General features: G+C 38.3%; 4 protein-coding genes and 1 long non-coding RNA gene across 5 annotated transcripts; 1 reads left to right on the forward strand and 4 right to left on the reverse strand.

The window, feature by feature from the left end:
- Positions 1-263: 263 nt before the first annotated feature.
- LOC119773411 (probable ubiquitin carboxyl-terminal hydrolase creB) lies at positions 264-16,540 on the reverse strand. Its single transcript, XM_038270413.1, has 12 exons — positions 16,517-16,540; positions 16,369-16,420; positions 11,792-11,891; positions 10,112-10,230; positions 9,699-9,769; positions 9,499-9,621; positions 5,723-5,818; positions 4,164-4,295; positions 3,943-4,074; positions 3,794-3,834; positions 3,525-3,562; positions 264-2,420 (listed from the first exon to the last, which is right to left on the reverse strand). The coding sequence occupies exons 2-12, from the start codon at positions 16,385-16,387 to the stop codon at positions 964-966; spliced, it is 2,328 nt and encodes a 775-aa protein (XP_038126341.1). The 5' UTR covers positions 16,388-16,420; positions 16,517-16,540; the 3' UTR covers positions 264-963.
- A 2,243-nt stretch (positions 16,541-18,783) lies between these two features.
- On the reverse strand, positions 18,784-20,091 carry zgc:194655 (uncharacterized protein LOC794380 homolog). Its single transcript, XM_038270404.1, has 2 exons — positions 19,810-20,091; positions 18,784-19,308 (listed from the first exon to the last, which is right to left on the reverse strand). Exons 1-2 carry the CDS (start codon positions 19,952-19,954, stop codon positions 19,172-19,174), a joined length of 282 nt encoding a protein of 93 aa, XP_038126332.1. The 5' UTR covers positions 19,955-20,091; the 3' UTR covers positions 18,784-19,171.
- Positions 20,092-36,356: 16,265 nt separating this feature from the next.
- Positions 36,357-39,322, reverse strand: LOC119773342 (ubiquitin carboxyl-terminal hydrolase 47-like). Its single transcript, XM_038270307.1, has 8 exons — positions 39,266-39,322; positions 39,072-39,174; positions 38,866-38,981; positions 38,599-38,669; positions 38,373-38,498; positions 37,534-37,629; positions 36,440-36,523; positions 36,357-36,389 (listed from the first exon to the last, which is right to left on the reverse strand). The coding sequence occupies exons 1-8, from the start codon at positions 39,273-39,275 to the stop codon at positions 36,357-36,359; spliced, it is 639 nt and encodes a 212-aa protein (XP_038126235.1). The 5' UTR covers positions 39,276-39,322.
- A 3,792-nt stretch (positions 39,323-43,114) lies between these two features.
- On the reverse strand, positions 43,115-46,622 carry LOC119773343 (potential E3 ubiquitin-protein ligase ariadne-2-like). Its single transcript, XM_038270308.1, has 4 exons — positions 46,541-46,622; positions 46,295-46,395; positions 43,663-43,818; positions 43,115-43,561 (listed from the first exon to the last, which is right to left on the reverse strand). The coding sequence occupies exons 1-4, from the start codon at positions 46,617-46,619 to the stop codon at positions 43,115-43,117; spliced, it is 783 nt and encodes a 260-aa protein (XP_038126236.1). The 5' UTR covers positions 46,620-46,622.
- Positions 46,623-67,517: 20,895 nt separating this feature from the next.
- Positions 67,518-68,600, forward strand: LOC119773330. The gene is made up of 2 exons (XR_005279374.1): positions 67,518-67,760; positions 68,199-68,600. It is a non-coding gene; the product is annotated as an uncharacterized LOC119773330 (long non-coding RNA).
- The last annotated feature ends 3,489 nt before the right edge of the window (positions 68,601-72,089 follow it).

Below are 72,089 nucleotides of genomic sequence, written 5' to 3' on the forward strand. Positions count from 1 at the left end.
CTAAGTTACTTTTGAAATGAAGTAACTAGTAACAGAAACTAGTTACTGCTTTTCAGTAACTAGCACAACACTGCCACAGAGGTAAAAACTGTGCCATTAATGTTTTTCAAATAATCATTAGGCAATGCATAAAGAAATAAAGAAAACCATGACATATAAATAAATCGGTCTTGTTCTTGGGCATACTGAATTAACTATGACTTGGACAAACAACTACAAATAAACACATCTCATCAAGGTGACAATCCAAGTTTATTGCCGAATACAAGAAAACTAGAAATAAAAATGAAAATACAACATTAATACAAACATTTCCTTTTTGAAACCCGTGGCATTTAATCAAGTAGTGTACAATTAACTTATTAGAATATAATCAGCAAAACAAATTCAAAATTAAAATCATTCTTTAAGACATATGTCTCAAACTCAAATCCTTGAAGACAGATATCCTACAACTTTTACATTTCTCCACTGCCCTACACACCTGCTGATAAATGAATAAGGGGATTTATTCAATATTTAGCTAAGAAATCTGAAGCTGAACCCTGTTTGATTTAAATACAAACTGTTTTAGAATCTCAGTTTTAATTCCATTTGTCACATAGAGTAGATTACTAATGCCATCTGACCCCATTGTTTTAGGGCTTCTTATGGTGTCATTGTATGTTTTTAAATCCAGAAGAGGATATCAATTTATGTCCTACCTAGCTGAATGTTTATTTTAGGTATACATAATAAATGTGAAATACATGGAAAACAAATATTGTTCTTTTTCAAATGATATAGCAAAATTTCAGTTGCAACAAATACATTTTAAATCAATAGATTAAACTATTTTTTAATGTTATTGGAAATCAATCAAATTTAATATAAAACAACATGTCTAAACAAGATCTATTACTGACGGAGAGACAATGAGACAAGCACTATACAACTATATTACTACTTCTATTATTCCACCCCTTAATCACTATCTCCATTTTCAGTGGTTGAGAAACACATGAATTTTGATATTTTATTCTTGCTCTTCTTCCCTCTATCCTTTTTGATATGCTTCTTGCTAACAGGGAAACAGAGCAAATGGGGATTACTTCTTTTCAAATTTAGGTTTCCCTCAGCTACTTGAAGCTCTACATTTAAGGTAGTTTCCTTTTCTTTTGGCTGAGTCATTGCATGCTTTTTAGCCTTGCTGGCTGCCATAGATGTTGTTGTTTTTTGATTGTCCTCCGAAATGATGTGTACTCGTTCTTCAGTCATGTATTGTAACACTTTACTTTCTTTGCCACGTGACCTTTTATTCTCACCTGATATGCTCCCACTGCTTACTTCTGGTACATTGGCAGACTTCCTTGAGCTATGTCTTCCACCTGCAGAAACCTGGACTGGATTTTTAATACTTCTTTCTTTCTCCTTTCCAGCTGCTTTTTCCCCTCTCTGTCTCTTTTTTGTCCATGTTCCAGATTGTCTATGACAATCCTCAACATCTTCATCGTCTCTACATTTAGTGTGGGTTTTCAAACAATGTTCTTCTTCTGGACCATTGTCTTCTTCAGTGTTTCTCTTCTTCTGATGTGGTGTACGTTTGTCTTGGTGAGATTGTGCCATTAGTAGTTTACTTGTTTCTTCATGTTCAGTATCTAACCTTTTCTGCCAACCAGTTGTGTCAGTGTAGACATTTTCATTTTTCTGTGCTTGATCTTTGTAGCTTGCACTGTGATCTATATGAGCATGTTCAGATTTGTTTTCCTTACTTTCAACATCTCCTACACTATTGTGATGGCAACCAGTGACAGGAGCTTCCCCGTTTTCTTTAAAAGTTGTTTCATTACTATCCTCATCTGATGTATTGTGATACTCATCAGTTTTAAGGGCTTCATGTTTACCATCAGTTTGTTTACTCTCCTTCCCCTGATCACTTAGTGAAACATTATCAGCTTTTTTACCAGTCATCAGTGTGTTAGTATTATCATCTATCTCCCATGTCTGTTGTTTCTCATTTGGGTTTGCATCGTTTATCTCACTTTGGTCTCTAACAGATTTTTGAGTATTTAAATCTCCAGACAACTGTGTCTCTTCCTGCTCATCACTGTTTGTTTTCTGAATAGCTTTGCCCTCAGCATTTTCTGTAATATGTTTATCGTCTCCATCTATCTTTTCATCCTCATCTCTGCTTTTGTCAGTTGTGCCATAAACATGCACAGCCAAGTTTTCTTTGGGTTTAGGTCTAAAATCAGGAGTATCTCTTTCTTTCTCTTTAGTGGAGTTTTCATATCTATTTTCTCGCCATCTGGTATTTTCTATCTCCATATTGTTAGTCTTTGGATCTCTGTTATCCAAGTCAAGAGATTTCTTCGTTTGGTGAACATTTGGTCCAGAAAGTGTATCATTTTGGGTCTGCTGCATTTCTTCACTGTCTTGGCCTGTATCGTCATAATCAAATTGAAAATGTTTAAATTCAAGCACAGTGGTTAGGATTAGGGGTGTAAATAATAATCGTTTTGTATCGATGCATCAATCGAACAGTCGACGATCCGATGCTTCGACATGTCCGCAAGAGTATCGATTCATGTTGTTTTTTTTCCTCCGGTCTATTTTTATCCATTTGCTCCTGGACGTAATTCTCCCTCTTGTGCTGCGGTGGCGCTAAACCTACTTTACCCTCCTACCTCGCTTCCTGGTTATACTCTTACAGCAGTGTGTTGCAGTGAGCTTGACACAGACATTTTTGATTTATGCTCAATATTGAAGCGTGGTCTTTGCTACACACTCTGGGTCTAGATACGGCCGAGGCGATGAGGAAGTGGGGGCGAGTTTAGTCCGACAACGTATGATCTTTGACTGTATGATCTGGTTGAACTGTAAAGTGCCTTGAGATGACAGGTGTTGTGAATTTGGCGCTATATGAATAAACTGAATTGAATTGAGGGCCAAAAAGAGCGGAGATCCAGGTGGAAAAAGGGTCCCAGCGTTCTCGCGCACCTTGCTCTTCTAAGGGGTCAAACTTCACGAGTTGTTTTCCGCAATTTCGGTCATACAAACAAAACAAGCCGGCGTCCTGTCTGCGGCACTGTTTGCTGTCTGCTACAATTAGGGAGGGATGCAACGGAGCGCCTGTGGAGGGGGCGGGGACATCTGGAGCCGAGGTATTGCATTGCACTCATTGCACTGATTTTGTGCAGTACTTTTTTATGCAAAGCCTTTCAGAATCTATAATGCAGGGGCATTATGGAGTACAACTATTCTACTTCTGTTATTTGCTGTTGTTTCTCAAATAAAATGCATAACGATATTACAGCTTTCATTGATTTATTTCAAATTTGAAATATTGTCTAGCCTGTAAGGTAAAAAAAATGAACCAATGAATCGGATCGTATCGTGGTGTATTCTTGAGTATCGAAGATAATCGAATCATTGGGTCAGAAGATCAATACTGAATCGAATCGGCATAACGGGTGTCATTTACACCCCTAGTTAGGATCATGCAGTATAATATATGATATGAAAAATAATTGGTGCATTCTCACCTTTCCTTCTGTAAAATAGAAGATACGCACTGGAGGATCTAGAAAGAGCAAAGGGAAATGATAAACCACATCTCTCTAATATAAATTTGTCTATAAATAAAGATGGTTTGAAATGTAATGTTTTAAAATTCCCAGTGACAACTTTATTAGTGCTGCACACAGAATGCTGAATAATTGCTTATTTATCTGTTTGAATCAGCATTGCAAGAATGCATTTAATAACAATATTATGATTAACAATTTTTCTTTGAAAAACCATATATACTTACCTTGCAATGTTCTCCTTTCCTGGACAGTTTTTTAGCTCAGTCTGATATATGGACAAAAGGAATAAGGTCATATTTCAATTGTTTTTAACTAACTCTAGAAGGAGAATGATTGGAGCATTTCCAGTGCAGAGAAACTTGCTGTCTCTTACCGGTGAGACCCAAGTGTCATCAAAGCAGTACCATGTGTTTCCTTCATCCTGGGATTTTATTTTTGCGTAGTAATGTCCACTTCTCAGGTCACCGGAATGATCCACAACAGAATAGAGCTCATATGTCTGATTCTAATCAACATATTAAAAAAATAACCAGTTTAGAAATCTTGAATAAACAGATTGTGACTAATGCATAATAAAGAATGCCTAAATTATACCTCCGGTATGTGTAATTCATAGGGAAAATCAACATTACAGTTGATTTTCACATATGACATGTATTTGTAGCTGAAGTCAAACCTCTTCAGCAGCAGAAGCAGAACATCTGGGTAACGGTTTATAACGTATTGCTGAAAAAGATAAGGTGCAGTTGTGGTTGTAAAGAAATGTTTTACTTTATCAAATGTAAATAAAACTAGAGTTTATATATACACTATATTGCCAAAAGTATTTGCTCACCTGCCTTGACTCACATATGAGCTTAAGTGACATCCCGTTCCTAATCCATAGGGTTCAATATGACGTCGGTCCACCCTTTGCAGCTAGAACAGCTTCAACTCTTCTGGGAAGGCTGTCCACAAGGTTTAGGAGTGTGTTTATGGGAATTTTTGACCATTCTTCCAGAAGCGCATTTGTGAGGTCGCACACTGATGTTGGACGAGAAGGCCTGGCTCTCAGTCTCCGCTCTAATTCATCCCAAAGGTGTTCTATCGGGTTGAGGTCAGGACTCTGTGCAGGCCAGTCAAGTTCATCCACACCAGACTCTGTCATCCATGTCTTTATGGACCTTGCTTTGTGCACTGGTGCACAGTCATGTTGGAAGAGGAAGGGGCCAGCTCCAAACTGTTCCCACAAAGTTGGGAGCATGGAATTGTCCAAAATGTCTTGGTATGCTGAAGCATTCAGAGTTCCTTTCACTGGAACTAAGGGGCCAAGCCCAGCTCCTGAAAAACAACCTCACACCATAATCCCCCCTCCACCAAACTTTACACTTGGCACAATGCAGTCAGACAAGTACCGTTCTCCTGGCAACCGCCAAACCCAGACCCGTCCATCAGATTGCCAGATGGAGAAGCGCGATTCGTCACTCCAGAGAACGCGTCTCCACTGCTCTAGAGTCCAGTGGCGGCGTGCTTTACACCACCGCATCCGACGCTTTGCATTGCACTTGGTGATGTATGGCTTGGATGCAGCTGCTCGACCATGGAAACCCATTCCATGAAGCTCTCTGCGCACTGTTCTTGAGCTAATCTGAAGGCCACATGAAGTTTGGAGGTCTGTAGTGATTGACTCTGCAGAAAGTTGGCGACCTCTTCGCACTATGCGCGTCAGCATCCGCTGACCCCGCTCCGTCAGTTTACGTGGCCTACCTCTTCGTGGCTGAGTTGCTGTCGTTCCCAAACACTTCCATTTTCTTATAATACAGCTGACAGTTGACTGTGGAATATTTAGGAGCGAGGAAATTTCACGACTGGATTTGTTGCACAGGTGGCATCCTATCACAGTTCCACGCTGGAATTCACTGAGCTCCTGAGAGCGACCCATTCTTTCACAAATGTTTGTAAAAACAGTCTGCATGCCTAGGTGCTTGAATTTATACACCTGTGGCCATGGAAGTGATTGGAACACCTGATTCCAATAATTTGGATGGGTGAGCAAATACTTTTGGCAATATAGTGTATATATATATATATATATATATATATATATATATATATATATATATATATATATATATATATATATATATATATATATATATATATTATTCACTCACTCTGCTGGCATCAACTTTTATGTCACAGTTCTCACAGTACATTTGGTTGTCTCCGTTAAATACTGTAGGCTCAAAAAAGTTCTTGATGCCATTCTCCTGAAAAATGTGAAAGAAAAATTTTATGAATTAATGCAAAATAAAAGCAAATGACCCAATAAGATACATTTTAATAGAATACACATGACACAAAAACAACAAGCAAAATAGAGTAACACTTACAAGAATGTCTATTTTTACCACTGCTTTGCTTTTTCTGAGTTTCTAGGCAAGAACCACTAACCTGGATTGAATAAATGTGAAAGGAATCCTGGCCACAGTAATCGAACCTTGCACACAGAATCACAATCAGTGCAGCTAGACACAAGTGCTTACTTTTCCATCCATCCATCCATCCATCCATCCATCCATCCATCCATCCATCCATCCATCCATCCATCCATCCATCCATCCATCCATCCATCCATCCATCCATCCATCCATCCATCCCCCTTTCTTCATATAGGCTATCATTTGATCGTTCACGCTCTCCATAGTTCTCCTGTGGCGCGAGCACAGGGCGACTTTAGCGAGCATGCGCGTTTCCTGTCGCTTGCGCGGTGACTCGTGCCGCCTGCGCTGTGCGGAGATGCAGAGGAAACCGTTATGTGATGGGGAAACGCAGCTCAACGTAACACCGGTATTTCCATGTGGAAAACGCTGTTTTGTCTGTTTCATCCTCACTCTCCATCTCTCTGTGTGTGCTGTACGTTAACACCCGCCAGCAGAAACACCCACCTACCCAACTGACAGACGGAATCTCACTATACATCAGCCATCCTCCCCTCTCACAACACAAGGCGTGCACCTCTGGATGACCTAAACAATAATCTTTAATATCTCTTAAACAAAAGTAACACAAACAATATTTTTTCTGCACAAATCTGCACTAACGTTGCACTAACCATTCAGTCTATTTGCAGAGTTTTTTTGACGTGGGTGGGGTGTCAGCTTCACGCAGCTGCGCACGAGTCCTATCATGAAAAAAGGTTCATTGTGCGACCTGAGTAACGCGCAGTAACGGGGTGTCTGCAATGGTAACTGCGTTATAGTTACAGTCAAAGTAATTAGTTAGATTACTCGTTACTAAAACAAGGCAACGGCGTTAGTAACGCCGTTACTTTCAACGCCGTTAGTCCCATCACTGAAAATAGCCTATATCATGTGTTATCACTTATCTTTAAAGTTCATATAATTTAATAATGCTAAACAAAAATGTGATAAAGACAACTATATTATTGATGATATATTTATTAAGAACACATTTCAAAGAAAAATCTAAACTTAATCAAATTGGGCTGAATAAACACGCTCATTTAAACCTGACAGGTGAGGCAAACGAAACAGAAATTCAGAATGGAGCTTCCAATGAGAAAGCTTCAATGTTCATGGTCCTGAAACTAAACCACAAATTATAATTGTTACATTTAGAATCAGCCTTACATTTGGTTTTGTAAATATTCCACCAACTAACAAATTAGTGGGACACGTGCCTGTTGGTGCGTACACATGTTTTATCCTTGGTGGCACTTGCAAGTCCTTCTCAACAGAGAGCTTGGTCTTGTTTTTCATATAAACAAGGGTGGAGAGGGGCTGCTCAGTGGCGCAGCGGGTGGCACTGCTGCCTTGCAGCAAGAAGGTTCTGTGTTTGATTCAGCATGGTGTTTGCTTGTTCTCCCTGAGCATGCGTGGGTTCCAGCTTCCTCCCACAGTCCAAAACCTAACTTAGGTTTATTGGCTTCTCTAGATTCTCCTTAGGTGTGGGTGGTTGTATGTCCTGTTTGTCTCTGTGTTGCCCTGCGATGGACTGGCGACCTGTCCAGGGTTGCCTCTCGCCCGTAGACAGCTGGAGATAGGCACCAGCACCCCTTGCAACCCCAATTGGGACACGTGTGTCAGATAATGGATCTGACACACCTACCTGTGGAGAATGCCACAGGTAGGTGAAGAAGCTGGTTGATAGCGTGGCAGGAGAGGATTGGGTATTCTGATGCATGAAAAAGTCAAAAGTGATAGAGTTGGAGCTCTTTAATTTTTAGTTTCAGCTTGCGGTCTGCACGGATAACACATGTTAAAGGAATAGTACACCCAAAACATGATTAGCCTTCATTTTCTACTCACCCCCATGCTGAACAACACTCTGGAGTACTTTTTTGATATCTCAAATGCATCTGGAGATCTGGGAGGCTTCTTGCTGTCTGCTGACATTCAAATAATGGAGGTCTATGGTGACCGAGAAAGAAAGGTCCATAAAAGTCCACAAAAACGTGTCAATATTCCTCCTTACTGCTCGTCCAATGTATTCCAAGTGTCCTGAGTGGGTAGCATCCAGAATTTACTCGAAATGAAGTCATTTAGAATGTTTTTAGAGCATAAACAGTAGTGTATAGGATTTCCTGAAAGCGCGCACATGCGCGTTCACGACGCTACGGAAGCTGGCAGACCAAACCAGATGAAAGTGCGCATTCAGCGTCTGCTCTGCCAATAATGCAAGCGTAGAAGAAGAAATGTGCTGTTTACCTGTGCAAAGAAAGAAACAACGAAAGAAAAATGTCTGAGGACTTCAGTGTTGAGGAAGAGCATGAGTTCTTTGCCGAGCTGAATGCGCTGGTTTGGTCTGCCGGCTTCCGTAGCGTCGTGAACGCGCAGGTGCGCGCTTTCAGGAAATCCTATACACTACTGTTTATGCTCTAAAAACATTCTAAATGACTTCGTTTCGAGTAAATTCTGGATGCTACCCACTCAGGACACTTGGAATACATTGGACGAGCAGTATGGAGGAATATTGACACGTTTTTTGTGGACTTTTATGGACCTTTCTGTCTCGGTCACCATAGACCTCCATTATTTGAATGTCAGCAGACAGCAAGAAGCCTCCCAGATCTCCAGATGCATTTGAGATATCAAAAAAGTACTCCAGAGTGTTGTTCAGCATGGGGGTGAGTAGAAAATGAAGGCTAATCATGTTTTGGGTGTACTATTCCTTTAAGGACTATTTTAAGCAACAGGTGTGCCTTGAAATTTACATATGTCCTTTGGTATACCTTGGACACAAATAGTTTGGGAACCACACCACACAAAAGTGTCTACGGCAGCTCACTTTAGATTATAATGATCTACCTTTTCTCAGGATCTGATGTGGTCCTTACAAAACAACACTGTCCAAATGAAAAAAAGGACTAGGAGATACTGAGTTTCCTGAAGCAGATCAGGAAGAAAACCTTTCATAGGACATGGTCATCTTCTAAACCTCCATTTTTCAGTGTATCGTGTGTTAGTTCAACAATGTGTGACTGTGCTAATCCACAATGCAGAACAGAATGAACAGTGAACAATTATATCTGCAGAAAATACCTTTGGTTCTTCTAACCTTTGGCTCATCCAGGACTTGAACAGGTCTATGGCCAGGTTAGGTAGGTAGGATTATTTTTAATCAAGATTATCCTACTAGGACAATTTCACACTAACCAATGACTTTATCACTCTCTAATGACTTTGATTCTGTGTTTGACTGCAGCATCCACAGATTCTAAAAACAATAGCAGATTATAATCCCTGATCACAACTCTGAGTGACCTCATGTTGGTTAATTGATTCACCAGATTCATGTAACATTGTATAACAATAGACAATGAGTAGATCACATTAGCTGCCCGGTGGTTGAGTACAAAACTTCTCCAAGGTTTGAAAAGCATGTTTATCTGCAGCAGAAACATGCTGAGAGAGAATTAGATTCTCACCACACTGTAGATTTCTTTGGAGTCCAAAAGCTCCAGAGGAAGATGCCAGAAAGGTCCAATGCTGTCAGTAGGTTGGTCACATACTTTACAGATGGTCACGTGATTAAGCTCTCCTTGGAAGATCTAAAAGAAACACCTTTTATAAATTTTTATTCCTTTTAATATAAAAAAATTATATTTGAGAAAAAATGAATTTTAACCTTGGATGCTTGATAACTGGTAGCCCTTAAAACCTTCTCGAAGTACTCTGCTGCATCCTGCTGTTCATACACTAAAACAACGGGAAAGAGAATGTTAATGTCTTCTTCCTTTATTTTTCTTAATTCTAATTCATAATGAACTTGCAAATCTGTGTCTGGAGACAAGCATGGCAGGCAAGAAATATTTTTACATTTTATCAATAACAGAAAAAAAAAAAACAATGTTTGGTCCTTGTAAGAATATATATTATCTGTGTGTATTAGTAAAGAATATGATAATTGGAGGATTGCATTCGAAAATTGTATATAAACAATAACTGTGCTTTTTTTAACAGGTATGGTTTCATGTATAGAAAATGACTTTAGCTATTTAAAATATGTATTAGTAAAGGGAGTACTTATACAAACCCTACCATTCTGAATGTCCAGGGCTTTTATTATTTTTGATGTGTTTGTTTGCTTTATCTGTAAATCTTCAAATAAATCTTTTAGATGATGACCAATTTTCTGGGAAGAGTTTTCTTCGACAGACCTATATGAATAAAAAAACATCATGAGTGAAACACAGCAACACCTAAACCTTGTTTACGTTATTTAGAGTTAAAGAAGTAAACCCTATGTCATTATTAGGGTTTAAAGGGGCCTAGTGAAAAACAATGACTTACACCAGTAGCTTACCTAACTTGCATACAAATACTGTCTTATTGAATTATGGCACCCTGTTTGCTCATTACTTAATATATCATTTTTTTGGGCTAGTTTTCATACAATTTGTAAGTAAATGAAAGCATTTTCCATATTTACCAAAATAAGACTGCAGGTACGATACTGTGTGCACAGTATCGTATAAGTAAACCTTGTATAAGTAAACAAGGCAGTAATGGAGCCAAACAAGTTAGGATCTTACCCCAGTAAAGGGTTAAAAAAAATATGAAAAGTCTGAGATCAAGTGTGAAACAGTGGAAAAAATGGTGAATGCTTGAGGGATTAGAGACGAGTAGCGCTTGGAGCACAATACAGACATTTGAGTTCATTATATTGAGAGCTAAAGCCTCCAAAGCTGCGAAGTTGATGGATGCATTAGCAAATACTATCAGGATATGGCAAAAGCAATACTATCCTTTACGAAATTGAAAACAAAAATCTAAGTAAACATCTACTAAGATAAAAGCTTGCCATATATTGTTTGATTTTTTACATTAAACATAAGGATTTCAGAGTTATCTGTAGGTATAATTTGTAAGTATACCCCTCTAATGTAAATAGATCGGCTACCTTTTACTTACTTCAGAACTGATCTAAAACTTACGTTTCAATCGCTGTCAATATAATGTGTCAGTAAAACGTTAACAGACACAATGAGCATCAATATTGAATTCATTTTAAGAATTTTTGGTTTGGGCATTAAATGCTCATAATGTTCTTAAATAGATGTTTTATAACTTCAACAGTTTGACTTCACAGTGAATTGTATTCGTTTAATCAAGATATATATGTCACATTAATATCAAATGCTTACACAGTCCCACACTAATAGTAATAAAAGTCCAGCTTCATATAAGCAGTTGGACTTTTACCAAAGCTTTTGAAACCTCAAAATTTCCTGCTTAACTGAGGGTTCATGTTTAATTCATATTTAACCCTTCTTGTTAGAATCTTTTTAGTAAAACTGAATAGTTTGTGAAAATCACAAGTATGATTAACAATAAAACCCCACAACATGATGTGTTTATCACCAAGCTGAGGTTTAAAGATGCACAGATCTGGTAGTATTGGACAGGCATCAGGTACATGGTCAGAAAATACTGAATTAGTGAGTCTCTACTCAGATTATCAAAGTATCAACATCAAAATGACATTCATGCCCATGCTGGCTGTATGCAAACACCTTGAATGTTTATATTAAAAATCAAAGCTAAAACTAAAAAAATATATATATAAATTCCTTGTGGAAAATTAACTGCATACCAAGAATAAAGGTAAATACAAAATATACGCAACTCTAGGGTACAATTTTTATTTCTATATTTTTAATTTTGCTGATAGATTAGTTTGATTAAGTTTGATTTAATAAACTTTAAGAAACAGCAAACCTGTTCACAGCCTCTCTGAACTCCTTGGTCATAAACAGAACCTGCAGGATACTGTTTAGGTAGCATGTAGATCCTTGATTGATCAAGCCGTAGTATGTGACTGCAAAGAGATGAAAATAGCATGTGTGAATGACTTAACTAGCTTTAAATTAACAATACTAACTACTGATCCAAAAGAATAAAGCCAAAATAACTAACAATGACACACCGTCCTATTTACCAAACATTTCAACTTTTTTATGTTGTACCTCAAAGGTCTGTACTTGTGTCTCTCCTTTTCATGATCTATTTCCTACTACCTGTCAATCATACTCACCTCTTACCTTGCACTTACATGCTGATGCTCTTATTAGTTCTATGAAATAAAACCAAGGGAATTTCAACTGAAGCCTTGTTTTTCACCTTCAAAGAAATAAACATCACTGAATGTATACCAACATACCTGGCTGCTCTTCAGCTCCCACTTTTCCAGCTATTCTTGCCCACTTACGCCTTGCATGTACACTATGAGTTAAAACCCCATTAGCAGCTGGGCCTCCTGCACTATAACCTCTCTGCCACAGAAGATTTAATTTTCAAATTCCTCTCTATTGGAGGCTTGGTGGAAGTTCAACTGAAGAATCTGATTGCTCGCCTTCATCCACCTACGATGCAGCCAATCAGCTTTGAACCACACCTCCACAAAAGCCAATCAGCATCCAAAGTTCATCTTAAAAGGCCTCCGATCCGCATCATCTGCTACCTAGTGAGCAGGCAGTGGTTGCGTTATGACTTCATTCACATGACCCCGTTTCTACCCACCTCCTGCCCCTCCTCCACCATCGTAGCTAAAGCTTCATCAGTGTCTGTCATGATCTGGCCTGTTTGCTCTCCCTTAATTGATAATCTCTTTTACCTGCCGTTTTCCCTCCCTGCCTCAATTATAATTTATTCCTCTCACCTGTTTCCTCTGGGTTATATTCAGTTCAGCCTGAGCATTCAGTGCCAGATCATTATTTGTCTTTCTGTTAGCCTGTCTGTTCATTTCTAGGTTCAAGTTCTGGATTCTGGCAGCCAGTGTAAAGAGGGTTTTAGTGTTTGTCTCGTCTCTTGATCGTCCACTGTTCCTCACCCGCGGAGTCCTCTGGGTTTTTGGCTCATTATGGGGGGAGGCTCAGTTTTTATCCAGTAAGCCTGGCTCCAAGGAGGAGACCAGTTTAAAGGTCCTGCATCAAGTTCTGGTTCCACATCCTGTCGCTGCTACCCTCTACCACTGAGCCTGCCTGTCTGCACCTGATCCTGTCTGCTCCCGCGTGACTGCCTGGTCCCAGTCAGACTCTGAACCCACCTGGGAGCTCTATGATGTCTGGGAGACTGGATCCTGCCACCTGTCTGTTCCAGCCTGATCTGGATCCTGTTCTGTCTGTTCTGAATCCCTGACCAGGATGGGCTTCCTGCAAGACCTCTGGAACTGCAGCACTTGGGACATTCTTGGACTGGACTGTTAAACCAGGCAGGGGCGTGCACACATAGACATTAGGTGGTGCTAAAGCACTAGGAAGTTTGCCCTCTATCAAAGAAAATGCCCTTTTGGAACTCGTTTTTTTTTAAATTATTATTAATATTATTAAGATTTTACTGAGGTCGGTTTTGAAATGATCTTTTGAAAACCTGAGCCATTAAAAACGACTGAAACAATGCCCCGAAATGACCGACCTACTTGCGCACAAACGACCAGCCTCTCTCTCTTCCTTTGTCACGTGAACTCGCTCGGTCGCCCGCAGGGCATGCCAGATGCGCAGCATCATAGCAGTTTTCAGATAGCAGGAACGGTCGCTGACAGGCTGCTTCTCCCGTGCCCCATTAGCCAGGTAATATACAGATCAAGCAGAATCATTTTGTTGTGCATTAAAATGTCTCATTCAGCAGCACCAAACACGCATTTTGCCGACTGGTCACCAGATAAACCAGTTGTCTCCTTGTAAGATGCTATTTTACTTTTTATATTTTGTATCAATATTTTTTTTCTTAAGTGTATACATTAGTCTATTTTATTGCATGACGTATACCCACAGTTTTTAGATATTTTTATAATTTTATTTACCTATTCCATATTATATGTTTCATGTTGCACGATTGTACCACAAAAAATTCCTAGTTTGTGAACTCCTTCACTAACAATGGCAATAAACCTGATTCTGAAAGTTTTACACTGTAGCCCAAGTCAATGACAGATAACGTGAGGACGACCACATAGGCTACAAATAATTTTGGTAGAGTTTGCAATTGCAAATACGGAAGAGGATTAGGGCCACTGAAAAAAAAAATAAGTTAACTGATTTTTAAATTTTATTTCAGTTTAGTATGGGAAAAAAGTCAGAATGCTGACTTTAATCTCATAATTCTAACTTTTTTCTCATAATTCTGACTTTTTGCTGAGAATTCTGACTTTTTGCTCAGTATTCTGACTTTAATCTCAGAATTCTGACAATAAAAAAGTCAGAATTCTGACTTTTTTCCCATGTTAAACTGAAATAAAATTTAAAAATCAGTTAACTTTTTTTTTTTTCAGTGGCCCTAATCCTCTTCTGTACAAATCTATGTGTTAAGACAAACGTTTTATGTTGTATAGGTTTTGTTAGGCAACATAAATTAACACATTTTGGTCTCTTTATTGTCTTAATTGTATATTGATTTAGTAATTGCAGCACAATACCAAGAAAGGAAGGTTAATCATATTGAAAAATCTTAAAAGCTGTTCACATTTTATTTTTAAGTGGTTTGTGCAGCAGGTTTTAAAATAGCTATTATTTTGTAGGCTACCATAAATCATATCCACGTGACAAGACTTCCAGTCATGTTGCCCTAATAGCCCATTATTTAAACTAATGTGGCATATTTGTTAAAGCTATTATTATTATTATTATCATTATTATCATTATTATTGTCATGATGGTTATTATTAATATATTGTAGCCAGTCACAGCAGGGAAGCTCTATACCAGGCATCTACAACCTCGGTCCTCGAGGGCCGCTGTCCTGCAGGTTTTAGAGATTTCCTTGCTCCAGCACAGCTGATTTTAATTGAAAGCTGATTAACAGACTTTTGGTCTACTGCGATCATTATAATCAGCTGTGCTAAAGCAGGGAAACCTCTAAAACCTTCAGGACAGCGGCCCTCGAGGACCGAGGTTGGGGATGCCTGCTCTATACCATCAACATCTACCAGGACAGGAGATGAGGAAGAGTTCAGGGAAGACACAGAGACAGAAAAAGACCAGGATGAGGGAGAACAGATGGGTGAGGGAAAACAGGGAGATGAGCCAGATGAAAGAAAAAGAAAGATGAGCTTTAGTCTGTTCTGTTGGTGATGTGACTTTTTTCCATTGAAAACTCACGTTTAGAGAATGTTACAAATAAAAGTCAAATTTCATTCAACATGCGTTTATTTTTTTTTTATAATTAAGTGTTACACGTGCGCTAAAAAGTGCCCTCACCCCCCTCCTGAGCACCTGCCCCCCAAAATGTCTGTGCACGCCTCTGAAACCAGGTAAGTGACCAACTCAGATAATCATCTTCTGTCAGCTGACCTGTGTTTACCTGTGTTTCTCCCACAGAGTGCCCCCCCTCCTGCAGTATCTGCGAGCCACAGCTCCACTTTAGTTTTGTTGGTTATTTAATAAACGTTTTGAACTTTCCTACTGACTGTCTCTCCTTGAATATTGGGTCCATCTGTCCGCCTTTCATGACAGTGTCATTCCTCCTGGACTCATACTACATTCCACGACTCATTTCAACCGGTCCGGCAGAAGACTGCCATGTTGAGCCTGGTTCTGCCAGAGGTTACTTCCCAACAGAGTTTTTCCTCTCCACTGTCGCTTCATGCTTGCTAATCATGGACAGATTCTCTCAACCTGTGTTATCCAAACTGGACTTCTAGGTCCCTGAGCGAAGCTCTAATATCAGCTGACACAGTCCACTGGATCTCCCCATAAAGCTCAGCATACTAACCAACAGTCTACAGACTGAACAACTTCCTCTATCTCCACTCAACCAGTCCTGTTCATGCATATCTATCAAAATTCCGAGCTATGTTTCCTGCCGAGGTCTAAGCACCAAAGAGAAAGTAATTGTATCAATACATTTCTTCTAATTGTCTTTTCTCTTAAGTGAGTTTTTTCAGATTGAACTGCCTTTCAATGCTCCGTTAAAAACGAACCCTTTAAGAAAGGCAATAACCCGTTTCTTTATATTTGACACCCAGTTAAACAAAAAAATATATAAATATTAATCTATATCAATACCCATATAAAACTCCCTGTGCAATAACCCTGTATAATAATCCTACTATAAAAAATCAAACTGTCATGTCGACGCACTGTATATACTGTATATATCCCATGCACCCTTATCTTCCTTTGGCACATTCTTGTAGGCTACTTTGTCTATTTGAGCTGATGTAACGAGTATATTTCTCCACTGTGAGATCAATAAAGACAATCAATCAAGCAATATAATCCACCTGCAGACCTAAAAGACCAACAGCTCAAACTTTTACCAGAAACTCCCATGATTTGATGGGCTGTTAAAGAAATTACCTTCTGTTTTATTCGGCATATTTCGTCCCCTCAGGAGTCGAGTCCATGTACTCTACTAGAAGCAAAATATTATTGTCATATAATTTTTTATTTTTGAAAACTGTAGACAAATTTTTATGAAAAGCAAAATAAGACAGCATTAACCAACCTGTTACGACCAACTTCCACAGCGTCTCTCCTAAAGTGTAAGTAAACGCTTTCTCTTTCGTTCTCTCTCTCTCTCTTTTTTTTTTTTTTTTGGTTAAGCTGATCAGCTGAGATGCTGCATTCAAGAAACGTCGAAAATCTAGCTTTCCAAGTAAACAACATTCCCGACAAAGATCGAAGCAGTTCCGATGTGTTGATTAAATGGTCGTTATTAGTGGTTATCAGCCCTATAGAATGGTTTCAATTTGCGCCTCTCTACATCCTAGCAGGTTTCTTATGGATGACAATATGTAGTATATCACTAATAAAAGCAACTTCAGCCACGTCTAATACCTTAAAGTTTCTCTTTCTTTCTTTCTTTCTTTCTTCTTACTTTATACTTTTTATCTACTTTATTTACAGCCTACCTTCTTTTAAAAAACAACAGCATTTTAAAGCTTTACTACGAGTCAAAGCCGCATGTTTAAGTCACACAGATTTAATGTGGTGTTTAAAAACAACTATGTTAAGAATATGAGATTTTGTTTTGGTATGGGTTTCTCAATATGAACAACGTGCTGATCTTTTTTTTAACAATAGGTGAACTACTAAAATGATGTTCAGATTGCACATTTAAATAGATTAATTGATTCTGCGGGTAAAAATGGATAACTCCAGGGTTAGGATTCATTCAATGATAACAACCTACTGTGCTTTCCAGGAGACTCAATCTGAAGGCTTTCTATAGGACTGATAACAGCTAATAACGGCCATTTAATGCAATGATAAAGCACTGACCTAAATTTATAGGCTAGTCTAACTGTATTTAATTTAGATTACAGGGTTTACTTTACAGTTATAGTCTCATAATCACAGGATTGATTATATTATTCACTGTTATTTGAAAAAATTACGGGACCATTAAATATTTTTTACATAGACTATTTAAAATCAAATCTTAACTATATAGAAAGAAATTCAAGTAGACTTGACACGCAACAAAACTGATTGAAATCAAATATGTTGTTTCTTTTTAACATAAATGTAACAGATATAACTGTTTTCTAATAGAGAAATAAATTAGGTCATCTACCAGCAGGGGCGGAGCTAGATGGTGGGCAGGGGTGGCCATGGCCACCCTTCACTAATCACTGGCCACCCCTGTGGCCACAGCTACCATTTTGTACCCTTTTAATACAGATGGTGGCAGCAGTAATACTCTCAAGTGGTATTTGAAAAACATAAAAAATTATTATGTTAACAATTACTTATGCAAATCAACATTAAAGATGATAATTAATGCTCTTTTCAGAACTAGATTTTGTGTCAAGCAAAACAACAACTTTACAACAACTTTAATCATGTGTCTCTGAAAGTCATCTAGGAGTCTTCAGTAAAATCATAGATAAATAACTATTTTAGTACAAACGTAATAATCAATTTATGTTGATATTAGTAATTGTAAAGATCAATTTTATGCAGAATGATTGTTGATAAAAGTAATGACAAAAAGTAATGACAAAGGAAGAGATGTTTGTCCCAGAACTCACACCTGAAAGGAATTGTATACACTATAAATTTTATCTAGAAAGCACAGATGTTTGAATATACTAGTCTATTTGTTAGCAAAGGTTGTTATAATAATAGTTTGTCTTAATTAGAGAATATGAATGTTGTGCTTGTTAATTTTCCTGTTGCAATAGTGTAGATTGACCCTGAATTTCTGGCGGCCTATCTACTTTTTGCCCCCCCTCAGTGTACATTGGTTATTGCCTGGCCACCCTTATAAAAATGTTCTGGCTACGCCTCTGTCTACCTGGAAACGCTTATAATTTATATCAGCAAGATTTCTGGTTGTTTTAATTTTCTAGGACTTAATTGACACCTAAAAAAATAAAATAAAAACTTAATTGACACCTGCTCACATTTGTAGAGAAGCTAAGCGCTGTTTGTGTGACCAAGGTGTTACTTTGCTTGAGAGATAGTGTTACTGTCCTGCCACTTTATAGGCATTTCTCAAAAAAAAAAACGGAAATTAATTGCAATTAAGGCTAACAATAGTTCAACTTGTGCGTAATGTATATAATTAATGAGCTTCACTCTTTAAAAAGATGTTTTTCACAATTTTTCTTAGCCCATATATAAACATAATATAGGGTATTACAAAAATATTTATATTTTGCATGTAACAAATAGAAAAAGTTCTTTAAATAAATATGGTTTGGTCCTCTGAAAAGTATTATTCTTAAAGCACAAGACTTCATAATCAAACAGATCACGAATCAACACTTTGTTATGCACATTTTCATCTTTATTTATCTTATATCTTATATCATTTCCCCTAAACTACCCCTATGATTTGAAAAGGGTTATTAACAAAGTCTGACAGTCTTGTTGTATCCCCAGTAGCAGAGTTCTTGAATAGGCCCCCTGTTTTTTTTTAATACACTAAAGTTTTTCAAAGACAACAGAGCCTCTAACGAGACTTAAATTAAACCCATCAACATTAACAACAGCTGGTGTTTATAACAGTGTAAGGTGTAAGTGTATTAAAAAACTAACAAACACACAAACAAACAACAGCATATCTTTTTGTAAACACATTTTAGATCGTCATAAGTCCCTCCCACGGGCATCAGCAGCAGCAGCCCTTAAAGAAAGCATCTTGATGAGGGTCTCAGTATGCAGTCTGTCCTCCAGGGACCCTGAGCACCAGCTGGATGACGGACATGTGCTGAATTCCATACTCAGACAGCAGGGATGAGTCTCCTTCCAGTTGCTTGTCTGTAAAGATTAGACGCACATTTTCCAGTCCTGTAAACAAACAGGCAAAGAAACAAAGAGAGAAAAAGTTATTAACACACAAACCAAACCAGTGAATACATTTTTCAGTGTTACATATTCAGTATTTCAGAAGATTATGTTTTTGTAACTGTAGTTTGTATTTAGTTGAAGGCTGTGACTCTAACAATGTTACTTTCACTTTTGATTGCTATGTAACTGGTGTATTTGTTGTTTTTTTTCTTTTTGTCGTTCACAGTTTTTCTCAAAATGTTACAGGATCTATTGTAAGTTATATAAATGTCACTTTTATCAATAAAAATTATCTCAACAGCACCTTAACTAGTGTCCAACAATATAAGGAAAGCAATGAACAGGGAAATAAAATGAAATTGTAATAAGCGTAATGTGCTGAGACAAGAAAGTAAAGAAAAATATGTACGGTATATATAATCGTTTTCCGTTGCTTCAAGTCGAATCCGAGACTAAGATGAGCAGTAAAGTTGTTGTTTTGCTTGATCAAAACTTCTTTACCTGCTGTCTCTGGGAGCTTCTCTGCGATCTTTTCTTTCAGTTGTCGAACCGTCATTTTCTGCATCTGCTCCTCGGTGTTGCAGAGGTCAATATTAATCTTCTCCCCTCTTAGCCCGTGAAGCATGACTTGATAGATTTTTCCCATCTCTCAGCCGTCTGTACTTCTTTTTTCCCACTCTGTTACAGCTGACTGAAACCTGCAAACACCACCACGCTCTGGTATCATCTGACAGTTCTTAACTTTCTGTTTCACACAAGGCAGAGCAGTTGTTGATTAGTCAAGTTGCTCCAGCAGTCCTCATTGCTTTCACTATAAACAAACAACACCTCATGCTGTACCTTGGCCTCATGCATGTTTTTATACCCCAGTAGCATGAATATTTATTGCTTTGGATGATAATACAGATTTAAAAACTGGGAATTCACGAACACGCCTTTTGAAATGTTTGACAGAGTGGTATAAGGATGATAGCAAGAAATAAACCTGTTTCCCAGCAGATATCATGTGATTCGGGCGCGGTTAAGATTTAAGCAAGTGCTTCTTTTTTTTTTTTACTTTATTCATCAATTTATTTGTTTTTGTAGCCTAATTACACTGCTTTCAACAATATTTATTTAAAAACTCTTCTTGGAGTTATTGAAGTTGATGCTTTAATTTGATACAATGCAACCCACTGAGAAAAAAAATGGTTTAAAGGCAGTTTAAAATACAACATGATTTATGGTTAAAATTTAGTTTTCAGATTGCTGTGAAGACATTGAAAACTGGGTTTGCAACGTCTATTATTGAAGTGGGACAAAATCGGACCGACCAAACTCAGCTAATTTTTCAACAACTCTGTGTACTAAATAAAAACTGACGGACCAACCAGATTGTTATCTTTATTGATAATAAAAGTGGTTTACAAAACAGCAAAATTAACAACACAAATAAGTAACCAATATGGGCGGTTCTAGACAGGGGCCAACGGGGGCCAACGGGGGCCAGTGCCCCTGTAGATCATGTCCTGTTCCCTGTTGTTTATGTGGGACTGACCCTGCCATATATATGTATATATATATATATATATATATATATATATATATATATATATATATATATATATATATATATATATATATATATATACAGAGTCAAATTCTGCTCATTGGTTGGCGGCCCATCTTCTTAACTCACTGTCATGATGGGTGTAAGGTTCTAGCCCATATGTAGATAACACTCCAGAGGCAGGGTAAAAGTTCAAAGGTTTATTGAAAAGCTGGTCAGGGCGTTATCAGGTCCAGGGCTGGTCACGGCTGGATTGCTGACCTGGAAATGAGCAGAGCAACAGCGGGGATGACTCCAAGGAGGGTCCAGAGGCTGGCGGCAGACTGAGGCCTGCTGAGGTCAGACAGGCCGATCTTCAACAGCAAACTCTTCTGGGGGTCTTTGGTTGCTGGCAGGTTTTGTCATGATGGGTACTCTAAGAGTGACCCAATTATGCAGAACACCACTGACGGACACAGGAAATAAAAGTTCAACAAGTTTATTTGAACACAAGCACACTGATAATTCTGGTTCTGGTTCGGGCCTGGATACTGGTTCACCGGAGTCTGCGTGAGAGACAGTTCAGTTAGCGTTGTACGTTGGAGCTTGCTTTCTTGATTATTACTGATTGTACCTTGAGGGTTCTTGAGGTTAGCTTTGGGGGGGTCACTGTTGGATCTGGAGAGGAGTTGATCAGCAGAGTCCGCTTGCTGCTTCAGCGTCTTACGTCTAGTAACGAGCAGACCTTGACTTTGGGTTTTCCAGCTCTTAGTCCTGAGCTGCATGGAAGTTCACTGTGGTTCTTCGGGTTTGGCTCTGAGGGTTGGCTCGGCAGGTTAGCTCTTCCAGAGCTTCACAGAGGAGACACTGGTTTCCTGGAAGATAGAGACAACGGTTAGAATCCAGGCTGGATTCAAAGTCACAAAGATACACTGAGAGTCTAGGCTTAGGCGCTGACCAACTGGATCAACACTGCGGCGTTGAGGCAAGGTCTGAAGACAGCTTATATAGTGGATCCTCTGATGATCTTGATGGGCTGCAGCTGTGCAGGAGGCTCACTCAGAAGGATCCACGGCGGACTCTGCTGGAGAAAGGTGGAACTTCTCCAGCTCCCAACAGTACCCCCCCCCCTCAACGACCGCCCCTTGGCGGTCCGGAAGAGGTCGAAGGGCAGGAACGCTCGTAGTCCTCGATTAGGGCAGGGTCGAGGATGTACGAGCCCGGAACCCACTGGCGATCCTCCGGTCCGTAGCCCTCCCAGTCGACGAGGTACTGCCAGCCGCGACCTCGTCGACGGGAGTCCACGATGCGTCGAACGGTGAAGGCGGGATGACCATCGACCTCCAGGGCGGGTTGTGGGGAGTCGGAAGGCGGGCACAGAGAACTCGAGATGACAGGTTTAACTTGGGATAAGTGGAAGGTTGGGTGGATTCGGAGGGACTGAGGCAGTTGCACTGCATGAAAAGTGGGATTTTCGTCAATATACGGCACTGTAGATTGTCGTGGAACTTCAGGTTAGCGGCAGTTTACGGCAATTTGCAGGCTTCGTCGAAAACTCCCGTAAATTGTCAGAAATTGACGTGGAATTTCTTAGGCAGTGTTCCCCCCATGCCTCCCCCCCATGGAATTCTAGGGGAGGCTTTAACATGTAAATGAACATGCTGTGAGCTATACAAATGCAAACCAGGGTTGCAGGGGGGGTTTTACCCCAAGTGACATCTTTCTGAGGAAGAAAATCTCTGATACAAAGAGATCAGGCTTAGTATAGCCTCTCACATTTTAGCTTGAATTGATTTATTTAATTAAAGTATAGAGACCAAAACAGATCTTTAGCTGACAGAGCAATACATTTAGAGCAGTAATTATTTTAAAAAAAATGTGCATTTAAGATAAAAAATTAAATATTGTATGTCAATATGCTCAATTCACAATTACTTAAGTGGAAAAGTTTCAAGAAATGAGTCTGAGATGGTTCACTTTATAACATGGCGCATTATCCTGTTGGAAGTAGCCATCAGAAGATTGGTACACTGTGGTCATAAGGTCCGGCCAGGTCAAGATCCGCAATTGCAATTGCACCAAACAGGAAAAAGAACATCGACAAATTCCGGTTCGTCAAATTAAAATATAGCAGCAACAGATTGGTGACTAGAAATTATAGCACAATTCTTATAAATATCTAAAAAAAAAAAAAAAAAAACTAACACCGTTTATTTAAATGATTGGATCCAAACTATTGGTTATTCACCAACCAGGAAGCAGATTTTTCATCTCCATTAAAATATTTATTTTATACCGAGGGACTTAAAGTTTAATCAAATCCAGTTAAAAGAAACTTCTTATTACAGGAATGAAAAGAGATGCTAAGTTGTAGAGAACAAGTTCATAAAAAAAAAAAAGCAGTTTTGAATTATCCTTATCTCTGTTACAAAAATCTACAAAAATATATATATATATATATATATTTGGGCAGAAACTGAACATATGCTGGATGATGGTGGGATTTTTTTAATATGTCATATTAAATTAAGCGCTCACAGGGTTCATACAGGAATGAGTGACTCTAATTTAATGCTATTTTAATGCTATTAGAAATGATTTTAATGCCATCATCAAGAACCATGTACACAAGTTATTAGTGTACATGAAATATGAAGGATCTGTAAGCAGAGTTCCATGACTCCTGTATGTATGTAAACACACACACACACACACACACACATATATACGTACATATATTCTCTAGCTTTTTCTCCGCCTCGAGCTTCCTTTCCGAACATACGGCTTTATCTGACGAAATTGTTTTTAGAAGCATTTTTATTAAAGAATCATAAATGCAACGATAAACATATTTAATTAATTTTAGTGCCAATTAAGGCCTTGATTAAAAAAAGAATTATGAATTGTAATTATTTTTAATGATCCGCGGAAACCCTGGTTCATCTGGCGCATGCCCTCTACGATCTCCAAGGAACTCAGAGAGGAGGGGACGGAGCCACAGCGGCGGCTGTAGGCTTTGCTTTGTGCAGGCGGAGCGGAGCGGAGCGCAGACGGAGTATGTGGGATTTCGGGGTAAAATTCCTCTTGGACGCGATGGCGACTCTGCATCGAACAAGACGAACTCAAAGAAGAGATGCTAGCGGTAAATATATGTTCGATTACTGCCTGCTAAGCTAAAAGCGGCCTAGCCTGAGCTACGGCTAATAGCAGCCTAGCTATTAGCCTATCTAGCCTAGCCTTGCAAGAACAAGCTTTATTAAAGGGCATTTTTTGTGATTTACAGGAAGCAGTACGCCGTCTTAACAACTCGGAGACTAATTGCAGGCGCTATGAACCGGAGCAAGGGTAAGATTTAAAGAATATGCTTTCATTCTGCGGTAAAAGGTAATGGATACCGATCATAGCTTTACATTTTGTTTTTACAGACCTCCTTTATGCTCGGAGCCATAATCAGCAAGTCCAGATTTGCACGATGATGATAAAGACGACATTGTGTGTAAGTGACTTGTTTTAATGTTTTCTCCTTCCTTGTTACTGTGACTTGCGTTTGATTTTTTATTTATACCACTCTCATTTAATTGTTTTCCAGCTGCCTGTAAGACGTATTTTCAGACGGTACGCAGGAGCTTCAGATATACGCTGCAAGCCAACACGCTGCGTGCTGAGGCTATCTGCTCGGAGTCGGGCCAGAAGAAAGAGGGTAAGACTTTATTTGGTGACTATTTTTCAGGTGCATTAATAGATGTGTTGTGTCCATACGCAGTGCGCTGATTCATTGTTTTTTTTTCAGCTGCTGAAAGCGAGGCAGAGTGTGCTAGCAGATGAGGAAGTGGAACTCTGGAAGTCCACCGTCGTCAGCGGTGTCTCTGGATGGATTGTACGGTCGCCGCCATTTCGTAGGCCGGATCTCACTGAACTCTGTGTTAAGCTGCAGTCCCGGTTAGAAGCGATGCCGAAGTACAGGGCCACGCACAGTAGGCGTCTGCACATCGGACCTGCCTCGGAGGGAATGCTGCCAGTTACCTCCAACCCCGAGGAAGCAAACGGACCGTTCACGGACTTTTAATTTTTAGAAACGCATGTGTTTGGATACGCGTTGTATATAGTTGTGTGTGTTTTAATAAAGCTCTTTCTTTGCATAAACAGCTTCCTGGCAAATGTTCATTTCCTGTATAAATTCATTCATGTCCTTGATGGTAGCATAATAATTGTGTAGTAGTGTAGGATAACATAAATACACACCATATGAATGAATAAATATATGAATGAATAAATATATGACTGAATAAATAAATATATATATATAAATAAATATATATATGTAAATATATATATATGCCAACCAATCACGAGCGACTTTACTTGTTTAAAAAGAAGTGGTTCCGTCCAATACTCAGTAAGAAAATTAAAGCCTGGCGTGGCCACGTGCGGTTTTGCTGCCAATCACGAGCGATTTCATTTGTTTGAGAATAGTGGTTTCAGCCAATACTGAGTAGGTTATTCAAGCCAGACCTGGCCAGCCGCGCGGGTTTGCTGCATTCATATGCTAATTAGGGCCATTAGTACAGCTGATCGCTCTTCACATACGTCACGGTACGTTTCCGACAATTTGTGGCACGACAAACGCGGACAAGCACGGGTTGCAAATTGTCGGAAACTGACGAAAATCAGGCAGATCTGCGGGAGTTTACGGGGGTTTACGGGGACGAAAATCTCACTTTTCATGCAGTGTTGGAGACGGACGGCAGATGGATTGATGACTCGGGAGATCTTGTAGGGACCTATAAAACTCGGGGCGAGAGTTTTCGAGACATCCCCTTGAGGGGAATGTCTCGAGTGGGCAGCCATACCTCTTGGCCTTCAGAGTACTCAGGGGCGGGACGTCTCCTGGAGTCAGCGAAGCGTTTGTTGGTTTCAGAAGATCGGTTGAGGGTAGCGATGGTTTCTCTCCAGATCCTCTGACAGCGTCTGATGTGGTGATTCACTGACTGGACCGAAATCTCTCTCTCGTCTGCGGGAAAAAGTGGAGGTTGATAACCGAGACTGACCTGAAAGGGAGATTGTCCAGTGGAAGCAGATTTGAGGGAGTTGTGTGCGTATTCGATCCATGTAAGATATTGGCTCCAGTCGACGGGATTGTTGGACGTGAGGCAACGAAGGGTTGATTCAAGCTGCTGGTTCATCCTCTCTGTTTGTCCGTTAGATTGAGGATGGTAACCTGATGTCAGAGAGGGTTTACAGCCGAGTGCAGAACAGAATGCCTTCCAAACCTGGGATATGAACTGAGGACCCCGGTCCGAGAGGATCTCCTGGGGGAAGCCATATAAACGGAAGACGTGTTTGACTAGGAGCTGGGCTGTCTGGAAGGCCGTGGGAAGTTTCCTAAGGGGGATGAGATGGCAGGACTTCGAAAAACGGTCAACAATGGTGAGAATAGTGGACATACCTCGAGAAACGGGAAGGCCGGTGACAAAGTCAATTGCTATATGGGACCAAGGACGCGAGGGAACTGGAAGTGGCTGTAGCAGGCCTGAAGGAGGTTGATGTGAGGCTTTATTTCGGGCACATGTGGAGCAAGCCAACACATACTCCTTGACATCTTTATGGAGGGTTGGCCACCAGAAGCGTCTTGAGATCAAGGCGACGGTTCTACTGACCCCCGGATGGGCGGAAAACTTGGCTGCATGCATCCATTGGATGAGACGGGATCTGACAGAAGATGGCACATAGGTTCGGTTAGAGGGACCGTTACCTGGATCGGGTTCAGTAGCCAGGGCGGAGTTGATAAGGTCAGTGATCTCCCAGTTAACCACTCCAACAGTGCAGGAAGCCGGGAGGACTGGTTCAGGTGTCTCGGAATGATCGACGGAGTAAAGACGAGAGAGAGAATCGGGTTTGACATTCTTGGATCCGGGTCTGTAAGAAATGATGAGATTAAACCGTGAGAAAAAGATGGACCACCTGGATTGACGGGGATTGGCTTGCTTGGTTGACTGGATGTAAGCCAGGTTCTTGTGATCAGTCCATACAAGACTGCTCAGCTCCCTCCAGCCAATGTCTCCATTCCTCCAGCGCCAATTTGATGGCCAACAGCTCACGGTCTCCCACATCGTAGTTCTGCTCTGCGGATGAAAGTCTACGGGAGAAGAAGGCGCATGGATGGATCTTTTGATCCGTGTCAAGTCTCTGGGATAGGACCGCTCCAACACCAGAATCTGAGGCGTCCACCTCGAGGATAAACTGTTTAGCTGGGTCAGGCTGCATTAACACTGGTGCTCTGGAAAATAAAGATTTTAATTTATCAAATGCAGATTGTGCCTCAGGAGTCCACTGAAAAGTGCGTTTGACGGAGGTCAGAGAAGTTAATGGAAGGGCGGTCTGGCTATAGTTCCTGATGAACCGACGATAAAAGTTTGCGAAGCCCAGGAATCTCTGTAACTGTTTGCGGTTCTCTGGAACTGGCCATTCTAATACGGCCTTTATTTTGTCCTCAGATGGTTTTACCTGGCCGCCCTCGAGCACAAACCCCAAAAAGGTGACTGAAGGCTGATGGAATTCGCACTTCTCTGCTTTAACGAACAGCTTGTTCTCCAGTAGTCTCTGTAAAACAAGGCGGACATGTCTTTTATGTTCAGAAAGGTTCCTTGAGTAAATGAGTATGTCGTCAATATAGACGAAAACAAACACATTTAGAAAGTCTCTGAGAACATCGTTCAATAGGGCTTGGAAGCAGGCTGGAGCGTTAGTTAGACCAAAAGGCATTACCAAATATTCAAATTGACCCAAAGGAGTTTTGAAGGCTGTTTTCCATTCATCTCCATCTCGGATCCTAAGAAGATGATAGGCATTCCTTAAGTCCAGTTTGGTGAAAACTGTAGCCCCTTGTACAGGTTCGAATGCTGAGGCGAGTAGAGGAAGTGGGTATTTATTTTTTATTGTGATTTGGTTCAAACCTCGGTAATCAATACATGGTCTCAGGGAGCCATCCTTCTTTCCAACAAAGAAGAAACCGGCGCCCAAAGGAGAGGAAGATGGGCGGATTATTCCAGCAGCTAAGGATTCGTTTATGTACTTCTCCATGGTCTCTCTTTCAGGCTTGGAAATGTTGTACAACCTGCTGCTAGGTAGTGGTGCTCCAGGTAGTAGCTCAATGGCGCAGTCATATGGTCTGTGTGGAGGTAGGGACGTCGCACTGACCTTACTGAAGACAGGAGCCAGGTCATGGTACTCGGAAGGAACGGAAGAAAGGTCAGGAGAGTCCATCTCCCCCCCACCTCTAGGAGACCCCACCAAGGGGGCAGCCGAACGGAGGCATGTTTCATGGCATGTAGTAAACCATGATTCCAGGTGATGATCAGTCCAATTTATGTGTGGATTATGCTTCTCCAACCATTCGAAACCAAGCACCAGGGGAGAGCATGCAGAAGGAAAAACAAAAAATGTTATTGTCTCTCGGTGGTTACCTGACAGAAGTAGCTCGAGGGGCTGGGTTTGATGGGTAACTTGGTGAAGTCTTTTCCCGTCAATGGCAGAAACACTAAGAGGTTGAGTCAGAGGAATGGTTTCTATTTGGAGTTGTTGGACGAGGTTCGAATCGATTAAGTTCCGTTCACAGCCTGAATCGATGAATGCAGAAAAGGAGAGGCTTTGGTTAGCACAAAACAACGTGGCAGGAAGCAACAGTCGAGGAGATTTCTTGGTGTTAATTTGGCCCGCCAGACTCCTCAGATCCTCTGGCGGGCCCAGGCTTTTGATTTAGCCGGGCAGGAAGCGATGAAGTGTCCACTCTCACCACAGTAAATGCATAATTTACTCAGAAAACGTCTTTGTCTTTCCTCAGGGGTGAGCCTGGTGTGTCCCACCTGCATGGGTTCGACATCTCTTTCACCCGAATGAGAGGCCTGAATAGGCAGAGGGAGAGACTGGGCCTTAGGTCTCTGTATGGGCAGCTGCTCTGTAGGGGAAGAACAAACAGTCACGTTATGTGAGGCAGAGGAAAGTGTCCCCGGATTTCTTGTTTTAGAACAGTTTCTGGCACGGATTCTATTATCCAATCTGATCGTCAAACGAATTAATTCTTCGAGAGTAGCTGGTTCGTCGAGGGTTGCAAGCTCATCCTTAATGTGCTCATTTAAAGCCATGAAATAGGCTCCCTTCAGAGCGCTTTGGTTCCATCCGGAAGCTGCCGCTTTAACCCGGAAGTTGATGGAAAATTCTGCCACAGAAGAATTTCCCTGCTTTAAATTGAAAAGAGCTCGAGAGTCAATAGTTTGATCAGTTTCTTGGTTGAAAACTTGAGTAAATTCGGAGATGAAATCAGAGTAATAGCAATTAAGGCTATCGTCGGTGGCAAATCTTGCCTGAGCCCACTCCAAGGCTCTTCCTGTTAACTGAGAAAGGATGAAGGTTATCTTTTTGTAATCCGTGGAAAAGCTGCCTGGAGAATTCTGGAAAATCAAACGACACTGAAATAACATGAAATTGCACTCTTTCATGTTACCAGAAAATCTCTCTGGAAGACTTGGGCGGAACTCGGATGACGTCACCGCTGGTGACCTCGGAGGTGGAACTGGACCCGGAAATGGTTGAGGTGCCGGTGCAGCATTAGCGCTGTTCAAGTAGTTAGCATAGCTCTGAAGCATATGATTATGAGTATCAACCAGGCGATATAACTCACGGAGCGTTTGGGTTTGTCCTTGAATTTGGGCATCCTGCTCCTCCAATCGACGGGTGAGGTGATCTGCTGGGCCTTGAGTTTGGCCACAGTGTTCTGTCATGATGGGTTCACTAAAGCGACCCAATTATGCAGAACACCACTGACGGACACAGGAAATAAAAGTTCAACAAGTTTATTTGAACACAAGCACACTGATAATTCTGGTTCTGGTTCGGGCCTGGATACTGGTTCACCGGAGTCTGCGTGAGAGACAGTTCAGTTAGCGTTGTACGTTGGAGCTTGCTTTCTTGATTATTACTGATTGTACCTTGAGGGTTCTTGAGGTTAGCTTTGGGAGGGTCACTGTTGGATCTGGAGAGGAGTTGATCAGCAGAGTCCGCTTGCTGCTTCAGCGTCTTACGTCTAGTAACGAGCAGACCTTGACTTTGGGTTTTCCAGCTCTTAGTCCTGAGCTGCATGGAAGTGCACTGTGGTTCTTCGGGTTTGGCTCTGAGGGTCGACTCAGCAGGTTAGCTCTTCCAGAGCTTCACAGAGGAGACACTGGTTTCCTGGAAGATAGAGACAACGGTTAGAATCCAGGCTGGATTCAAAGTCACAAAGATACACTGAGAGTCTAGGCTTAGGCGCTGACCAACTGGATCAACACTGCGGCGTTGAGGTAAGGTCTGAAGACAGCTTATATAGTGGATCCTCTGATGATCTTGATGGGCTGCAGCTGTGCAGGAGGCTCACTCAGAAGGATCCACGGCAGACTCTGCTGGAGAAAGGTGGAACTTCTCCAGCTCCCAACAGGTTTGACCTGAGAAACAGAGAAGACAAGGATTCAGGTTCAGGTCTGGTGATCAGGGGACAGGACTGACTAGTTGGCTCAGGGTTTGGTGTACCATGATTGACTAACACTCTGGCACCGGAGTGTGGTCCTCAGCCCACTTAAATACTGGTCTCCTGATGAGCAGATGGAGAACAGCTGGTGAAGTCAGCTCCAGCCTCAGGAGATCCAGTACGCCCTCTGGTAGAGAAAGGTAGACAGAAAAACCCCCAGATCCCAACAGTAACAGAAAATCCCCAGGAAGGGATCCTCGGCGCCCTCTGGTGGGCAAGCCTCAGGATGCCAACAGAACCCCCCCCCCCTCAAGGGCGGCTTCCAGACACCCTCAGAACAGTCCAAAACAACAAGAAAAAACACAAAACAACCCACCCAGGGTGGGCGGAGGGGGCACCAGGCAAGGAGGGCAAAAAACAAAAACTGAGTCCAGAACAAAAACCGATCCACTTAAGGTGGACGAAAACAATGAAAGTCTCTGAACATTCACAAGACAGAGTCTCAGGTGGCCGGCTGTTGGGCCGGCAGCGAGGCAGAGTCCCAGGTGGCCGGCCGCGGGGCCAACAGCGGGGCAGAGTCTCAGGTGGCCGGCCATGGGGCCGAAGGCATGGCCGACATTCCGGGGGCCGGCTGCGGGGCCGGAGACGTGGCAGATGTTCAGGAGACCAGCCGTGGGGCCGAAGGCGAGGCGGTGCTCAGGAGACCGGCCGCGGGGCCGGTGGCAAGGACGACGCTCTGGAGGCCGGCCGCGGGGCCGGAGGCGAGGCCCGACGCTCTGGAGGCCGGCCGCGGGGCCGGAGGCGAAGCAGCGTCTCAAGGGACCCGCCGCTGGGCCGGAGGCATGGCAGAGATTCTGGAGGCCGGCCGCAGGGCCGGAGGTGAATCAGACGTTCAGGAGGCCGGCCGTGGGTCAGGTGACGTAGGAGGGTTATAGGTGGATGACATCTCCGTCGCTGCTGACTCCTTGGAGGAGGCCGACGTCTCAGCCGCCGTTGCAGGATTTCAGTTTCAGCAGGTAGCCCCAAGGGGAACGCCGTCCCCTCTTAAGCGGCTCAGCAACAGTCTCAGAGGGGGCCGCGGACTGCGGCTCTGGAACAGGGACCGCCGACTGCGGCTCAGGAACAGAGTCCGAGGAGGCCGCCGACTGTGGTTCTGGAACTGGAGCAGGAGAGATCGCCGACTGCGACTCAGAAACAGGCCCAGAGGTGGCCGCCGACTGCGGCTCCGGAACAGGCTCAGAGTTAACCGCCGACTGCGGTTCAGGAACAGCAACAGATGAGACCGCAGACTGCGGCTCCTGAACAGGAACAGAGGAGACCGCCGACTGCGGCTCCTGAACGGGAACAGAGGAGACCGCCGACTGCGGCTCCTGGACGGGAAGAGACGAGACCGCCGACTGCGGCTCCTGGACAGGAACAGACAAGACCGCCGACTGCGGCTCCGGGTCAGGAACAGAGGAGCCCGCCGAATGCGGCTCCGGGTCAGGAACAGAGGAGCCCGCCGATTGCGGCTCCGGGTCAGGAACAGAGGTGACCACCGACTGTGGCCCCGAATCAGGAACAGATGAGACCACCGACTGTGGCTCCACATCAGGAACAGAGGAGACCACCGACTGTGGCTCCACATCCAGCATGGAAGAAACCGCCCATGGCGGCAAAGGTTCAGTCTCTGAAGTGGCTTGTGATGCTTGCGGAGGACTCTTGGTGGTCAGGGGTGCCTGTAGAGAGGTCCTAGGAGGCGTAAAATCACATACCTCGATTTCTGACACCTCTTTAAAGTTCTGCTCAGGGGTCTCTGGACAGCACAGAGCTAACTCAGGGGTCTCTGGACGGCACAGAGCTAACTCAGGGGTCTCTAGACGGCACAGAGCTAACTCAGGGATCCCTAGTTGGCACAAAGCTAACTCAGGAGTCTTTAGACGGCTCAGAGCTAACTCAGGGGTCTTTAGACGGCTCAGAACCGGCTCAGGGGTCTCTAGACTGCTCAGAGCTGGTTCAGGGGTCTCTAAACGGTACAGAGCTGACTCAGGGGTTTCAAAATGGCACAGAGCTGACTCAACAGAGATGGGGACTCGAGTTTGTGACTCGTACTCGAGTCGCACTTAATTCGCATATTTAATGACTTCAGACTCGACTTAGACTTGCGTTTGAAGAACTTCAGACTCGACTGAGACTCGTGATTTCCGACTTGTGAACAATAATTTATTCCAGTGTAAAAACACTTATTCAAGTGTTTTTTGTTTTACTAACTTGACTGATCGCCGCTCGCCTTACCCGCACACAGAAGTGGTAAAAAAAAAAAAAAGTAGCAATTCTGACCAGTATGGCCCCACACTCAATCTTTGACACAAGGGGGAGCAAACAACTCAAAGACCCAAACCGTGAAGCGCTCAAGTTCAAGTGTTTTATTTATACAAAAAGCCACCGCAAAAGTGGCATAATAAAGCAGTCCTTTTCTTCTCCTGATAAAACCTAAAATTCAAGAGTTTTCCTTAAAAATCAGAGGCTGGAAGTTGGGCTCCGCTTGTTCTACTGCTTCTGGTGCGTTCTCCTTCTCCTTTCCTTCAGACTCCTTTTATGTCGGCTTTAATCAGCCCTTGCTCACACCTGAGCGCAGCAATTACGCAGCGCAATTAATGCACTCCGCCTCCTCAGACAACTACTTCAGTCCAGTGCGCATGGATTGTCACAAGGGAAAAACAAACCAAAACAACCCAACATGCAGGAAAAATTCAAAAGTCTAAAACAAAGGAAAACAATCATATAAAAAAGAAACATCAAAACATGCAAAGCTCAAGAAGAAAATACAAAGAAAAACAAATCATATCTTCCTCTCCAAACATGCAAAGCATAAAACTAACATTTAAATGAAAGAAAACCATAAATCCAGGCACGTGCAGAGGGGGGGGGCTAAGGGGGCTTGAGCACCTGCCCCTTTTGCTCCATGATCCCAATGTGCCCTTTTTTTTTTCTTTTTTTTTTTTTTTTATTTGACACATGTACTGAAATTATTATTATTATCTTTTTTTTGGCAAGAAAAACAATACAATAAGCCCTCCGGTCACATTGTTACCCTTGACCTTTTGCCGGTGATGATGCACTTGCCTCTCGCACAGTCAGATAAGGCGCCTAACTGCGGAGCTAAATGTAGCGAACATTCCACATTAAACTGTGGCCGCTGCTCATTTGGCCCTAAGCAAGATCAACCATGATCGGACGGATGGCTGTCTTCAGTCTGCGCCGCCTCTCCAATGTCAACCTGAATAGACATGTTTTTTTGTGAATTAAAAAAACATAATTTTTGGTGAAAATACTGGAGTAGGCTTGCTACTTGTCAGACAATGGAAAACTTTAAACGTTGTATAATTTCTCTACTTTAGCAAAGAGTAGCGGTTTAAACGGAGGAAAGTATAGGATGCGGCGCGCCTTTCTCTGAAGAACTACTGAGCGGGAGGAGACAGCCAGGTGAGGAAAAGCTGTTCTTATCTATCGATTCAGTATTTTTATCATACAGACTGGCTGTTGTTCTTGTGCTATGAGCTAGCTGCTAGCTAATGACTTTGCTAGCAAAGCAAGATAACTAAAAAGCTTCCCTGTGTCGTTAATGATAATAGGACATTCTTCAGTATTACTTATGCAGTAGGGGCACATCGCCCGTCAAAAACCTATCATCTCCATAACGGATATATGTCTGATTTTCTAATTTCCTTTGCTGCATGATGTACATTTAATTTATTCTAGCGTTAAGTAAATGTATCTTGAAGGAGAACTCATCCAGAACTACTATGATAGATATATGATAGATATAATGTATGAAGCTGGTGAAAACAAAACTGCGCAGCTTATGCAAGGAGGATCGGTTGTCAGACCTTCTTTTGTTGGCAATCGAGAAGGATGTGCCAATCATTCACAGTGAGGTTATTAACATTTTTAAAGACATGGCTAACAGAAAACTGCTGCTGTGAACAAAAGAGAACAAAAATAGCAAAAATGCTTAAAAGTTGGAAATTTGTTTTTAAACAGTACAATCACCATGACGGAAAATAAGTTTTTGGATCATAATCTTGGATTTAGTTTGGGGGAAAAGAAAGGCAAGAGACTGAAATAAATAAGACATTGACCTTCACTCAACACAGAAAAGATGAGATAATGAGGAAAAAAAAAGAAAAGAGAAACTGACAAGAAAAAACGAAGGGGAAAGATTGAAGAAAATGTATATAGGTACTTACAAAATACACTAAGACACAAACAGAGTAGGCTTTTCTCATGGTGACATGCATTAATAAAATGTTTGTTTTGTTCTTTTTTTTCTGCAGTTCCACGTTAAAGTTTGATGCAGCAGCTCTGCTTTTCTGAATGGACCGTCTCCATCTCCACTGTCAGTACAGCAAACCAGGCAGACATTCTTTTTATAGATTACAGTACACTAAAAGGTTGCATTGTGCCCTTGTATGCATTTTTAACAGTTTAATTCTGTAAAGACAAAATATGTCTGGTGGTCCAGCTCTGATTTACATCTTTGGCTAAATTGCAGGTTTGAATATTGTAATACTTTCCTATAAGAAAATAGACCTGCAGAAAGAAATTAGTAATAAAAGATTTTACATATGCATAGTTCTATGTTCTATGTAGAGATTTCTCTTAGCTTTGATTGTATGTCTCACAATTTTGTAATTTATCATTGTTCATTAAACTCTGAAAGCTATGTGACTTTGTTAATATTCTGTCCTAAAATGCGATAAAATGTGCCCTTTTTTTTTTTTTGAGCACCTGCCCCTTTAGTGGTCTCTGCACGGCCCTGTTGCTGTATAATGTCCACCTTTCAAAGTCCCAAAGTGTTCCACCAATGCGTACAGTTCATATGTCTGATTCTGAACAATGAAACACACATTAATGATCTTAAAAGTGCAAAGGAAATCGACAATGATCGAAAATGTGAAATATACCTCAGGTACGTTGATGGTGTAGTAAACATCCACAGCACGGCTATCTTTAATGTATGACCTGTGTTGGTATACAAACCTCTTCAGCAGCAGCATCAAAACCTCTGGATGATGCTTTAGTTTGTTTTTCTAAAACACAAGATAATGAACACAGTTAATACCATATATTTCTATGTAAAACTCAACTATATTCCCAAATTTATTAAAAAATAAACCTTTCCTGTTTTAGGCTCATAAGGATTACAAATTCAACTTTTTTAAAGGGGCGGCATGGGGGTGTTTTACTGCAGGAGGGACTGGTGCATTTAAGCAAATTGATGGAATCATAACAACATATTATATTCAAATACTGAAGCAACATCAGCCAAGAACTTACAGCTTAGACACATTTGTTTTCCAAATGAACTTTGACATTAATCCTAACTTTGAATTAGATAGAGAGTTAATTAAGGACAACACAGTCATTGTTTTAGACAATTGTTTTAGCACAATTTCAGCATTAACTAGTGATGCTGAATGATGTAAGAAGCTCAGGCAGCCTACAAACCTGACTCAACTACACCAGCTAAGGAAAACTGATGAGCTAGACCCGCTGCAGTTTGCTTACCAACCTGACACAACCCAGTCTCATGGGAAAATGAGGATCCCATCATCTACCTGCTGCAGCGGGCACTCACCCACCTGGAGACCAGTGGGAGCGCAGTGAGAGTCAGTCATGTTTTTTGACTTTTCCAGCGCTTTCAACACCATCAGAGCAGAGGGAGAAGCTGGAGGACGCTGGGCTGGACAGACAGCTTTCTGCCTGGACCATCAACTACCTCACCGAACGCCCTCAGTACGTGCGGCTGCACAGCTGTCAGTCAGAGGTAGTAGTCTGTAGTAGTCGGTACTACAGACTGTCCCCCGTTTCTCTTCACCCTTAACACTTCTGACTTCAGCTACAGCACGAACAGCTGTCATCTCCAGAAGTTCTCAGATGACTCGGCCTTTGTAGGCAATGTTTCTGAGGGGAACGAGCTGGAGTATTGATCGGTCATCAAGAACTTTGTGGACTGGTGTGAGAAGAACCACCTGTGTCTTAACACCAGGAGAAGACCCCCACCTCACTCCCCTGTGAACATCCAGGGGCAGGACATAGAAATGCTGGATAGTTTCAAATACCTGGATGTTCATTTCAATAACAAACTGGACCGGACTCAAAACACTGACGCCCTTTATAAGAAGTACTAGAGCCGCCTCCACCTCCTGAGGAGGCAGAGGTCCTTTGGAGTGAGCAGGCCCCTGCTTAAAACCTTCTATGACTCTGGTGGCATCAGCCCTCCTCTAGGCTGGTGTCTGCTGGGCCTCTGGCAGCGCAGAGCGGGACAGAAAAAGACAAAATAAACTGGCCAGAAAGGCAATTTCTGTCCTTAGCTGCACTCTGGACTAAGTGGAGGAAATGGCTGAGAGGAGAGTGCAGTCCAAGCTTACATCCATCATGGACAACACCTTCTACCCTCTGCACCAGATTGTAGAGGAGCTACGAAGCTCCTTCAGTGAAAGACTTTTACACCCTGTCTGTAAAAAGGAGCAGTGCCGCAGGTCATTCATCTCTGCTGCCATCAGACTCTACAAAGCAACACTGCACGGCAATAACTTGTGCAATGTATAATGTTCAATTACTATTTGATACCCAGTGCAATAACTATATATATAAATATAAATATCTATCTGTATAAATACCAATGTAAATACCCTGTGCAATAACCCTGTATAATAATCCTACAATAGAAAAACAAAAAAACAAACAAAAAAAAGGCATATGTGGATGCACTGTATGTACTGTATATATCCTATGCAAAATTATTTTTCTATTAAACCTATTCTGTTTTTGACTATTTGAGGTGGTATAACGAGTGCATTTCTCCACTGGGAGATCAATAAAGACAATCAATCAATCAATCAAATCAATCAATCAATCAATACAAAGGCAAAACAACCAAATACAAATAAAATGTCTATCAAGCAAAGGCTTAAAAGAAATTTTATAAATCTCTTTAAGAATTCTTTCTTATTATGTTTGCCAAATAAACTATTTTCTGAAATCCTAATTAACCTAAATGGAAAGATGAGTCTTCTATACTGTGTTATCAAATATTTACCTTTATAGACACACTTCATGCGTAGCCAAGGTAATCCACAGTGTTTTCAAATATTAATTAAGAAGGTTTTTAGCTGCTTTGTAAATGAACACGAAAGAGTTTTAGTTTACTTACAACAGTAGTGTCGTGTTTTTCTTCACACTCATCACAGTACAGCTGGTCATCTCCATCAAACTCTGTATCCTTTAAGAACTCCTCGATGGCGTCCTCCTGAAAATGCATTTGTGTTACTCAAAGTGCCCTGACAGACAGTTTCCACCTGTGATGTCAGATACAAATGCTCTGCCAACAGTTTCTACAACAGGTGGGTAGATTAGCCAAGATATTACTCAAATAAGACTAGCACTACTTTAACATTTTTTGCTTAAGTAAATCTAGAAAGCAACCATCCAAGAAATAACTAAGATTAAACAAGTACTCTGTATAATGCATAATTGAGTACTGAGTAACTCTTAGGTTGTAACATGTGATTTAATGCCTAAAATGATGCAATCAGACAGAGAATTATGAGCAAATTCTGGTATTTTAAAGGGATTGGATTGATTTAAAAAAAATAGATAAAAACATGATTAAGATATAACATATTTATGAAGAAGAAACACTTTTCACAATCTACTTTTTCAGTTTAAACTTACAATACTGGTAAGTTATGAATATATGTCAGGAATAGATAAAGAACTTCAGCATCTGCTGTTAACCTTTAATTCACCCGATCTCCAAATAGCTCAAGTTAATCACAAGAATATTACTTCAGAAAAATTTTAAAGTAATGTAAATTACAACTACTTCAAAATAGAGTTTTTCCCCCCTAAAATTCACAAAAGTAAATGTAAGTAGTTACTACCTACCTCTGGTCTCTACTAAGAAATATATGCATCATAAATTATTGATAGTTCCAGATCACATTTGGTTTGGCCTATAAAATGGTTTCCAGTTTGCAGATTGTTTCTCACCACGCTGTAGTTTTGATCACTAGAATCCATCAGTGGAAGAGAAAGATACCAAAATGGCACATCTTCTTCAGTATGTGCAGAACATCCACCACAAACAGTCCTGTGGGTCAAGTTTCCTTTAAATACCTAAAAACACATTTTGATAGAAAACAAGCATCTGTGTTTAATGCAGATTCTCTAATTCAGTCTCCATCCTGATCTCACAGTGATTTAATGAATCATTTACCTTTGATGCTTCATCACTGACCATAGATAAAATCTTCTCAAAGTACTGACCAGCATCATACTGTTCATTCACTGGGAGAATAGAGGAAAATTATCAATGAAATACAGCAACTTTATATTGATTATAATGAATGTTGCTGTTCATTTTATCTTCATTAAAGCTTGTCAGGCTTTGTGTTCCTGCTTATACATTTTAATATCCCAGTTCTAATTTATCTCCCTAATCCAGAAACAAGCTCATCATTCTTTAATGCATTTTATAATTTACCTCTTTCTATCCCCAGCTTCCTTGTTACGTCTCTGGTTTCTGATGTTCTTTCCTTTAAACTTTCAAACAAACTATGCAGTTGAACATCAATGCGATCTTTATGGTCTATAGGACATCTGTTAATAGAAAGTTGTCAGAGATACAGAGGCTACATTAAAATAAAACAGATATAACATAAAAAAATGGTGTTTGATTGATTAACCAACCTTTCTACAGCCTCTCTGAACTCCTTGGTCATAAACAGAACCTGCAGAATACTGTTCAGGTAGCATGTTGCTCCTTGGTTCCTCAACCCATAGTACTTCATGTCTGTGGGACATTCAGGTATAAAACATTGGTACATTAATAAAAGACGGCTTTCATTCCCATCTTTACTGGAAGGTTGGGATGAAGGTCTTACCTTGTTTCATACTGAATCATTGAAGACTGCACTGATTCAGCTCTTCTTCACAGCGACTTTGCAAAAAGAATTTCTATGGTTGAACAATCGCTGATATAGAGACAGTAAAAGGCACTCCTATGACTGCAGAGAGAGGGAGGTAGTAGACGGCCTGCTTTCTGTATTTATTTGAATAACTCCACCTACACTACAAAGTAGTCAGTCCTGGAATGAACCTGGAAAATATGTTGTTTGATCTTTCTCACTTGCATTTGCAATGCAGGAAGAAATTTTAAACTTAAGGGAAATGATAAAGAAATGATAAAGATTAGTTACCTCACCAAACAAAATAAAACAAAAACTAAGTAAGGAGCTGGAAAGTACCCACAAAAAATGCTTGTGTTGTCTGACTGGTTGGTTTAGTGCAAATCTTTTTGATATGATACCGCAATGTGCAAAATTAAGCACACAAAAAACACAAAAAAATGTAACACAGCCAGAGTGAAAATCAGAATAGGATTAAACCATGGATGAATTTATTAGGACAAGCAACTCAAAGGTGTGTAAACATAAACTACAGAAAAGATTTCAAGGATTTTAAGATAGGATGGAGGCTTTGGCACACTGTGCTCTTCTTTGCGACAGAAAATGTAAATAATAGGAAGCTGCAGTTGTGTGGGCTAGATTATCTTTTTAGCAGGTAGCTTAAGAAAGATTTCAGCAAAACATTACATCTGGATGACTTATATGTTGAAACTTAAAGCAGAGCAGCAACTGCAGCAACAGTTGACCGTCCTGTTCCAAAGGGGGCAATTTGATCCCATTCAGTGGTTTACTCCATCTGAAACAATCTTCTTTTTTTGGCATCATATTTATGGACTTTTCCTGCTTCAATGGTGAAATATCTGTAAATATGAAATTCACATGAAAATACATTTCAATATCCTTTGCACATCTGGGAAGGGATTGTTGTTCTTCTGAGTCAATATGATCCCAGACTGTTTAAGGTGTACAACATACAGAAAAACATATCAATATTTTACACAGTGATGTTTTAGGTGATATTATGGTCACTGAAACGTTACTTTTTCTAAACTTTTGAAAACATTAGGGCTCTAACTTTGTGCATGTTTCAGTTTAAGAAGTCTTTATTGTTCCCATTGGGTAGGTTGTTGTGTAGAGCAAGCAGTTATGAACAAACAATTAACAACAGTAACTTAGTAAAAAATAAAAACTCCTGCAAGAATGTTCATGTCAAAAGAAAAAGCAAAGGCTTTTGAATGTCTTTGCTTTCAGTCTGTGGCGCTGGAGGCACAGACTGCTTTGATAGCAGCGTTTCAATGCTTTGAATTGTTTGATCTGGTGATACTGAAACCATGGTGATTAAAGCAGGGATGGGTATTTATGACAGACAGGTGCCTGTCCCCTGTAGTGCAATGGCTCTTAAATCAGTGATTACATTTTCAGTCCACAAGTTGTAAATATCACTGAAAGTCTATGTCAGGTTGTGTGGAGCACCCAGATGCAGAGAGGAGTAGGCACAGATGAGTTTGTGATGATTTAAAGAAAGTCCAAGGGGAACTGAGGCAGAAATCCAAAAATACTGAAAACCACACAAACAACAATAAACATCAGGAAAACTACTTGTAGAAAGTAAGAGACTAGAAAGCAATGAAACAACATTAACAACACAAGAAACCAGCCCTGAGTGATGGCTCTGCTGCTCTTTTAAGCCCAGCACTCTGACGAGAAAGATTATCTTCACCTGTGTAGGCTACCCAGGTTTTCAAAGATCCCTATGAAAGAGATGCATAGCTCGTACTCTCTCACCTATTGGCTTTGCTTCACAATCCTCTCAAAACGTTTGATTTTCCTGTTGCATATGCTTGTTTACCATAAAGCTTCCATTAAATGCTTCAATTTCTAATATTGTATTTCTGTCCATCGGTCCACCTGATGTTTCTTGACATACATTTTTTCACTAAAAATAGAAATAAACACCAAGTTTCAAGTTTCAGTCTTTATTCAACAAGAAAAAAAGCACCCTTCTCATTTTGTAAGAAATTGTTGATTGCTATTCTGCATTCATCACATTAAATGAGATCAAACTTTCATAAAGTTACATTATAAAGAGCTAAAACAGTCATATAATAGTTCTTGATTACATGAAGTATAACATGAAAAAAAAAGTATTAAATAACACAGATTAGAATCATACAATGCAAATATTATTTACAAAGGGATGTGTGTTCCAACTTTAGTTCCAGGGAAACTACAAGCCAGATAATCCTACTAAAATTTTCTCTGCCACACGGGTATGGACCTCTGTCTTGGGACAACAACACAAGAGCATTTTCCATAAACTCTATTTTGTGCAGTAATACACTCAAGAGTGCTCTATAGACAAAACTGCATGTGACATTAAGACATGAAATGTTTTTACATCCTATCCCGGTGTGCTGGATCAGGGAGCCACAGGTTGGACAGCCACGGACCGACGGACACCCTATGGCTCCATCCTCAGTCTGAATTTGGATTTCTGGACACTCTCTCAGGGTTTTCAGGGCAGAATCATTTTCACATCTGCCATACCGAGGCTGTTTACCTTTTCAGGCCCTCAAACACTAAGAAGATGGATGGATGAATGTTTATTTTCTGAGAATGTGTTTATTTTAGAGATACTATGCAAATTAACAAACACCTAGAAAAAGTACACTACATTATATTATTTTCCATGTGAATCTCAGATTGTTACATCTTCTTTGCCTTTTCTAAAAGGTTGTTTAAATCAGTCCCACTTGTCTATTCATGAAAGTAGAAAGGCAGGGAAAGCGGAATAAAGCGTTAGCCTCACTGCATGCAGATAGCCAAGCCTTATAGGTAAACCAGGTCCTGGAAAATGACCAAGTGTACTGTCTCCATCTGTCTTTGGAGCAATGATTAATTTTGATGTTCAGCTGATCAGTTCCGAATGATTTCACCTCCTCTTGGTAAGTTTGCTTTAAGGGACTTCAGTCAATTTTTCTTGCATCATTTCTGTCTTTCTCTCCAATCGTCTCCCAACTTCCTCGACTTGGCCTGTCAATCAGCCACACTACGACGGTGCCGTAGCTTCCTGTGACCTCAAAGCACAGCTCTCCTGCGCCTAGAGCTAGTCTATACTTTTGCATTGCAGAGGAGCTACTGCGAATGAGAGTCTATGGCCAAAGATTTTTGCGCCCTAGGGTGGAAATACGTCACCAATCCGAAGACGACGAAAACCGCTTTACTTGTCAATAAAGATTATATATTTATCTGGTACAGCTAAAAAATATATTTCAAAATATTTAATTTTATAATAAAATTTGTATGTTTTTTTTAATATCTAAATCAATGTCATTTGGTGGGTTCGCCCTCGCTCCCTCTATTGGCCAGCCACCACTAGTATGAACACTGAAATGTATCGATAAGATCCCCCACATTTAAATAAATGCTAAAATCTCTTTTTACAATGTTCCTAAGGAGATTTAGTGAAAGAAAGTTTTTCCAACCTCTTTTTAGACTCATAAAGTAGAGCATTATATCAAACCAAACACCCAAGTTCCTGCATTTTATGGAGGAAACAACAAGTTTCAAGATAAAACAATAACCTACAAAGAGATAAACATAGGATCAAAATCACATTCTGAAGAATATTTTGTCATTGAATAAATAAAAGATAAATTGACATTTTGCTGCATCAACAATAATTTAATAGTACAGGATTACAAGAGGCAAATACCATAAAAGAAATATCAAATAACTCAGAACAGCTCCTTATTACTGAAATAAAATAGTTAAACATCAGTGTGTGTCCCAGTTAATCTCAGGGAAACTGTAAAGAACAAAATCCTAATAAAACTCTGTGTTCCACACAGGTATATATTTCTGTCTAGGAGCAATGCCACTGCAGAACATTGCTGCATCACATTCATTAGTGCTCTTTAGACAGCCAAAACAAAACTGCATGTGACATCGAGGACATGAAACGTTTTCACATCCTATCCCGGTGTGCTGGATCAGTGAGCCACAGGTTGGACAGGCACGGACTGACGGACACCCTTTTGCTCCATTCTCAGTCTGAATTTTAATTTTTGGACACTCTCTCAGGGTTTTCAGGGCAGAATTGTGGCAATCATCATTTTCACAGCGGTCGGATCGGGGCTGCATACCTTTCCACTCCCTCAAACACTGCCAGCAAAATGCAAAGGTGCGTCCTGTCTTTGCTGAGCACACTTTGCAGTGAACGTAAAGGTTTAAGCTGCTCCCTCTGGTCACAGGAGACATGCATCCAGGACACTGTCAGGATAGATAATGTGTGGAGGGTGAAATAAAAACAGAGCGATATACAACAGATTCAAGCATACTTGCATTTTTTGTGTCATTATACAGATACTTACAAACTTAGAGTTAGGGTTTCTGGCGGCAGCATTCTTGGCCATAGTTTTCTCAAAGTACTTCATTTCTTTAGGGGTCAGGAGGGCCATTTTACAGACCTCTTCATAAGGCCACACAGCATCGCAGCCAGACTGACCGCAAACAAACTGGCTTTCTCCCTTTAAATAAACAGTAAAATAAATAAAGGTAAGAAATGAAGTTCAGCCATCTATGATTTTAAAATTCCTTCTGACAAGCAGTCAGTAATATGCCATCAATATTATATCTATAAAACTACAAACAAACAAACAAAAAGAATCTCTGTTGAGCGTTTGGGATGCATAATTTAAATGTAAACAAAAATGCAATGGAAAAGGAAAAAATAAGAGGATAAATCAACTTAAACACAAATTGATTGTCAGTTAAGATTGAGGTCTGAAACCATCACAACCCAAAAGCAAGATTAATCCTCAGTTCAGCTAAAATAAACCTTTTATAGAGCTGCACAAGTTACTTGAACCCTTACAAAAGGCAGCATTTTATTTCAATTTTCTTTGGTTTCAAAATAAAGAATATAAAACTTTGAAAAATTTGGATGGGATTAAACTGATTTTAGATAATAAAGTAAAAAATCTTGGTGTTATTTTTGATCAGGACCTGTCATTTAAATCCCATATCAAAGAGGTTTCTAGAATTTCCTTCTTTCATCTGAGGAACATTGCAAAAATTAGAAATCTCCTGTCCAGGGGTGATGCTGAGAAACTAGTCCATGCATTTGTTACTTCAAGGCTGGACTATTGTAATTCTTTACTATCAGGAAGTCCACAAACTGTAGTTAAAAGCCTTCAGCTGATCCAAAATGCTGCAGCCAGAGTTCTGATGAAAATGAAAAAGAGAGATCATATCTCTCCTATCCTGGCTTCTCTTCATTGGCTTCCTGTTAAATCAAGAATAGAATTTAAAATCCTCCTTCTCACATATAAAGCCTTAAATGGCCAAGCTCCATCTTATATCAGAGATCTGATTGTTCCTTATGTTCCTAACAGAGCACTTCGCTCTCAATCTGCAGGTTTACTAGTGGTTCCTAGAATTTCTAAAAGTAGAATGGGAGGCAGATCTTTTAGTTATCAGGCTCCTCTCCTGTGGAACCAACTACCAGTTTTAGTCCGTGAGGCAGACACCCTGTCTACTTTTAAGGCTAGGCTTAAAACTTTCCTTTTTGATAAAGCTTATAGTTAGAGTGGCTCAGGTTATCCTGAGCTATCTCTATAGTTATGCTGCTATAGGCTTAGACGTCTGGAGGACATAGGGACCCCCATTTCATCATTCTGCTTCATTCTCTTTCTATTCTCCTACTCTGCAGAATCTATCGGTTCAATCTCTAACGTTCTGCTCTCTCTGCTTTTCCTCAGAGTAGCTTCATCTGGTCTGTTCCTGTATGGCTGTGACGTCATCCTGAAAGAAACATCAGCTGTGCTGCTTCCATCAACACCCTTGTTTATAGATGTTGGAGATCGGCCTGTTTTCCAGTGTGGTCCTGTGACTGGGTGGATGTGCCCTCTTCGATACCCATGGGTTACAGAATCCCTTTGTCCAACGCACACAAGTTAAGTTCTATTTAAAAACTGGCTGTTTTTATTAATTTACTTTATGATTTTAGGAAAGAAACAGCAAATTTATGTTGATATGATAAATGTTTGGGTGGATATTCTAAGGATTTCACCTTGTTTAAAAAGAGAAGGAAGAATCTGTAATATAATTCAGTATTAAATCCTGTTACTTTTACTTGAATTTTGTAGACTGACTTAATGGGTAATGTTATTTTGTCAACAGCAAATGATCTTAAAATTATAACTAAAGCATTTACAAAAGTAACTATACAAAACAAAATACAGATTTCTTATAAATAAAACCAAAAACAAGAAACTGAAGTTTAGTTATTCTTACAATAATAAAACGGGAAGACCTAAGTTAAATCTCTGTTAGAATAAACAACTCAGCGAAACTACATTGGATCATTCTCAGTTTTTTTTCTAAATAGCTAAACACATCTGTGAACCTGAAAACATGACCTGCACATCTGGCGCATTACGTTTTAAACCATCCTACCAAACAGGTCATTAAATATAAGTGACAGCTTTCAACATGTTTCTATTTCAATGTTAAACTGCTTATGATCATTGCTGGAAAATCCACGCCCTCTGGGAATCCCAGCTGCAGTTACCATGGCAACCACTGAGCAGTCTCTATCATTACAGTTTTACGCTATGCTTCGTGTAAACAGTATGATTCTCATATGTGAGAAATCTGGAGCCTAATAACGATAAAAGAAATGGTGATTTCACTTTCAAATAGTTTTGTAATGAATGCAGAATATGCTTAATAATTTATCGATTTTCTCAGTTTTTCAGCCGAAGCAACAACCATCATCTGCCAGCAACTAATCAGCAATGTTTGTCCTTATGACGAGTAGGCTACACAATTATTTCACCTATCACAACCCGGAAAGTTTTAGATTTACTTGAGTGAGAAATATGGACCAGATAGCTCAAATAGATCAGAATGTGTTTTTTTTCATTACGATTTTAAAAACAGAAAATGATCTGAAATAGAAAAACAAAAGAACGAACTGAATGGACTATTTATTTACCTTACCTTTTCCATCAAATGTTCGCACCACTTTCTGAGAGACATCGAAGTGGCCACATGTCCGCAGGACATCCGAGCTCTTGGAGATTCAAAACCTTCACATAAAACTGTAGAAACAAATCTAATCAGATCATCCAGGATGTAAATATAAGCTGCATGTCCTTAAAACAAGACATCTATAAAACTACTGATAACAAACACAAAGCAATGAATGTACTGTTATGGCTTGATTAACTTAAATAAGCCACTCACAGTCAAACTGATCCTCTTCATCCACAGAAAGGACTGTAGGGTCCCTGGAGTTATATCTCTTAGTAGTTTTAGCGCCCATTCTGAGAGATTCCTTGATTTCTCCCGCGATGCAGGTAACAATCAACAATAATAACCCTGCATGTAGGAAACTCTTTCAGTTTCCAGTCAACCTACTCCTCATGAGTCATGTGACTCCCTTCTGTGGCCGCCCTCAGGGTGGCAGTGGCGTGGCCAGAATATTTTTATAGTGGTAAGTAGATAGCTGCCAGAGCCTCAGATTCAATCTTTTCAAACAGGTAAAAGACAGAGCACAACATCCATATTAAAAATAAAAACAAAAACGCCTATATTTACTCATCCATGCTGTCTATATTAAGGGTATAGTGGACAATCTTTTTTCAGCTTTTTCAGCTGAGGGACATCTTGTCTATTGTTATTTCTTACCTACATTCCTGGTGCAAATTTTCCACTACACGTTTATCAATACTTGTATATTAATACTTACATTTAATGGATTTAGTTGTTGTTTATCTTTAATTACATTGGAGACTCCTAGATGAAATGCAGAGAAGCATAACTTTCTCTTTACCCTTTAAAACATAAAAACAACTGTAGTTCTGTAAAAGAGCATTGATTGTATCTTTATCATCTTTAATGTTAGTATAATGATTCAAGTTATTAGCAGTATTTTTGTTCTCAGTTAATATAAGAACATTTAAAATGTAAAATTTGTTAGAACATCCTTCTTGAGAGTATTACTGCTACAGCTCTCTGTTTAAGCGGAGCTGTGAATTATGTCCACATGGGATCAACTGCTGGGGGTGACCACAGGGGTGGGCAACAATTGGTTAAGGGGGGTCATGGCCATTCCTGGCCCCAGGTAGCTCCGCCCCTGATGGATGGTATTTAAATTAACAATAATAGTGGCAACCCTGTCAGGATTAATATAATAATTTCTAATGATTTGCATTAATAAAAACCACCATGTTGCAGAACACGAAAAAGAAGAAACCATTGGAGCAGATTTGCTTTATTTATTTTGATCTTTAAATTAGTTTAGTAAAGTAAAATGAAAAAGTGTAACTACATTTAAACTGTTTTACAGTTATTTTCTCATCACTTAACTCTTTCATTTTGCATGTCATATTACATATTGACAAAATAATTTATCAAATCTAAAAAAATCTATTTTTGGAAAAATGTGTCAAATACACCAATTCTCAAAAATAATTTTTCTAAATAACAGATTTATGAAAGTTAAAAATGTTAAATGGCCTGTACTAATATAGTGCTTTTCCAAGTCAGGACACATGAACAAAGCACTTTACACATCATTCAGTAATTCACAAGCACACCATCGCTTGGAAACTACACAGTAGCCACAGCTGCCCTGGGGCACACTGACAGAAGGGGGGCTGCCGTACACTGGCGCCACCGGGCCCTCTGACCACCATCAGCCAAATAGTGAAATAATTCAATATTGAAGATAGAAATATAAAACAAAACACAGCCATTGCCGTGATGCTGAGATATTACTCCAACATTTAAGGCAATAATAATGTAAAATGCCCAACTTTTAAAAACTGAACTGTATTTCTAAGATTTAAAAAACCTTTCAAATCAATTCAGTTTATTTATATAGCGCCAATTCACAACACATGTCATCTCAGGGTACTTTACAGTTCACCAGATCATACAGTCAAATTATTTATACTTTCCAAAGTATAAGCTAAAAACCATGTATATGTTATTGTAAAACCAAATTGTAAATAATATAAATGACTGGAAGACTTTGAGAAGAGATGCAATCTTCATTTAAAAATACTCACTCATATATATTTAGGATGATAATACTTCTAATTTAAAGGGGATAAAAATAAGTAACTGATGTTCAAAGTGAATTTTTAGTGTAAGTTGATCTGGTTTGAGGTGGAGAAGAGCTAGAGATGGTCCATGGCTCAGCCATCCAGCACTCACTTGCAGCGCAGCACCGCCTGAATCTCAGATTTGTGTTTTATCTGGTATTCAGCCAACATGTGTCCATCCTGCAGAGTATGGGTTTTGTGGATCAGACGCATATCAGTCTTTTCTGAAAATAGAAAACAAAAAACATAAAAATCTGAATAAAATAAATCACAATCATTTTATGGCAAAAAAGACTTTTAAGGGAAAAAAAAAGAAAGACGACATAGATGAGTCTGGATCATTACGTGTATTAAGAAAGTGATACGCTATAAAGCTTTAATGAATAAACCTTTCATATAATGGTGTAAATATGCTGGGCTGGAAATTATAAACTAAAAACAGCTTATATGATTCTATCAGAAAAATCTCGCACACCTTCTCTTCAAATTAAAGGGACGGTGGGTTTAGGACAAAAAGCCAACATCTCAAAGTGATAAATGCTGATTTAAAAAGCAGTAAACTGACCTTTAAAACAGGAAATCTCCTCCTTTTATCGGTTTCATATCTGAATGTTTCTATTTGCAATAAATATGTGGTCATTTTACCTGTGTCAGGCCGTCTCTCCTGTATTTTCTGTCTCAGATGTTGAACAGGAGTCTCTGCCAGCTCCTTCTCATGCTGACATACTTCGACTGTAAACTTTCTGTTCTGTTCAAAACAGATGAGGACCTGAACCACCATGGTATCTTCTTTGACAGGCTTCTGAAGCTGTACAGTGAGGTGACTGCAGTAGCAGAAAAAAACAGGTTAGTTGGTTTCATTTTTGTTAAAGGCGTGGTTTAAAAAAAATAAAAGGGCAATACTGATAAAAGAATGAATAAAAATGTGAAATTATTTAATTGATGAGCCGTTAATGTATGCCATAGTATGCTGCATACTTAATAGACATTCAGTATTTTTCACAATAGTTAAAAAAAAGTTTAAGAAGTTCTTAGGAAACCAAACATTTTCAATAAATTTATGTATTTTTAATAATAGCAAATGGTTCTACTAAACAAACAGAAACAATCAAAGTGTCTTTTTTCAATGTGCAGGATGCTATATGTCAACATTCTTGTAAGCTTCTCAATTTCATGAACATCTTACAAAATTATACAAATTATAAGTTACATATTATTATTTTGTCCATGGATTGTTCTGATGTCATCTTTGTCATAAACTGGCCAACAAGTCCCTGCCTGTCAGTGGTGGGAAGAAAGACTGAGCATTTTTTTAATTGTTGGTATGGCTTTTTGTTTAGCAATTTTAAGAGCTATATGTCACCATGCAACTTTGTTAATTCTTTAAAGTTTTTTTTCCCCAAAACTTTAGTAAGGATTAATAACATTTTATCCTCATTAACCTCAGATACAGGAAATAAGAAACACGTGTTATCTTTTCTGATAAACAGATTTACCTTAACCGTTCCCATTTTTACCACAAAAGGGAGAGATAACAGATCTTGCCAAGATTTTGCGTTGAACCCTTATTGGAATTTGTCCTAAAATAACCTTCCTGGTCATTTCCAGTCAGACTGTTAAGGCCCCACCCATTCATAGCACCAGATCCATTACATAAAGATAAAGGTGTGCTTTGGTAACTTTATTTTTAGTCTAGCTCTTTCCTCATAGTTCTTATTCTGTTTGCAGTTATTCCAAAATTTGTCTTGGGATCAGAATCTTAGTAAAAACAATTCCTCCTATGCTATAGAAGCAATAATTATTATGACATTTTATGTCATACAAATCTGTGATGGAGATCCAAGTTGTATTTTTTTTCCCAACAAAATAAGCTAATAAGAGAAAACTGACATTCTGATTACATAATTTATATAAAATTTAAAGCATTCTCCATTTCTTTGTGAACACCCGGGTGTCATCATAGCAGATTAGAGGAGATTTAATAACAATAAAAAGCTTTTATCACAGCAAACAATGTTCCAATATGTAATAAGGAGGTATGAATCCAGTTTTGAATTTTTTTTTCACATGACTTTCTTGAACTTTTTAGAACCAAAGTTTTACTGTGCCTCCATATTAGAGGTTAGAGTGCCACCTAGTGGAATAACAGTTATTAGCAACCTAGTATCAGGCATCAACAGACAATATTTCTGCTGTTTTTTGGAGAACATCCAAAGACAGACTAAGAGGCAGACAAGTATGGGCAGTTTGAAGATTTTATTCTCACTAAAGAGAAGATATCCTGAACAGAGCAAACTTAAAGAATAATAAAGATCTCAAAAAAGTTCAAACACTTATCAATTACCGTATCTAAATTATCTTAAAAAATTACATCTATGATGAAACTTCATATTTCATAGTTAGAACTGTAAAAAACAGACTTTACATACTAACTACATACAGGCAAGGCTCAATGGATACTCCTGGCAAATTTGAGGTATGGGGAGTGGCAGCCCAGTGGTTAAAGGAATAGTACACCCAAAACATGATTAGCCTTCATTTTCTACTCACCCCCATGCTGAACAACACTCTGGAGTACTATTTTGATATCTCAAATGCATCTGGAGATCTGGGAGGCTTCTTGCTGTCTGCTGACATTCAAATAATGGAGGTCTATGGTGCCCGAGACAGAAAGGTCCACAAAAGTCCACAATAAACGTGTCAATATTCCTCCATACTGCTCGTCCAATGTATTCCAAGTGTCCTGAGTGGGTAGCATCCAGAATTTACTCGAAACGAAGTCATTTAGAACGTTTTTAGAGCATAAACAGTAGTGTATAGGATTTCCTAATAGCGCCCCCATGCGCGCTCACGACGCTACGGAAGCCGGCAGACCAAACCAGATGAAAGTGCGCATTCAGCTCGGCAAAGAACTCACGCTCTTCCTCAACACTGAAGTCCTCAGACATTTTTTTTTTCGTTGTTTCTTTCTTTGCACAGGTAAACAGCACATTTCTTCTTCTACGCTTGCATTATCGGCAGAGCAGACGCTGAATGCGCACTTTCATCTGAAGAAGAAGGCAGTTAGCAGAGTTTTACTGAAACAATATTTTAAGACTTGTGGTGAGGTAAATTAAAAAGATTGATTTTACTTTGATTAAATGCATGATCTGCTTAATGAGAACAGGAATGAATCCCCCCGGGCCTGAAACAGTGGTGGAACGGAGATGGCATGAAGAAGGATGTCAGCTGGAACAAGGCGCAGATTCGGATCAACCTCCATGATGAGCAAGCATAAAGCGACAATGGAGAGAAAAAACTTCCCTTGGGAAGAAATCTCTGGCAGAACCAGGCTCAACACGACTGACTTTTGCCGGACTGGCAGGGGATGCATGTGAGAACAGTATAAGTCCAAGGAATTACTTCTTTAGAGGCAAGCAGCGGCGTCATGAAGGAGCCAGATGAGCTTGAGAGGATGGTGGTGAAGGGTTGGAGGAGGGTTGAATGGGGGTCATCAGAAACAAAGTCTGACATCTGATCCAACTCAGATGCTTGTTAGTGGCAGGTTGAGCCGTTGATTGAAGTCTTTTAAGCAGGAATCTGATGCTGATTGGATTTCTAGCAGCTGTGGTTGAATGCAAAATAGCTGCATCACAGACCGATGAGCCTCTCATTGCATGAGGGTGAGCGATCCATTTTATTCAATTAAATTTCCACCTTGGCTTCATTAGATAACATTTAAATTATTATGGTCAGGTGAAGGCTACATATCGTATTTGCTTTCTAAAGCTCAGAACCAAAAGGCATGCTAGTTGCATTTTTTTAAATCCATTTTTAAAGATTTATATTTTATCAATCAAGATATTTTATAAATGTAAAGTCAAAACTACACTTACATGTTTTTGGAAAGTTACTTTGTTGTGATATTAAACTGTACACAGTAGTCCTTAAATCAACAGAACTACTTTTTTCCCCTCTTTTTTTTATTATATCAATGTTCAGTAGAACTGAAGTCTTATTGTGATTTTTTTTTAAATTTTTTTAGGTAATGTCTTTTATAAAGGCTAGTTTTACATGTTGTCCTTTTCACTTGAACTGTACAGATTTATAAGATGCAGCGTTTTAAACATTGTTTTGTGTTTTGTTCATATTGTCATTTATATTTCAAATTCACAATGAGTCTGAGTAGCCATTAAAAAAAATAGAGCAAATAAGATGAATTTCATCAAAGTTAGTTCCTTAGTTCATGCTCCAGTTTTGAATAGTGGAAAATAGAATCCAGCCACGTGTTAAACTGCAATAAATGTAATATAATTTACATTGCTAAATATCTCTCTTTGTGTTGCTCATGTTTATTTATGATTTACAGGTTTCTCTGTGAACCTGACTTAATACACTATAAAATATTATCAGCATCCAAATATTTAACAAAGATTTCAGCAGCGATATAAGATTTTTTCTCTTGCTGCAGAGTTTGCACTAATGATTCAATATTTCTGTCTTAACTTGTTCAGCCGAGGATTGGGAGCAGCATGTCCAACTTGTTGATGATATGAGGTTATATCAGCTGGGCAGCTGCAGATCCTTGGATAGGATTGCAGGATGCTTTACTTCCAATGATTGTGCTGATCCAGACAGGCATCCACAAAGTATGAGTGTCCTATGCTCCAAACAGGGATCAAGGCGATACAGGGGAAAAGACATGTAATCCTTGTTGTAATGAGGAAATTTCACTGCTGAATTTTTGCTTTTGTAGACTGGTATGCTCTTTCAGCTTTAGGTTTTATTTCAAAGTGTTCCAGTATTTTTAACTTCTTTATGATTCCTCTGACTGTAGATACGGCTGGGTTAAAAAGTTAAGGCGAGTGGCTATTTTCTTGTCGTCACTGCCTGACTTATGAAGGTCGACACACATCTGCCTTCGTAGCACGGTGAGTTCTTTTTTCTTTGCCATGTTGATAAATGGGTAAGAGAATTAGGCCCCTGTGTCACCTCATATTTAAACCCCCAGGAAATCACGAATTACTAATTAAAAGTTCCTAGATACCCTGACTAACTTAAGCAACTATGGAAAAATATACTTAAACAAAATCAGAAACATTTACCACCAAAGTAATGTACCTAAATAAAAGGTTAGATTTTGTTTTTTTGTTTTTGCATTTGTTATATATGTTGTTTAAAAAAGGAGAATTTTTAGAATTCCTCGACCACATCTTGAGCAGAGGTTCCAATAATTGTAGAGGGCACTGTACCTGAAGGCACAATGGTCCAAAGTCCATGCATCAACCTATATTCACCACACGAGGGCAGCAGAGACACATACTCTGTTCATCATCATCATCTCTCTGTTTATAACTCTGTTTATAATCATCAAAGCTGAAACAATTTCTGAAACATTTTAGACATTTTTTTTTACATTTCCTTCCTTAATTTTTTATGTAGACTTTTTAAAATTTAATACTTATTGAAAATACCTTAGTCTATTTGTTTTAATTGTGCCAAGTGTAGTTACTGCTTTTTGAATTTATGTTAAGGATTCTGTAGGAAAACTTTTTTTGCTGATATAGATGACCAGGATAGGATTAAAATAATAAAAATATATGTAAGGATAACCAAATTGGTGTTAAGCTAAATACATAAAAAATATATTATCTTGTTTAATTATACATCTTAGTTACACTTAGTTTTTAATATAATAAACTAAGAAGGCTTCCCTAGAACAGTATTGTTATTTTCACAGTAGATGAATGTAGTTATAATTAATTATTTTTTTATTTAGTGTTTTTGTTCTTGACTGGTCCATATCATAATGCTAAAAGATTGTTGAATTATGTGCAATGTTGTATCTTTGTTAAAAGCAATAAATAAAAGAAATCAAAAGATTATGTAAAATACCTTTATTCACAAATTGAAATAGTGAATGTGCCCACGGAGAAGATCAGAAAATCAATATTAATATTAATATTGGGCTATGTTTGCCCTTTCGAAGGTAAACTGTAATTATTCAAAAATCCTACATTGTTTTTAGTGGATCAAACCTGGTAAGTCAGATATTAACTTATTTCTGTGTATGAGACATTTGTTTGTATAAAAAGAAATAACTCAATATGTGAGCTGAAAAAGTACATGCTTAACCCAGAGGTGCTATAATAACAGCTGCACTTCAAAAACCAAAATTAATGAATATATGCAAAAATAACAAAGTACAGAAAAATAAAGTATTTGCTATAATAGTAATATGGGGACAATGTAAGGATGCCATGTTTGAGTAACATACATATATAAAACATTAATGTAATTACTTTCATTTTAAAGACCTAATTATTACAGTGTCATGTCAGACTCTATAATAGAGTCTTAAAGAAAACTGAAGCTGAACAAAATGTTAAACAAATTAATAAAAGCTGATACTTGAGAGTAACTGCTGGAGAGGTGATCTGGTTTATTATTAAATAAATGATCTGCTTTTATGGAGGGGTGTGGATGGTAAGCTGATAAATTTCAAGATACAGTAATAAGGTCAGTGTATTCCTACAACTAATCTCTAGTCGGGTTCATGTGTTCTTAAAGAAGCATTTATTTCCTCCATGTTATAAAAGAAACATTTAAGCCCTTAGCTACCAGCTGCCTCTCTGTGTTCTCAGCTAAAAGTGCAGATAGTTTCATTACTGAGGTGAAAGCAGGAATCTGATCTAACAAAGTATGTAACAGTGAACCTTTGTGTGTCTAAAATCATATCTAAGCTCCTTCTGTTCTTCATATGTTTGCAAAGAGGTTAGAAAACCTTTCATTTTAAACTACTACTCAGTGATATTATAAATATAGCTTGTCCTTAAAAAAATATCAAGGTAGAAAGACTGCGATGCTTCCTTTTCTAGGGTTGTCAAAAGTATAGATACTCAAAAAAGTATCGATACTGAAACGTTGTATCCAGATACAATACTCATTTTCATAAGTATCGATACAGCCATCTAAAGTGCAGAATAGTGGAAAATGCACTTTCAGAACACTGTGTGATTGAATAATTCTGTGCATTTTTCAGTTTCAGACTTTTTTTGTAAGAGGTGCAGCTGCTGAGAATTATTTTGTTTAACTGGTTTGGCCAGTGTCATTGTTATGTCTGCAAAACATAGCCAAGGAAGGAACACTTAATTTTAATTTTATACGTTATTTATCAAGCTTGCTTAATATTGTGCACAGCATACAACCTCAAAATACTATTCTTATTGTTTTTATTTATTTTTTGTATTTTTTTTAGTAATGAAAATATTTCTGTTGAATTTTGGAGTCATTGATTTTATTCTTGTGGTATCGAAAAGGGTATCGAGTATCGAATATTTTACTTAGTATCCGTATCGAGATAAAAAGTTTAGTACCGTGATAACCCTGTCCTTTTCCTGTAAAAAGTTTGTAATTATTACTTCTAGTTGCTATAGATGCTGCGTTTAGACCAGATCCTGCTGTCTTACCTGATAAAAACACTATTATGAATCAACCTTTTCTAGATATCTCTATTTGATGAGGAGGTTTGTCAGGAATCCAACATGCTACTGACATACATGCTTCAGACACATTTCACCTCCTGAAAGCAGCATTTTCGACACATCCTGAATGCAGCATTTCCAACACATCCTGAATGCAGCATGTACTCTGATCAAACTAAAACAGAAAGTGAAAGCATTAAACATCCTGGTAGCGTCAAACAGCAAGGTGAGGTTACAGAGCGTTAAAAACTTTTCTGAAAATTAATTGGAGGAGTTTAATCTAACAGTTGAGGATAAGTTGATGTTTTTCTTTTTTTCAGTTGTTGACCTTTTGGTCGTACTTTCTGAAATCCGATTAACTCATAGCAGCCATTAGTTTGTCATTCTTACTACCAGCTTCAATCTGCTGTTCAAAGGACCAGAAACCATGACATTTATTTGACTATGTCATTATTATTTTCGCCGTGTGGTTTTTCATTCAGCTTTCCTTCAGCTGTATTTACAGTAAGGCACAAAATAAAGCTTTAAAAGTTTTTAGGTAACCAGTCACACCAGTTCAGCTGGTCTGGGATGTTTAGTATCTCCTGCAGAGAAGTTCAAATTCTAATAAAATAAAAAAGCATTATTAAAGACATATGTATTAATCTCTCTCTGTTTTTGAGCATTGCTATTTTGAATAAAACTTAAATTGATTAGAATTTTAAAGAGAGTTCAACTTGTGGAAAAATAATATATTCTGTTTTTTTTATACAGGTTGCTGAAATGTGTGAAGGATTTTAATAAAGCAGAAATACTGAGGATAGTTTGCCTTCTGTCTGATGGTTATTTGCTGCTGCTGGAGCTCTGCAAACATCAGAGAATCATGATCTATCAGGTAATAGTTCGTGGAATGAGAGGGGAGAAGGTGTACATTGACCTCTGCGACACAGAGGAGCAGATGAAGAGAATGACAGTGGGTCAGCTGAAGGAAAAGATATCGGAGAGACTCCCTGGATATGCAGGTAAACTTAACAAGCCCGACACAAAACACCTGAATAACTCTTTACTCACCTCTGTATAAAGTAATATTAAATACATTTAAAAAGATAAATTACATGCTATCAAAAATACATTTCCGCATAAAATGCAAAAGTAAATCCTACAGAATTCTCCCTGTGGGGATTGTTTGTGATGAGAACAAGCTTCATGTTAGGTGACCAAATGTTCAGTATATCAGTGGTTTCTGTGATCTTACCTGTTTGCTGTCTGATGGAGCTACAGATGGAGCTCCTGTCAACATATGAAGAGGTTATAGTTAAACAAGCAAAGTTACTAAGACTCAATGATGCAGTCATACTTCTGTTAATGTTAGAATAGTTCTGTTGTTTAAGGATGTGTTTTATTTTGGTGTGTGACTTAAATTAACTATGAATCTGGGTCTGTTTGTTCTCATGTGTGTGCAGGATGGCGAGATGGCTATAGATTGATCTTTACAGACATGCATTTGGAAGGTGATTCATCACTGCTGTCTGAATATGGAATCCAACACATGTCTGTCATACAGTTGGTTCTTAGATTTTGTGGTGGAGGCGAGGTTCCTCGTCCACCTTCCACAGATGATTTTCTGGGTGATAAGGAGGGTGAAACTCGAAGAAGTAAGGAAACCTTATCTATGACTGATTTTTAATAATCAAGAGACAATTTCCTGTACCCCCAAAGTTCTTCTTTCTTGTGAAATATTTTATCTGTAAATCTAAAGCTGCTTTTTGCCCTCTGAGAAAATTTTATTACAAAGATAATTTGCTTTAACCTCTAAGAGGAACATTATGAATAGAACAGTGTTTGTGTTAAATTCTGATTAAGTTCTAAATTAAGAGTAAAGATGAAGCATCTAGATTAGAGTGATCTAAACTGGAACATTTACCTTCAGCTCTGATCCTCACTGACATGAGAAAAATAAAGGATAAATTAAAGCTGGTGGCCCAACAGAGAAAATAGATTTTAAGAGTGAATGAAGCTTTCAGTGTTTTAATCTCATAGGAATATTAAAACTCTGTTAACAGTTCAATTCACTAATTGAATCAGTTGTCTTCAGCAACAATCTGGTCTCTGTGTTTATATTTTTATATTCAGCATGAAGCATCTTATCTGATATAAACATTTGGTCTTAGAATATTGATGTGTTATAATGGGTTTAATAATCCTGCCATTTTATTCTTTCGTTGATATTAAAGTGATTTTTATTCAGCAAAATATTGAGTCTCTGGATTTTTTCCTTTATCCTGATACATTTTCACATATGAACATGAAACATAAAACATAACATAAAAGTGCACAAGCTAAACAGTAGTTCAGTATTTAAGCAGCAGTGACCTGATCCAGTTCCAGAGTATTTTCTAGGATTTCCTGCAGCTTTTACAGCTATACTATGACTAGAAATTTTAAGCAGTGAGTTATACGACTGGGTAAATCTAGGGAAAACTGGAATATAAAATATATCACCATACGTGTGTAACAAGGGCAAAGAACCCGGATTGTGATCGAGGAAGTGGACCTAAAACCAACTAGTAGACCTCTAAAAATAACATCAAGTGGTCTAGGGTCTCCCAATTAAAAGTACATAGGTAGGTCTGGCTTAAAATGATGAAACAGGAATAGTATACAAAATATATAATATTCATACATTCCTTTACAGTTTGAAGAAAAACCTTATTAAAATATTATTAAGTTAGAAAAATGAATCTCACGTTGCATCACCCAGTCCTGTGGAGCTTTGCCTAATCAGCTAATTCATAAAAGTACGGTAATGAATGTTCGTTCTGGTTCTGTAGTGCTTGTGCTACAACCCCAACTCTAGAGAAAACCTATTAGTCTGTTAACCAAGAGCATCTAAAAAAAAGGTTCCATTGGTGAGACTATAATATGCAACAGCAGCAATCTGTAACAACCAAATATGACAATTAATTGTCTGCCAACAATAAAGCCATAAGGTAAAATGAAAAATATATACCTTCATCAGCCACACAACCGGGTATATCCAGACGCTGCAGTGAAAACCCACAATTCTTCCAGCAGCACGAATATCCAGGAGAAAATAAGGGAATAGGTGGAAGAATGTATAACTGGATAGCAAGTTTCTTTACAGATTAAAATTAGAGTTAAAGTTGGGGACGAATACTCGAGAGATTTTAAAATAGATAACAGCATTCCTAAAGAGAGAGTAATTAGTCCTGTACTTTTTAATATTATGAATAATGATATATGCTCATCTAGATGAATGCATTAAATCAGCACTTTATGCAGATGATGGAGCCATATGGTTGAGGGAAGGAATGTCTCGCACGTAGTTAAAAATATAAAGAGAGCAGTTAATAAAATAGAAAAATGGTCGATATGAACGGGAATTCAAATTGTCAGTAAGTAAATCCTGTTATATGATTTTCAGTAATAAAAGAAATATTGATATAGGAGAAATAAAATTATATGATCAATCAGTTAAAAGAGAAGCAGAAGTCAAATATTTAAGATTACGGTTACATAGTTCATATACATGGAAAATGCATATTAAGCAGTTAGAAATAAAAGGTAAGAAACTAATAAACCTCATGAAAGCTGTGGCTGGGAATGATTGGGAGGCTGATAAGCCGTCACTATTGAATATCTACAGGGCACTTTGGAGATAAGCAATAGATTATGGATGTATAATATATGGAGCAGCAGCAAAATCATTACAAATAACAGATAAATTGCAAAATAGGGCATTACATATAGCAACCGGAGAAACTAAAACTACCCCCATTAATGCTATTTTAATAGAGGCTGGAGAAACTCCTTTAGAAATGAGACGGGTCAAAATATCACTTTCATATTGGATCAGAATTAAAAGCAGTAGTGAAGGAAACCCAGCAGCAAACATAATTAAGAACTGTTGGGAATATTCCAAATTTACAAGAAATGAATTTGGCTGGACTGTGAATGAATGGGCAAAAAATATATGAGTTGGATGATAAGAAAATTCTCTGAAAATAACCCAATCGGTGCTGTACCTCCATGGTTGTTTCCAGAAACAAAAGTTGACTTGAAAATACATGAAATGAAAAGAGAATGGAAACATAATGAAGCTGGGGTTAAAACCAGCTTATATATTAGACAATTGTATTATAGTTATTTAAAAATTTACACAGATTGTTCAAAAAATTCTAAGGAAAATGCGGGAATAGGGATATTAATTCCAGAGTTTAATATATGTATATGTAAAAGATTAACAGACCTTTTATCTATATACACAACAGAAATGGTAGCAATTATCATTATTAGTTTCCAGTGGGTGGAGGAGGTCAGACCAGAAGGGGTGGTGATTTGCACTGATTCTAAAGCTGCAATAGAAAGCATTCATTCAGGAGGAAATAATAGGAAAGACCTTGTATAAGAAATTCAGAGTTTGTTTAGGTTATTTAGGTATGGAATAGATGTTCAGTTCTGTTGGTTTCCAGGAAACCAAGGGGTGAGAGGAAAGGAAATAGCAAACAAGATAGCTAAAAGGCTTTAGGAAAACAGAATATAAATCAGATTCCATTTGGGAAAGGGGAAGGTAAATCAATAATTAAAAGAAAGAAACAGAATTACGGCAAAAAGCATGGGATGAAGATGAGAAAGGAAGAAGATTATATAGGGTTCAAAAATCTGTAATTGTTAAAAATGATGGAGACGGAAGCAGAAGGGAAGAGATCATTTATACTAGATTAAGAACTGGACATACCTACTTGAAGGAGTTTTTGTTTGTACTAGGGAAGAGAAATAATAATTTATGTGAGGGTTATTAAAGAAAAGAAAATGTGGATAATTTTTTTATGGATTGCATTAAAAATGGAACTTAAAGAGAGAGAATGAGGAAAGGAAGGAAGGAAGGAAAATTATGGGAAAAAGGGAGAGAATGCAATATTAAAGGAATTTTAGGTACAGATGGAGACAGGGAGGAAAATTTGGTTATTAATAAAGCATTGTTTTTATTTTTACATAACACAAAAATAAAAAATAGAATATAGTAGGTAGACCTATAGAGCTACACACTTATGTACAGTAGGTGGCGGTATGCACCTATAAACTGTTTGCAATCCGCCAATCTAACAAAGAAACAATTGTCTCAAATGTGTTAGCTAGTATATGTGAGTGGTTCATTGATAAAAAATCAACAATAGGTAGTGACCACTGTCCTATAACAATAGGAGGGGGATTATATTTAAATAACAGGAATATAAAAGTCAATAAAAAAAAACTTAATTTCAATAAGGCAGACTGGATTAAATTTAGATACTTGAGTCAAATAAACTTTGGACAAGTAAGTATGAGGATAGATATAAATTTGAAAATTTGTAAGATAATCATGGAAGCAGCAGATAATTCTATAAAGAAAGCAGGGTATAAAAATGATAAGAAAATGGTACCATGGTGGACACATGAATGTAAGGAAGCAATAAAGTTAAGAAATAAAGCATTTAATATGGTACTAAAAGATAATCCAATTTATAAGAATTTAGTAAAGCAAGAAAGCAAGCAATGGTAAGGAGAACTGTTAAGAATGCAAAAAGAGAATATAGGAGACATTTTTGTAGCACAATAAGGAAAGAAACAAAAATAGAAAATGTTTGGAAGATAATTAAAGAAAATAATGGCATAAAGGGGAGTTTGAATATCCTATATTAAAAATAGACAATAAAAAAATAATAAAAGATGTAGATAAAGTTGAAATACTGGCAAGCACATTTAGTAAAATGAACAGCTCAAATAATATTAGTGAAGAGGGAAGAAAAGGAAGAGGAAATAAAAACTTAAATATAAAGATTTATTAGAGAGTGTTGAAGAAACAAATAATTTATTGAATGCTGAGTTTACAAAAGCTGAATTGAAATATGCACGTAGGAAGACAAAAAATACAGCACCAGGTAAAGATCAAATTTGGTATAGAATGATAAAACAACTCAGTGAAAAATCAAAAGATATAATATTGCAAATATACAAAAAGATTTGGGAGGAGGGAAAATTACTGTTAAACTGGAAGGAATCAATTATAGTACCAACAGCTAAACCAGGAAAAGAGAAGTCTAACCCAGAAAATTACAAACCAATAGCTTTAACATAAAATCTATGCAAAATAATGGAAAAATGGTTAATAACAGACGATTTTATTATTTAAATAATAAAGAATATATATCAAAATATCACAGCAGTTTTGGAAAAGGGAGAAGTACTAATGATCCAACACTGTCTAGAGCATGAAATTAGAAGAGCACAAGTAAATAAAGAAAGTGTAGTGGCAGTATTTTTTGATATAGCAAAAGCATATGATATGATGTGGGTTGAGAGATTATTAATTAAGTTATACATGTTGGGTATTAAAGGGAAAATATTTAAATGGATTAAAGACTTTTTAACAAATAGGAAAATACAAGTTAGAATTGGTGAAGTGATCTCAGGAAAATATCCAGTAGAAAATGGAACTCTGCAGGGGAGTATTATACAGTAAGTCCATTGGAAAAGAGGGCAAATTTAGATTTCATTGTAAAGAAATTACAAGAGATTATTATTGAAATAGAGAAATGGGCATTGCAATGGGGATTTAAGTTGTCAGTGGAAAAAACAAAGACATGATATTTAATCAGAAAAAAATAAACAAGGACATAAAATTACAATTATTTAACCAAGAATTAGAGCAAGTAGAGTGTATACAATTATTAGGACTATGGTTTGATGAGAAACTAAAATGGAATGTGCATATTCAAAAAATTGTTGATAAATGTAAGAAAGTCTTAAATATTTTGAGATGCTTGGCTGGCAGGGACTGGGGAGCAGATAGACAATCACTAAAACAGATTTACACAGGTATGGTAAGATCTAACATAAACTTTGGTTGAATAGTTTACAGTTCAGCAGCTAAAACACATCTGGCTGAATTAGACATTATCCAACACCAGGCATTAAGATTATGTACTGGAGCATTTAAAACCACATCCACAGCAGCAATGCAAGGAGAAATGGGAGAAATGCTGTTGGATTTAAGAAGAACAAAACTAGAGATAAGTTATTCGTTAAATCTACAAGGTAATAACTCTGATCATCCAACTTGGGAAATTTTAAATCCATGTTGGGAAAAAGAAAATAAAGAAATGAGGAGTTTTGGATGGACAATTGAAAACAAAATGAAAGAATTTAAAATGACCCATTTAGAAATCAGTCAGACAACACCAATATGAGTTATACCACCATGGATTCCACCAGAAGCAATAGTAGATATGTCACTAATAGAAAAGAAACAAGATAAATCGTACACAGTAGATGTTAATTTAGTACAGTTACATTTAGACAGTTATTATCAATATATTCAAATTTATACAGATGCATCAAAAATAACAAGGAAATAGAAATAGCTTTTGTAGTACCAGAATTCAATATAAAAATAGGAAAAGGAATTTCAGATGGATTCTCAGTATACACAGGGGAAATGCTGGCAATAATATTAGCTTTACAATGGGTAGAAGACATAAAACCATTAAAAACAGTAATTTGTTCAGATTCAATCTCTGCATTATTAAGTTTAAAATGTAATCAGTCAGATAGTAGGATGGACATTCTATTAGAAATATTTCATACATTATTTGGAATAAAAAATATGGGTTTGATAGTTGTATTTGTGTGTGTTCGTGCAGATGGAGGGCAGATAAAATGGCAAACAGGGCAATTCAAAATCGTATTCGTTTTACAGTTAAAACAATCAGGGAAAGAGAAAAAACAGGAAGATAGTGATATAAAATTCAGAAGATATTAGGAGAAATGAAGAAATGGAAGACGAAATAGAAAGGTGATAACAAAGTTAAGCTTTGGGCATTCAGGACTTAACTATACACTTAATAAAATTCGAAAGCATACTACTGGCAAATGTGATTACTGTGGAAAATATGAAACATTAGTTATACTGGAATTTCATTAATATGAAAGTTAGAGGAGATATATGGGGAGAGAGCTTGAATGTATTAAGGAAAAGATAAACTTATAAAAAATTTGGAGGAACAATTTGGGGAGTAAACATATACAAATAATGATTTGATTTTTAAAGAAAACTAAATTATTTTATAGAATTTGATTATAGAGAGGATGTGTGTATGATATAGACGGGTAGAATACAAAGTTATGTATAAGTATGAAGTGTTTTTTTTTTTTTTTCTTTTTTTCCCTTAGAAATGATATATATATATATATATATATATATATATATATATATATATATATATATATATATATATATATATATATATATATATATATATATATATATATATATATATGTGTGTGTGTGTGTGTGTGTGTGTGTGTGTGTGTTTATTAGTAAATAGTCCATCACGAACCAAACCAGTAAGTGGCGGTAATGCTACTAAATGCCAACCGCTAATAAATCCAAGAAGAAGAAGAAGAAGAATCTGACTAAGAAGAAGAAGCAAGGTGAGACTACAGTACACAGCGCCAAAAAACTGGACATTTCTCTGAAAATACTTGGAGGAATTTGATCCATGGGCGTAGGTTTGCATAGGGACCATAGCAAAATCTTGGACCGACCTTCTTGTCCTTACCAATAATTGGATGTGAACAACATGTTTATAATTTACAGTAGTTGTTGCAGCTAGGGTGGCCAGATGTCCGGCTTAAGGGCGGACAGTCCGGATTTTCATTGCACTGTCCGGCGTCCGGCGCCGCATCCAGCCGGACGTGTATTTGTCCTCCTTTACCCCCAGTTTCCACATACTCTGTCAGCGCTCCGCTCCACTCACGTACGTCGTGTGGAGTACTTGTCTGTCATTTAAATCAATGAGAGCTATTCCACATCCTCCGCTACTCCTCCGCTCGTCACTGCCCACGTACGTCTTCTCCGTCCTTCAGCGTCAAAATACGGAGCTGAGCTATTTTTTGCTCCGCTCTGGTCCGTCCAGATCAAGACCCGCAATTCCTTTTTGTTTTTTTCGAATCGCACCAGACAGGAAAAAGAATGTAGATAAGACCCGGTTTGTCAAATTATAGTAAAAACAGATCGATAACTAGAAATTAGAGCATAGTTCGTATATATTCCCAAAAACTAAGAGCAATTAATTAAATAATTGGATGTAGACTGTTGGTGCTTCAACAGACCAGGAAGAAGTTGTGACATTCTAGGACGCATCTCAAACTTTAAAAGAAAATTCTTATTGCAGGAATGGATGAAGAGATGATGAGTTTGGAAGCAGAGAACAAACAAAGTTCATACAAACTATGTTTGATCCTAATTATTCCTGTTACAAAACTCCACAACAGAAAGAAAATATTTGGGCAGAAACTGAACATGTGCTGGATGATGATGGGGATGTATATATATCAATATCTATAGGTATATATATATATAAATATATATATATATATATATATATATATATATATATATATATATATATATATAGATATATATATATATATATATATATATATATATATATATATATAGATAGATATATATAGAGAGAGATATATAGATATATAGAGAGAGATGTAGATGTAGAGAGATTAAGAACATGGTGAAATCATCTTTAATCTTGACAGGCTGCAGCCATGTCACGAATTCCTCTTTTCAAGCCACTTTTTGAAATTTGCATTGTCCTATTCTCTACCTCTTTCTCCGCCTCGAGCTTCTTTTCCAAGAAACTGCTTTATGATCAATTGCAGCAGTTCTGCCCAAATTAATTGTGTCAAAAAATGGTAACTTTTTAAACACCACAATGTATTAAGTAAATACAAATGCTGGGAACCAAAACCTGCCGAAGGGTGGACCTGTTCGAATTTACAGCCAAAACTCTTCCGGCCTCCTTATTTTCAAGGACTTCGAAGGATCCATTCTAGGTAGACCGCGTCCTTGGAGGATGCAGCCCAGGATTTCGAACAGAGCCTCTGATTAAGAACAGGGCTGCCCGCACTGACGCGGCTCAGGGATTACTACACATGGAGCGTCATGCGCAGTGAAATCAGGACATTTCCTCACTTTCTAAAAAAAACCCGGGACGCCCGGGACAGGACGTGAAATACGGATATGTCCCGGGAAATACGGACGTTTGGTCACCCTACACTATTGGCCTTGCAAACTTGAAGACAGAAATAATAAACTATAAATTCTTACTTTGTAATCGGTTAGCTTAACTAGTCTAGTTTGAAGATTCATAAGAGATTACACTGATTTCTTTTTAAGACAAATTGTCTTTTTAACAGAGTTCCCATCAAATATAAATATTTGTCATCTATTCTAAATTGCTATGATACACATAATGTTTTTTTTTACAGGAAAAACAATTTCATATATAGTTTTAACTGCTTATGTCTATATTGTTAAACAGATAATCTTATGTTCGCCATAACTTGAGATATAGCATTGGAATCGCAACATACATTTTAAAGTGTAAATACTTGTGCTTTTAATTAAAGCGGAACATAATCTCCTAAGTTATGAAGAAGTTTTTAATGAATGATTAGAATTTTGCAACAATTTATTTCAAAACAAATGGTATGGTGGAAATAACATGGCATGGTGGAAATTACTGGTTGTTGAGGAAATTACAATGAATGGACTATACACAACAAACTTTCTTTTTAAAAACTTTATGGAGCATAATAATAAAAAATAATGATATATAAATACATTATCAAATAATATTAAATGAATGCAGTTGTGCATAGTTGGTACTAAGGGTGGGAGAGAGGAGGTGCCACCACCGCAAAATGCTTAGCATGTAAATTATAGTTAGAAACATACCAAAAGTTGTCTAGAAAAATGTTATTTCATAATATTACCACATTGTCGTAATAATAAAATTAGATACATAAAATGTGAGAGAATAAGGGCCTTGTATGTGTATCTATGAATTACGCCTACACACATAAATGTAATTTCCATCACACCATTGTAATTTCCACCAAAAAATGCAATGTGGTGGAATTTACTGTGGCGGAAATGACAATCTGTCAAAACTTGGCGGGAAAATCTATGCTAGCATCACATATTAGCTAAGAAAGGGTCTCTAGAATTTTATGGTTACAAATATGTGTGTTAAAATTACAATTAATTTACAAACTGAGTTGATGTTACGGCATGTTTGGAAATTACAACCAATATAAATATATTAATTTCAAGCAATATTTAACTTGGCTTTACTTCAAAAGTTGATGGATGAAGTCAAAATTCCCACCATGTCACTGCTGTGATGTCACTGTTCATCTCCACAGCAACTACCCAAACAGTCTTTCATAGAAACTTTTTAAAGGGACATTAGTGTTGTGGTGGAAATCACGACAATAGTGAGGGACAACTACATTTGGTTTAGAAAATTACATAAACAGTTGTATGACATTAAATACTAAAAACAGTTATTAACATAGTAATTAAAAGTACCCCTGTCTGCTTTGATATTGGTGTATCGCCTTTACATTCAAGATATCTCAAATAGTTTTATGACTAGACGTTTTAGCCATTTAAGATATCTCTAATTATATTCTATCTCTGTTTTTGAACATTACTGTATTGAAGAAAACTTAAATAGATGATTATTATTACAAAGAGAGTTTAACGTGGAAAAATAATATATTGTGTTTTTTTTATACAGGCTGCTGAAAAGTGTAAAGGATTATAAGAAAACACTAACGCGTACGACAAAGTTTCCTTTCTGTCTGATGATCACTTGCTGCTGCTGGAGTTCTGCAAACATCAGAGAATCATGATCTATAAGGTAGTGGTCAAGTCAACTGAGGGGCATGAGATAACCATTGACCTCTGCGACACAGAGGAGCAGATGCAGAGAATAACAGTGGGTCAGCTGACGGAAAAGATAGTGGAGAGACTCCCTTACACAGGTAAACTTAACAAGCCCAACACAAAACACCTGGACAACTCTTTACTTATCTCTGTATAAAGTAATAAACTCATTTTAAAACATGATTTACAAACATGCTATTAAATTATGAAAAAGTAAAGTAAATCCTGCAGAATTCTCACTGTGGGGATTGTTTGGGATGAGAACAAGCTTCATGTTAGGTGACCAAATGTTCAGTATATCAGTGGTTTCTGTGATCTAACCTGTTTGCTATCTGATGGAGCTACAGATGGAGCTCCTGTCAACATATAAAGAGGTTCTAGTCAAACAAGCAAAGTTACTAAGACTCACTGATGCACTCATACTTCTGTTAATGTTGGAATAGAACTGATGTCTAAGGATATGTTTTATTTCGGTGTGTGTCTGCTTGTAATTAACTATGAATCTGGGTCTGTTTTTTTTCATGTTTGTGCCGAAGAGGATGAATGTAGATTGATATTTGTAGGCAGGCAGTTGGAACTCACAAAACTGCTGTCTGAATATGGAATCCAAAACCATTCTTGCATACACTTGGTTCGTAGACTACGTTGTGGATGTCATCCACCATCTTCAACGGATGATGGTCTGGGTGATAAGGAGGGTGAAACTCGAAGAAGTAAGGAATATCTGGCTGATTTTTAATACTCAAAGAGACAATTTTCTTTACCCCCAAAGTGCTTGTTTCTACAGTAAAGTATCTGAAACATCAACTGGAACCACATCCCTCCTCAGCTTCATCTAAAGTCATTTTAAAATCTAAAATATTCTCACAACAATTTCAATTTAAATACAAAGGAGATTTTAAGGAATCATAGAAACCTATGCAGTAACCCTTTAAGAGGAACATTGTGAATAATACATAGTGTGTAATTTTGATTAGGTTCTAAATTAAGAGTAAAGTTCAACAGTTTAGATTAGATTGATCTAAACTGATATATTTACCTTCAGCTCTGATCCTGATTGACATGAGAAAAATTAGAAGATGAAATAAAACTGGTTGCCCAACAGAGAAAATAGATTTTGAGAGTGAATGAAGCTTTCAGTGTTTTAATCTAATGGGAATATTAAAGCTCTGGTCACAGCTCAGTTCTCTAATTGAAGAAGTTGTCTTCAGCAACAATCTGGTCTCTATATTTTTATTTTTTATATACAGCATGAAACATCTTCTATATGCTAATAAAACTTTGGGTTTAAAATATCAATGCGTTATAATGGGTCTAATAATTCTGTGACTTTATGCTTTTGTCCATATTAAAGCTATTTTTCTTTGCAAAATTTTGAGTATCTGTATTTTTTTCTTTCCTCCTGATACATTTTTAAACATAAAAACATGAAATAAGTGTGATAACGGTGCATAATCTTACCAGGGGTCACCAACGAGGCCCTTAAGGGCCATATGGGGTGCCCTCAGCAGCCTCCAGAAAAAGAACAACTCACCAATGGACTGAGTTTGAAATTTTTATTTTATTCTATTGTTGTTCTTTTGTAAACAGTATAGAGCATTTCATCATACTAATCATATAGAACATTTAAGCATGTATAGAGATTTCAAAATGACATTATCTAAAACAAAATTAAATTTAAAAGAAAACAATAAAAATGTCTTTATTATGCATTAAGTATAGGTGAATGCTGACCTCTCCAGCTCATAGGTCAGTATTAGTAGCTCGTCCTTTGACTCAGCAGTCATGAAGAATTCCTCAGTCCTAAAAAGTTCAGTGACCCCTGATCTAACCAGTAGTTCAGTAGTGCAAAAAGCTCTGAAGCAGCCTGCTAGTTCTGTTTTTAATGTTTAATGTTTAATGTTTTCTACTCATGACATTCAAAATGCTAAAGACTGTTAGATTTTGTTTCTGAGCAGGTTTAGCATCAAGTTCATGCAACAGGTCTGAATCACATCCTGGACCCTCCTCTGTAAGGACCTCCTATCTGCCATATTGCAGCTAGAACATCTATCATCTTTACAAAGGGGCATGACGTGTTTTTCTTTTAAAAATGTTACAGCATATCTGAACCTAACAATAGCCTCATTAGCACGTTTCAGACACACATTGCATATTGTAGATAGAGATGACCAGTATCAGGTTGATGTTTAAAACTACGGTATAATCCCATGTTCACAGATTTATAAGATTAAATATAAATAATACTAGTTCTATGTGATACTCGTGTGCTATTTTGGGGCCACTCCTTTAAAAACAATCAGTCATTGTTGTTAAGACTCTCCTATGGGGCAGCAAGCCCCTCCATCTGCACTGTCACCTGGCTCTCCTGCTCCGGTCTGTATGTCAGACTGCACGAGGACCTCTACCATCATTCTGCTCTTTTGGTGCTAAGCTCAAGCCTTTCTGTAAAAGAGAAAGTGTTTCCCCCCTTACACTAGTAGTGGATGCTATACTTTAAAATCAAACTGATAAACTCATTGCTTGTTACCTGGCTCTGAATGGGCATCATTCTTCTGTAATTCCATTCCTGGACCAGTTCCTGACTCATCCTCAGTGTATTTTTAATATTTACTCCTAAAATCCCTCAAACCTTCGTAGTCATCTTCCCTTTTTTTCTTTTTTTTTTTCCTGTGCACCGGACTTCTGAAAACCTGACATTCTTTGTTTGAAGCGAAACAATCTTTAAAAATTGCAGCCCGCCGTTGTCCTGGTCAAACCATTTTATGTCGGGGTGAGGGGAGTTCTAATATTTAGTTACTCTCATATCAAATGTTTTTATTAAAAATATTTTCTGAAAAATTACGTATGACTGTAACTTAAATTTTCAGAGTATCAATTTTGGGGCCCCCTCTGTCCTGGACCTGGGACAATTGACCCCTTTTGTCCCCCTCTGTCGACGGGCCTGTCTAGAGCAAATACAGGAAAGGTTAAAGCTGTTATGAATCAACTTTTTCTAGATATCTCTATTTGATGGGGAGGTTTGACAGGAATCCATAATGCTACTGACATACATGCTTCAGACACATTTCACCTCCTGAAAGCACCATTTCCAACACACCCTGAATGCAGCATCTACTCTGACCAAAGCAGAACAGAAAGTGAAAGCATTAAACATCCTGGTTGCGTCAGGCAGCAAGGTGAGGTTACAGAGCATTAAAAAAATGCAAACTTCTCTAAAAATACTTGGAGTTTAATCTTACAGTTGAGGATAAGTTGATGTATTTCTTCTTTCCAGCTGTTGACCGTTTGGTAGTACTTTCTGAAATCCAACTGATTCATAGCAGCCCTTAGTTTAAAGTCAGTTTTAATCTGCAGTGCAAAGGACCAGGAACAGTGATATATTTTTGCCTGTATTATCATTATTTTCACCATGGGGTTTTTCATTCAGCTTTCCTTCAGCTGTATTTAAAATGGGGAAAAAACAAAACCTAAACAGTTTTCCAGTAACCAGTCACACCAGTTCAGCTGTTCTGGGATGTTTATTATCTCCTGTAGAGAAGTTTAACTTCTAATAAACCATGCATTATTAAGCAAGTATTTATTCTATTATTTCTGTTTTTGAACTTTGCTGTTTTTAATAAAATTTAAGTCGATTTTTATTATATAGTTCAACATGTGATAAAACAATACATTGTGTTTTTTATACAGGCTGCTGAAAAGTGTAAAGGATAATAAGAAAACACTAATGCGGACGGCAGAGTTTACTTTCTGTCTGATGGTCACTTGCTGCTGCTGGAGTTCTGCAAACATCAGAGAATCATGATCTATCAGGTAGTGGTTACTGGAATTGACGGGCAGAAGATAACCATTGACCTCTGCAACACAGAGGAGCAGATGCAGAGAATGACAGTTGGTCAGCTGAAGGAAAAGATATTGGAGAGACTCCCTCAGTACACAGGTAAACTTAACAAGCCTGAGACAAAACACCTGAACAACTCTTTACCTACCTCTGTATAAAGTAATACATACATGTAAAAAGATGAATTGCAGACATGCTATTAAAATACACTAATGGATAAAAGTGCAAAAGTAAATCCTGCAGAATTCTCCCTGTGGGGATTGTTTGGGATGAGAACAAGCTTCATGTTAGGTGAACAAATGTTCAGTATGTCAGTGGTTTCTGTGATCTTACCTGTTTGCTGTCTGATGGAGCAGGAGATGGAGCTCCTGTCAACATATAAAGAGGTTCTAGTCAAACAAACAAACTTACTAAGACTCACTGATGCAGTCATACTTCTGTTAATGCTAGAATAGTTCTGAATCTGCGTCTTCTTTGTTTTCATGTGTGCGCAGGATGGCCACAAGACATTGGCTTAATCTTTGGAAAAAATCGGTTGAAAGATGATTCATCACTGCTGTCTGAATATGGAATCCAACACAAGTCT

Source organism: Cyprinodon tularosa, unplaced genomic scaffold, assembly GCF_016077235.1.
Source record: "Cyprinodon tularosa strain WSP-4 unplaced genomic scaffold, ASM1607723v1 ctg76, whole genome shotgun sequence".
Taxonomy (NCBI): domain Eukaryota; kingdom Metazoa; phylum Chordata; class Actinopteri; order Cyprinodontiformes; family Cyprinodontidae; genus Cyprinodon; species Cyprinodon tularosa.

Excerpts from the sequence above, each read along its gene's own strand:
- zgc:194655 (XM_038270404.1), bottom strand. The coding sequence starts at position 19,954 with ATGGGAAAAATCTATCAAGTCATGCTTCACGGGCTAAGAGGGGAGAAG. Across the intron at positions 19,309-19,809 it reads GAAGCTCCCAGAGACAGCAG|GACTGGAAAATGTGCGTCTA; the intron begins GTAAAGAAGTTT and ends GTTTGTTTACAG.
- LOC119773411 (XM_038270413.1), bottom strand. Across the intron at positions 4,296-5,722 it reads TAAAAGTTGATGCCAGCAGA|CAATACGTTATAAACCGTTA; the intron begins GTGAGTGAATAA and ends TATCTTTTTCAG. Across the intron at positions 4,075-4,163 it reads ATGAATTACACATACCGGAG|AATCAGACATATGAGCTCTA; the intron begins GTATAATTTAGG and ends TATGTTGATTAG.
- LOC119773343 (XM_038270308.1), bottom strand. The coding sequence starts at position 46,619 with ATGGGCGCTAAAACTACTAAGAGATATAACTCCAGGGACCCTACAGTC. Across the intron at positions 46,396-46,540 it reads TGAAGAGGATCAGTTTGACT|TTTTATGTGAAGGTTTTGAA; the intron begins GTGAGTGGCTTA and ends TTGTTTCTACAG. Across the intron at positions 43,562-43,662 it reads GAAACCCTAACTCTAAGTTT|TGTCCTGGATGCATGTCTCC; the intron begins GTAAGTATCTGT and ends CTATCCTGACAG.
- LOC119773342 (XM_038270307.1), bottom strand. Across the intron at positions 36,524-37,533 it reads AAAAACACGACACTACTGTT|GAGGTGGAGGCGGCTCTAGT; the intron begins GTAAGTAAACTA and ends CTGCCTCCTCAG. Across the intron at positions 36,390-36,439 it reads TTATTGAAATGAACATCCAG|GGGAGTGAGGTGGGGGTCTT; the intron begins GTATTTGAAACT and ends GGATGTTCACAG.